Genomic DNA, 72,089 nt, shown 5'->3' on the forward strand with positions numbered 1-72,089 from the left:
ACGGCTGAATTGCAAGAAAACAGCAGAATTCTGCACGAAATCATCAAAATTCTTACAGAAAACCGCATATTTCGATGCAAGACGACGATTTCTCGCCGATTTTCGTTGTTTTCTGGCTTGAATTCGCAAAGAAGAACACGAAATCTACAAAATCATGACTTTTTACCAAGATTCAACCTCTGAATTGCAACAAAACAGCAGAATTCTGCACGAAATCATCAAAATTCTTAGAGACAACTGCATATTACGATGCAAAACAACGATTTCTCGCCGATTTTCGTGGTTTTCTGGCTTGAATTCGCTAAGAAGAGCACGAAATCTACAAAATCATGACTTTTTACCAAGATTCAACGGCTGAATTGCAAGAAAACAGCAGAATTCTGCACGAAATCATCAAAATACTTACAGAAAACCGCATATTTCAATGCAAAACGACGATTTCTCGCCGATTTTCGTTGTTTTCTGGCTTGAATTCGCAAAGAAGAGCACGAAATCTACAAAATCATGACTTTTTACCAAGATTCAATGGCTGAATTGCAAGAAAACAGCAGAATTCTGCACGAAATCATCAAAATTCTTAGAGAAAACCGCATATTTCGATGCAAGACGACGATTTCTCGCCGATTTTCGTTGTTTTCTGGCTTGAATTCGCAAAGAAGAACACGAAATCTACAAAATCATGACTTTTTACCAAGATTCAACCTCTGAATTGCAACAAAACAGCAGAATTCTGCACGAAATCATCAAAATTCTTAGAGACAACTGCATATTACGATGCAAAACAACGATTTCTCGCCGATTTTCGTGGTTTTCTGGCTTGAATTCGCTAAGAAGAGCACGAAATCTACAAAATCATGACTTTTTACCAAGATTCAACGGCTGAATTGCAAGAAAACAGCAGAATTCTGCACGAAATCATCAAAATACTTACAGAAAACCGCATATTTCAATGCAAAACAACGATTTCTCGCCGATTTTCGTTGTTTTCTATCTTGAATTCGCAAAGAAGAGCACGGAATCTACAAAATCATGACTTTTTACCAAGATTCAACGGCTGAATTGCAAGAAAACAGCAGAATTCTGCACGAAATCATCAAAATTCTTACAGAAAACCGCATATTTCGATGCAAAACGACGATTTCTCGCCGATTTTCGTTGTTTTCTGGCTTGAATTCGCAAAGAAGAGCACGAACTCTACAAAATCATGACTTTTTACCAAGATTCAACGGCTGAATTGCAAGAAAACAGCAGAATTCTGCACGAAATCATCAAAATTCTTACAGAAAACCGCATATTTCGATGCAAAACGACGATTGCTCGCCGATTTTCGTTGTTTTCTGGCTTGAATTCGCAAAGAAGAGCACGAAATCTACAAAATCATGACTTTTTACCAAGATTCAACGGCTGAATTGCAAGAAAACAGCAGAATTCTGCACGAAATCATCAAAATTCTTAAAGGAAACCGCATATTTCGATGCAAAACGACGATTTCTCGCCGATTTTCGTTGTTTTCTGGCTTGAATTCGCAAAGAAGAGCACGAAATCTACAAAATCATGACTTTTTACCAAGATTCAACGGCTGAATTGCAAGAAAACCGCAGAATTCTGCACGAAATCATCAAAATTCTTAGAGAAAACTGCATATTTCGATGCAAAACAACGATTTCTCGCCGATTTTCGTTGTTTTCTATCTTGAATTCGCCAAGAAGAGCACGAAATCTACAAAATCATGACTTTTTACCTAGATTCAACGGCTGAATTGCAAGAAAACAGCAGAATTCTGCACGAAATCATCAAAATTCTTACAGAAAACCGCATATTTCGATGCAAAACGACAATTTCTCGCCGATTTTCGTTGGTTTCTGGCTTGAATTTGCAAAGAAGAGCACGAAATCTACAAAATCATCACTTTTTACAAACATTCAACGGCTGAATTGCAAGAAAACAGCAGAATTCTGCACGAAATCATCAAAATTCTTAGAGAAAACCGCATATTTCGATGCAAAACGACGATTTCTCGCCGATTTTCGTTGATTTTCTGGCTTAAATTCGCAAAGAAGAGCACGAAATCTACAAAATCATGACTTTTTACCAAGATTCAACGGCTGAATTGCAAGAAAACAGCAGAATTCTGCACGAAATCATCAAAATTCTTACAGAAAACCGCATTTTTCGATGCAAAACGACAATTTCTCGCCGATTTTCGTTGTTTTCTGGCTTGAATTCGCAAAGAAGAGCACGAAATCTACAAAATCATGACTTTTTACCAAGATTCAACGGCTGAATTGCAAGAAAACAGCAGAATTCTGCACGAAATCATCAAAATTCTTACAGAGAACCGCATTTTTAGATGCAAAACGACGATTTCTCGCCGATTTTCGTTGTTTTCTGGCTTGAATTCGCAAAGAAGAGCACGAAATCTACAAAATCATGACTTTTTACCAAGATTCAACGGCTGAATTGCAAGAAAACAGCAGAATTCTGCACGAAATCGTCAAAATTCTTAGAGAAAACCGCATATTTCGATGCAAAACGACGATTTCTCGCCGATTTTCGTGGTTTTCTGGCTTCGATTCGCATAGAAGAGCACGAAATCTACAAAATCATGACTTTTTACCAAGATTCAACGGCTGAATTGCAAGAATACAGCAGAATTCTGCACGAAATCATCAAAATTCTTACAAAAAACCGCATATTTCGATGCAAAACGATTATTTCTCGCCGATTTTCTTTGTTTTCTGGCTTGAATTCGCAAAGAAGAGCACGAAATCTACAAAATCATGACTTATTACCAAGATTCAACGGCTGAATTGCAAGAAAACAGCAGAATTCTGCACGAAATTATCAAAATTCTTACAGAAAATCGCATATTTCGATGCAAAACGACGATTTCTCGCCGATTTTCGTTGTTTTCTGGCTTGAATTCGCCAAGAAGAGCACGAAATCTACAAAATCATGACTTTTTACCTAGATTCAACGGCTGAATTGCAAGAAAACAGCAGAATTCTGCACGAAATCATCAAAATTCTTACAGAAAACCGCATATTTCGATGCAAAACGACGATTTCTCGCCGATTTTCGTTGTTTTCTGGCATGAATTCCCAAAGAAGAGCACAAAATCTACAAAATCATGACTTTTTACCAAGATTCAACGGCTGAATTGCAAGAAAACAGCAGAATTCTGCACGAAATCATCAAAGTTCTTAGAGAAAACCGCATATTTCGATGCAAAACGACGATTTCTCGCTGATTTTCGTTGTTTTCTATCTTGAATTCGCAAAGAAGAACACGAAATCTACAAAATCATGACATTTTACCAAGATTCAACGGCTGAATTGCAAGAAAACAGCCGAATTCTGCACGAAATCGTCAAAATTCTTAGAGAAAACCGCATATTTCGATGCAAAACGACAATTTCTCGCCGATTTTCGTTGGTTTCTGGCTTGAATTCGCAAAGAAGAGCACGAAATCTACAAAATCATCACTTTTTACAAACATTCAACGGCTGAATTGCAAGAAAACAGCAGAATTCTGCACGAAATCATCAAAATTCTTAGAGAAAACCGCATATTTCGATGCAAAACGACGATTTCTCGCCGATTTTCGTTGGTTTTCTCGCTTAAATTTGCAAAGAAGAGCACGAAATCTACAAAATCATGACTTTTTACCAAGATTCAACGGCTGAATTGCAAGAAAACAGCAGAATTCTGCACGAAATCATCAAAATTCTTACAGAAAACCGCATTTTTCGATGCAAAACGACGATTTCTCGCCGATTTTCGTTGTTTTCTGGCTTGAATTCGCAAAGAAGAGCACGAAATCTACAAAATCATGACTTTTTACCAAGATTCAACGGCTGAATTGCAAGAAAACAGCAGAATTCTGCACGAAATCATCAAAATTCTTACAGAGAACCGCATTTTTAGATGCAAAACGACGATTTCTCGCCGATTTTCGTTGTTTTCTGGCTTGAATTCGCAAAGAAGAGCACGAAATCTACAAAATCATGACTGTTTACCAAGATTCAACGGCTGAATTGCAAGAAAACAGCAGAATTCTGCACGAAATCGTCAAAATTCTTAGAGAAAACCGCATATTTCGATGCAAAACGATTATTTCTCGCCGATTTTCGTTGTTTTCTGGCTTGAATTCGCAAAGAAGAGCACGAAATCTACAAAATCATGACTTATTACCAAGATTCAACGGCTGAATTGCAAGAAAACAGCAGAATTCTGCACGAAATCATCAAAATTCTTACAGAAAATCGCATATTTCGATGCAAAACGACGATTTCTCGCCGATTTTCGTTGTTTTCTGGCTTGAATTCGCAAAGAAGAGCACGAAATCTACAAAATCATCACTTTTTACAAAGATTCAACGGCTGAATTGCAAGAAAACAGCAGAATTCTGCACGAAATCATCAAAATTCTTAGAGAAAACCGCATATTTCGATGCAAAACGACGATTTCTCGCCGATTTTCGTTGGTTTTCTTACTTAAATTCGCAAAGAAGAGCACGAAATCTACAAAATCATGACTTTTTACCAAGATTCAACGGCTGAATTGCAAGAAAACAGCAGAATTCTGCACGAAATCATCAAAATTCTTACAGAAAACCGCATTTTTCGATGCAAAACGACGATTTCTCGCCGATTTTCGTTGTTTTCTGGCTTGAATTCGCAAAGAAGAGCACGAAATCTACAAAATCATAACTTTTTACCAGGATTCAACGGCTGAATTGCAAGAAAACTGCAGAATTCTGCACGAAATCATCAAAATTCTTACAGAGAACCGCATTTTTAGATGCAAAACGACGATTTCTCGCCGATTTTCGTTGTTTTCTGGCTTGAATTCGCAAAGAAGAGCACGAAATCTACAAAATCATGACTTTTTACCAAGATTCAACGGCTGAATTGCAAGAAAACAGCAGAATTCTGCACGAAATCGTCAAAATTCTTAGAGAAAACCGCATATTTCGATGCAAAACGACGATTTCTCGACGATTTTCGTTGTTTTCTGGCTTGAATTCGCAAAGAAGGGCACGAAATCTACAAAATCATCACTTTTTACCAAGATTCAACGGCTGAATTGCAAGAAAACAGCAGAATTCTGCACGAAATCATCAAAATTCTTAGAGCAAACCGCATATTTCGATGCAAAACGACGATTTCTCGCCGATTTTCGTGGTTTTCTGGCTTAAATTCGCATGGAAGAGCACGAAATCTACAAAATCATGACTTTTTACCAAGATTCAACGGCTGAATTGCAAGAATACAGCAGAATTCTGCACGAAATCATCAAAATTCTTACAGAAAACCGCATATTTCGATGCAAAACGATTATTTCTCGCCGATTTTCGTTGTTTTCTGGCTTGAATTTGCAAAGAAGAGCACGAAATCTACAAAATCATGACTTATTACCAAGATTCAACGGCTGAATTGCAAGAAAACAGCAGAATTCTGCACGAAATCATCAAAATTCTTACAGAAAATCGCATATTTCGATGCAAAACGACGATTTCTCGCCGATTTTCGTTGTTTTCTGGCTTGAATTCGCAAAGAAGAGCACGAAATCTACAAAATCATGACTTTTTACCAAGATTCAACGGCTGAATTGCAAGAAAACAGCAGAATTCTGCACGAAATCATCAAAATTCTTACAGAAAACCGCATATTTCGATGCAAGACGACGATTTCTCGCCGATTTTCGTTGTTTTCTGGCTTGAATTTGCAAAGAAGAGCACGAAATTAACAAAGTCATGACTTTTTACCAAGATTCAACAGCTGAATTGCAAGAAAACATCAGAATTTTGCACGAAATCATCAAAATTCTTAGAGAAAACCGCATATTACGATGCGAAACAACGATTTCTCGCCGATTTTCGTTGTTTTCTGGCTTGAATTCGCAAAGAAGAGCACGAAATCTACCAAATAATCACTTTTTACCAAGATTCAACAGCTGAATTACAAGAAAACAGCAGAATTCTGCACGAAATCGTCAAAATTCTTAGAGATAACTGCATATTACGATGCAAAACAACGATTTCTCGCCGATTTTCGTTGTTTTCTGGCTTGAATTCGCAAAGAAGAGCACGAAATCTACAAAATCATGACTTTTTACCAAGATTCAACGGCTGAATTGCAAGAAAACAGCAGAATTCTGCACGAAATCATCAAAATTCTCACAGAAAACCGCATATTTCGATGCAAGACGACGATTTCTCGCCGATTTTCGTTGTTTTCTGGCTTGAATTCGCAAAGAAGAGCACGAAATCCACAAAATCATCACTTTTTACCAAGATTCAACGGCTGAATTGCAAGAAAACAGCAGAATTCTGCACGAAATCATCAAAATTCTTAGAGAAAACCGCATATTTCGATGCAAAACGACGATTTCTCGCCGATTTTCGTGGTTTTCTGGCTTGAATTCGCATAGAAGAGCACGAAATCTACAAAATCATGACTTTTTACCAAGATTCAACGGCTGAATTGCAAGAATACAGCAGAATTCTGCACGAAATCATCAAAATTCTTACAGAAAACCGCATATTTCGATGCAAAACGATTATTTCTCGCCGATTTTCGTTGTTTTCTGGCTTGAATTTGCAAAGAAGAGCACGAAATCTACAAAATCATGACTTATTACCAAGATTCGACGGCTGAATTGCAAGAAAACAGCAGAATTCTGCACGAAATCATCAAAATTCTTACAGAAAATCGCATATTTCGATGCAAAACGACGATTTCTCGCCGATTTTCGTTGTTTTCTGGCTTGAATTCGCAAAGAAGAGCACGAAATCTACAAAATCATGACTTTTTACCAAGATTCAACGGCTGAATTGCAAGAAAACAGCAGAATTCTGCACGAAATCATCAAAATTCGTACAGAAAACCGCATATTTCGATGCAAAACAACGATTTCTCGCCGATTTTTGTTGTTTTCTGGCTTGAATTCGCAAAGAAGAGCACGAAATCTACAAAATCATCACTTTTTACTAAGATTCTACGGCTGAATTGCAAGAAAACAGCAGAATTCTGCACGAAATCATCAAAATTCTTACAGAAAACCGCATATTTCGATGCAAGACGACGATTTCTCGCCGATTTTCGTTGTTTTCTGGCTTGAATTCGCAAAGAAGAGCACGAAATTAACAAAGTCATGAATTTTTACCAAGATTCAACAGCTGAATTGCAAGAAAACATCAGAATTTTGCACGAAATCATCAAAATTCTTAGAGAAAACCGCATATTACGATGCGAAACAACGATTTCTCGCCGATTTTCGTTGTTTTCTGGCTTGAATTCGCAAAGAAGAGCACGAAATCTACCAAATAATCACTTTTTACCAAGATTCAACAGCTGAATTGCAAGAAAACAGCAGAATTCTGCACGAAATCGTCAAAATTCTTAGAGATAACTGCATATTACGATGCAAAACAACGATTTCTCGCCGATTTTCGTTGTTTTCTGGCTTGAATTCGCAAAGAAGAGCACGAAATCTACAAAATCATGACTTTTTACCAAGATTCAACGGCTGAATTGCAAGAAAACAGCAGAATTCTGCACGAAATCATCAAAATTCTTAGAGAAAACCGCATATTACGATGCGAAACAACGATTTCTCGCCGATTTTCGTTGTTTTCTGGCTTGAATTCGCAAAGAAGAGCACGAAATCTACAAAATAATCACTTTTTCCCAAGATTCAACAGCTGAATTGCAAGAAAACAGCAGAATTCTGCACGAAATCGTCAAAATTCTTAGAGATAACCGCATATTTCGATGCAAGACGACGATTTCTCGCCGATTTTCGTTGTTTTCTGGCTTGAATTCGCAAAGAAGAGCACGAAATCTACAAAATCATGACTTTTTACCAAGATTCAACCTCTGAATTGCAACAAAACAGCAGAATTCTGCACGAAATTATCAAAATTCTTAGAGACAACTGCATATTACGATGCAAAACAACGATTTCTCGCCGATTTTCGTGGTTTTCTGGCTTGAATTCGCTAAGAAGAGCACGAAATCTACAAAATCATGACTTTTTACCAAGATTCAACGGCTGAATTGCAAGAAAACAGCAGAATTCTGCACGAAATCATCAAAATACTTACAGAAAACCGCATATTTCAATGCAAAACGACGATTTCTCGCCGATTTTCGTTGTTTTCTGGCTTGAATTCGCAAAGAAGAGCACGAAATCTACAAAATCATGACTTTTTACCAAGATTCAATGGCTGAATTGCAAGAAAACAGCAGAATTCTGCACGAAATCATCAAAATTCTTAGAGAAAACTGCATATTTCGATGCAAAACGACGATTTCTCGCCGATTTTCGTTGTTTTCTGGCATGAATTCGCAAATAAGAGCACGAAATCTACAAAATCATGACTTTTTACCAAGATTCAACGGCTGAATTGCAAGAAAACAGCAGAATTCTGCACGAAATCATCAAAATTCTTAGAGAAAACCGCATATTTCGATGCAAAACGACGATTTCTCGCTGATTTTCGTTGTTTTCTATCTTGAATTCGCAAAGAAGAGCACGAAATCTACAAAATCATGACTTTTTACCAAGATTTAACGGCTGAAGTGCAAGAAAACAGCAGAATTCTGCACAAAATCGTCAAAATTCTTAGAGAAAACCGCATATTTCGATGCAAAACGACGATTTCTCGCCGATTTTCGTTGTTTTCTGGCTTGAATTCGCAAAGAAGAGCACGAAATCTACAAAATCATCACTTTTTACCAAGATTCAACGGCTGAATTGCAAGAAAACAGCAGAATTCTGCACGAAATCATCAAAATTCTTAGAGAAAACCGCATATTTCGATGCAAAACGACGATTTCTCGCCGATTTTTGTTGTTTCCTGGCTTGAATTTGCAAAGAAGAGCACGAAATCTACAAAATCATGACTTTTTACCAAGATTCAACGGCTGAATTGCAAGAAAACAGCAGAATTCTGCACGAAATCATCAAAATTCTTACAGAAAACCGCATATTTCGATGCAAAACAACGATTTCTCGCCGATTTTCGTTGTTTTCTGGCTTGAATTCGCAAAGAAGAGCACGAAATCTACAAAATCATCACTTTTTACCAAGATTCAACGGCTGAATTGCAAGAAAACAGCAGAATTCTGCGCGAAATCATCAAAATTCTTACAGAAAACCGCATATTTCAATGCAAAACGATTATTTCTCGCCGATTTTCGTTGTTTTTTGGCTTGAATTCGCAAAGAAGAGCACGAAATCTACAAAATCATGACTTTTTACCAAGATTCAACGGCTGAATTGCAAGAAAACAGCAGAATTCTGCACGAAATCATCAAAATTCTTACAGAAAACCGCATATTTCGATGCAAAACGACGATTTCTCGCCGATTTTCGTTGTTTTCTGGCTTGAATTCGCAAAGAAGAGCACGAAATCTACAAAATCATGACTTTTTACCAAGATTCAACAGCTGAATTGCAAGAAAACAGCAGAATTCTGCACGAAATCATCAAAATTCTTAGAGAAAACCGCATATTTCGATGCAAAACGACGATTTCTCGCCGATTTTCGTTGTTTTCTGGCTTGAATTCGCAAAAACGAGCACGAAATCTGCAAAATCATCACTTTTTACCAAGATTCAACGGCTGAATTGCAAGAAAACAACAGAATTCTGCACGAAATCATCCAAATTCTTAGAGAAAACCGCATTTTTCGATGCAAAACGACGATTTCTCGCCGATTTTCGTGGTTTTCTGGCTTGAATTCGCAAAGAAGAGCACGAAATCTACAAAATCATGACTTTTTACCAAGATTCAACGGCTGAATTGCAAGAAAACAGCAGAATTCTGCACGAAATCATCAAAATTCTTACAGAAAACCGCATATCTCGATGCAAAACGATTATTTCTCGCCGATTTTTGTTGTTTTCTGGCTTGAATTCGCAAAGAAGAGCACGAAATCTACAAAATCATGACTTTTTACCAAGATTCAACGGCTGAATTGCAAGAAAACAGCAGAATTCTGCACGAAATCATCAAAATTCTTACAGAAAACCGCATATTTCGATGCAAAACGACGATTTCTCGCTGATTCTGGTTGTTTTCTGGCTTGAGTTAGCAAAGAAGAGCACGAAATCTACAAAATCATGACTTTTTACCAAGATTCAACGGCTGAATTGCAAGAAAACAGCAGAAATCTGCACGAAATCATCAAAATTCTCACAGAAAACCGCATTTTTCGATGCAAAACGACGATTTCTCGCCGATTTTTGTTGTTTTCTGGCTTGAATTTGCAAAGAAGAGCACGAAATCTACAAAATCATGACTTTTTACCAAGATTGAACGGGTGAATTGCAAGAAAACAGCAGAATTCTGCACGAAATCATCAAAATTCTTACAGAAAACCGCATATTTCGATGCAAAACAACGATTTCTCGCCGATTTTCGTTGTTTTCTGGCTTGAATTCGCAAAGAAGAGCACGAAATCTACAAAATCATCACTTTTTACCAAGATTCAACGGCTGAATTGCAAGAAAACAGCAGAATTCTGCGCGAAATCATCAAAATTCTTACAGAAAACCGCATATTTCAATGCAAAACGATTATTTTTCGCCGATTTTCGTTGTTTTTTGGCTTGAATTCGCAAAGAAGAGCACGAAATCTACAAAATCATGACTTTTTACCAAGATTCAACGGCTGAATTGCAAGAAAACAGCAGAATTCTGCACGAAATCATCAAAATTCTTACAGAAAACCGCATATTTCGATGCAAAACGACGATTTCTCGCCGATTTTCGTTGTTTTCTGGCTTGAATTCGCAAAGAAGAGCACGAAATCTACAAAATCATGACTTTTTACCAAGATTCAACAGCTGAATTGCAAGAAAACAGCAGAATTCTGCACGAAATCGTCAAAGTTCTTAGAGATAACTGCATATTACGATGCAAAACAACGATTTCTCGCCGATTTTCGTTGTTTTCTGGCTTGAATTCGCAAAGAAGAGCACGAAATCTACAAAATCATGACTTTTACCAAGACTCAACGGCTGAATTGCAAGAAAACAACAGAATTCTGCACGAAATCATCCAAATTCTTAGAGAAAACCGCATTTTTCGATGCAAAACGACGATTTCTCGCCGATTTTCGTGGTTTTCTGGCTTGAATTCGCAAAGAGGAGCACGAAATCTACAAAATCATGACTTTTTACCAAGATTCAACGGCTGAATTGCAAGAAAACAGCAGAATTCTGCACGAAATCATCAAAATTCTTACAGAAAACCGCATATTTCGATGCAAAACGATTATTTCTCGCCGATTTTCGTTGTTTTCTGGCTTGAATTCGCAAAGAAGAGCACGAAATCTACAAAATCATGACTTTTTACCAAGATTCAACGGCTGAATTGCAAGAAAACAGCAGAATTCTGCACGAAATCATCAAAATTCTTACAGAAAACCGCATATTTCGATGCAAAACGACGATTTCTCGCCGATTCTGGTTGTTTTCTGGCTTGAGTTAACAAAGAAGAGCACGAAATCTACAAAATCATGACTTTTTACCAAGATTCAACGGCTGAATTGCAAGAAAACAGCAGAAATCTGCACGAAATCATCAAAATTCTTACAGAAAACCGCATTTTTCGATGCAAAACGACGATTTCTCGCCGATTTTTGTTGTTTTCTGGCTTGAATTTGCAAAGAAGAGCACGAAATCTACAAAATCATGACTTTTTACCAAGATTGAACGGCTGAAGTGCAAGAAAACAGCAGAATTCTGCACAAAATCGTCAAAATTCTTAGAGAAAACCGCATATTTCGATGCAAAACGACGATTTCTCGCCGATTTTCGTTGTTTTCTGGCTTGAATTCGCAAAGAAGAGCACGAAATCTACAAAATCATCACTTTTTACCAAGATTCAACGGCTGAATTGCAAGAAAACAGCAGAATTCTGCACGAAATCATCAAAATTCTTAGAGAAAACCGCATATTTCAATGCAAAACGATTATTTCTCGCCGATTTTCGTTGTTTTTTGGCTTGAATTCGCAAAGAAGAGCACGAAATCTACAAAATCATGACTTTTTACCAAGATTCAACGGCTGAATTGCAAGAAAACAGCAGAATTCTGCACGAAATCATCAAAATTCTTACAGAAAACCGCATATTTCGATGCAAAACAACGATTTCTCGCCGATTTTCGTTGTTTTCTGGCTTGAATTCGCAAAGAAGAGCACGAAATCTACAAAATCATCACTTTTTACCAAGATTCAACGGCTGAATTGCAAGAAAACAGCAGAATTCTGCGCGAAATCATCAAAATTCTTACAGAAAACCGCATATTTCAATGCAAAACGATTATTTCTCGCCGATTTTCGTTGTTTTTTGGCTTGAATTCGCAAAGAAGAGCACGAAATCTACAAAATCATGACTTTTTACCAAGATTCAACGGCTGAATTGCAAGAAAACAGCAGAATTCTGCACGAAATCATCAAAATTCTTACAGAAAACCGCATATTTCGATGCAAAACGACGATTTCTCGCCGATTTTCGTTGTTTCTGGCTTGAATTCGCAAAGAAGAGCACGAAATCTACAAAATCATGACTTTTTACCAAGATTCAACAGCTGAATTGCAAGAAAACAGCAGAATTCTGCACGAAATCATCAAAATTCTTAGAGAAAACCGCATATTTCGATGCAAAACGACGATTTCTCGCCGATTTTCGTTGTTTTCTGGCTTGAATTCGCAAAAACGAGCACGAAATCTGCAAAATCATCACTTTTTACCAAGATTCAACGGCTGAATTGCAAGAAAACAACAGAATTCTGCACGAAATCATCCAAATTCTTAGAGAAAACCGCATTTTTCGATGCAAAACGACGATTTCTCGCCGATTTTCGTGGTTTTCTGGCTTGAATTCGCAAAGAAGAGCACGAAATCTACAAAATCATGACTTTTTACCAAGATTCAACGGCTGAATTGCAAGAAAACAGCAGAATTCTGCACGAAATCATCAAAATTCTTACAGAAAACCGCATATCTCGATGCAAAACGATTATTTCTCGCCGATTTTTGTTGTTTTCTGGCTTGAATTCGCAAAGAAGAGCACGAAATCTACAAAATCATGACTTTTTACCAAGATTCAACGGCTGAATTGCAAGAAAACAGCAGAATTCTGCACGAAATCATCAAAATTCTTACAGAAAACCGCATATTTCGATGCAAAACGACGATTTCTCGCCGATTCTGGTTGTTTTCTGGCTTGAGTTAGCAAAGAAGAGCACGAAATCTACAAAATCATGACTTTTTACCAAGATTCAACGGCTGAATTGCAAGAAAACAGCAGAAATCTGCACGAAATCATCAAAATTCTCACAGAAAACCGCATTTTTCGATGCAAAACGACGATTTCTCGCCGATTTTTGTTGTTTTCTGGCTTGAATTTGCAAAGAAGAGCACGAAATCTACAAAATCATGACTTTTTACCAAGATTGAACGGGTGAATTGCAAGAAAACAGCAGAATTCTGCACGAAATCATCAAAATTCTTACAGAAAACCGCATATTTCGATGCAAAACAACGATTTCTCGCCGATTTTCGTTGTTTTCTGGCTTGAATTCGCAAAGAAGAGCACGAAATCTACAAAATCATCACTTTTTACCAAGATTCAACGGCTGAATTGCAAGAAAACAGCAGAATTCTGCGCGAAATCATCAAAATTCTTACAGAAAACCGCATATTTCAATGCAAAACGATTATTTTTCGCCGATTTTCGTTGTTTTTTGGCTTGAATTCGCAAAGAAGAGCACGAAATCTACAAAATCATGACTTTTTACCAAGATTCAACGGCTGAATTGCAAGAAAACAGCAGAATTCTGCACGAAATCATCAAAATTCTTACAGAAAACCGCATATTTCGATGCAAAACGACGATTTCTCGCCGATTTTCGTTGTTTTCTGGCTTGAATTCGCAAAGAAGAGCACGAAATCTACAAAATCATGACTTTTTACCAAGATTCAACAGCTGAATTGCAAGAAAACAGCAGAATTCTGCACGAAATCGTCAAAGTTCTTAGAGATAACTGCATATTACGATGCAAAACAACGATTTCTCGCCGATTTTCGTTGTTTTCTGGCTTGAATTCGCAAAGAAGAGCACGAAATCTACAAAATCATGACTTTTACCAAGACTCAACGGCTGAATTGCAAGAAAACAACAGAATTCTGCACGAAATCATCCAAATTCTTAGAGAAAACCGCATTTTTCGATGCAAAACGACGATTTCTCGCCGATTTTCGTGGTTTTCTGGCTTGAATTCGCAAAGAGGAGCACGAAATCTACAAAATCATGACTTTTTACCAAGATTCAACGGCTGAATTGCAAGAAAACAGCAGAATTCTGCACGAAATCATCAAAATTCTTACAGAAAACCGCATATTTCGATGCAAAACGATTATTTCTCGCCGATTTTCGTTGTTTTCTGGCTTGAATTCGCAAAGAAGAGCACGAAATCTACAAAATCATGACTTTTTACCAAGATTCAACGGCTGAATTGCAAGAAAACAGCAGAATTCTGCACGAAATCATCAAAATTCTTACAGAAAACCGCATATTTCGATGCAAAACGACGATTTCTCGCCGATTCTGGTTGTTTTCTGGCTTGAGTTAACAAAGAAGAGCACGAAATCTACAAAATCATGACTTTTTACCAAGATTCAACGGCTGAATTGCAAGAAAACAGCAGAAATCTGCACGAAATCATCAAAATTCTTACAGAAAACCGCATTTTTCGATGCAAAACGACGATTTCTCGCCGATTTTTGTTGTTTTCTGGCTTGAATTTGCAAAGAAGAGCACGAAATCTACAAAATCATGACTTTTTACCAAGATTGAACGGCTGAATTGCAAGAAAACATCAGAATTCTGCACGAAATCATCAAAATTCTTACAGAAAACCGCATATTTCGATGCAAAACAACGATTTCTCGCCGATTTTCGTTGTTTTCTGGCTTGAATTCGCAAAGAAGAGCACGAAATCTACAAAATCATCACTTTTTACCAAGATTCTACGGCTGAATTGCAAGAAAACAGCAGAATTCTGCACGAAATCATCAAAATTCTTACAGAAAACCGCATATTTCGATGCAAAACGACGATTTCTCGCCGATTTTCGTTGTTTTCTGGCTTGAATTCGCAAAAAAGAGCACGAAATCTACAAAATCATGACTTTTAACCAAGATTCAACTGCTGAATTGCAAGAAAACAGCAGAATCCTGCACGAAATCATCAAAATTCTTACAGAAAACCGCATATTTCGATGCAAAACGACGATTTCTCGCTGATTTTCGTTGTTTTCTATCTTGAATTCGCAAAGAAGAGCACGAAATCTACAAAATCATCACTTTTTACCAAGATTCAACGGCTGAATTGCAAGAAAACAGCAGAATTCTGCACGAAATCATCAAAATTCTTACAGAAAACCGCATATTTCGATGCAAAACGACGATTTCTCGCCGATTTTCGTTGGTTTTCTCGCTTAAATTTGCAAAGAAGAGCACGAAATCTACAAAATCATGACTTTTTACCAAGATTCAACGGCTGAATTGCAAGAAAACAGCAGAATTCTGCACGAAATCATCAAAATTCTTACAGAAAACCGCATTTTTCGATGCAAAACGACGATTTCTCGCCGATTTTCGTTGTTTTCTGGCTTGAATTCGCAAAGAAGAGCACGAAATCAACAAAATCATGACTTTTTACCAAGATTCAACGGCTGAATTGCAAGAAAACAGCAGAATTCTGCACGAAATCATCAAAATTCTTACAGAGAACCGCATTTTTAGATGCAAAACGACGATTTCTCGCCGATTTTCGTTGTTTTCTGGCTTGAATTCGCAAAGAAGAGCACGAAATCTACAAAATCATGACTTTTTACCAAGATTCAACGGCTGAATTGCAAGAAAACAGCAGAATTCTGCACGAAATCGTCAAAATTCTTAGAGAAAACCGCATATTTCGATGCAAAACGACGATTTCTCGCCGATTTTCGTTGTTTTCTGGCTTGAATTCGCAAAGAAGAGCACGAAATCTACAAAATCATCACTTTTTACCAAGATTCAACGGCTGAATTGCAAGAAAACAGCAGAATTCTGCACGAAATCATCAAAATTCTCACAGAAAACCGCATATTTCGATGCAAAACAACGATTTCTCGCCGATTTTCGTTGTTTTCTGGCTTGAATTCGCAAAGAAGAGCACGAAATCTACAAAATCATCACTTTTTACCAAGATTCAACGGCTGAATTGCAAGAAAACAGCAGAATTCTGCGCGAAATCATCAAAATTCTTACAGAAAACCGCATATTTCAATGCAAAACGATTATTTTTCGCCGATTTTCGTTGTTTTTTGGCTTGAATTCGCAAAGAAGAGCACGAAATCTACAAAATCATGACTTTTTACCAAGATTCAACGGCTGAATTGCAAGAAAACAGCAGAATTCTGCACGAAATCATCAAAATTCTTACAGAAAACCGCATATTTCGATGCAAAACGACGATTTCTCGCCGATTTTCGTTGTTTTCTGGCTTGAATTCGCAAAGGAGAGCACGAAATCTACAAAATCATGACTTTTTACCAAGATTCAACAGCTGAATTGCAAGAAAACAGCAGAATTCTGCACGAAATCGTCAAAGTTCTTAGAGATAACTGCATATTACGATGCAAAACAACGATTTCTCGCCGATTTTCGTTGTTTTCTGGCTTGAATTCGCAAAGAAGAGCACGAAATCTACAAAATCATGACTTTTACCAAGACTCAACGGCTGAATTGCAAGAAAACAACAGAATTCTGCACGAAATCATCCAAATTCTTAGAGAAAACCGCATTTTTCGATGCAAAACGACGATTTCTCGCCGATTTTCGTGGTTTTCTGGCTTGAATTCGCAAAGAGGAGCACGAAATCTACAAAATCATGACTTTTTACCAAGATTCAACGGCTGAATTGCAAGAAAACAGCAGAATTCTGCACGAAATTATCAAAATTCTTACAGAAAACCGCATATTTCGATGCAAAACGATTATTTCTCGCCGATTTTCGTTGTTTTCTGGCTTGAATTCGCAAAGAAGAGCACGAAATCTACAAAATCATGACTTTTTACCAAGATTCAACGGCTGAATTGCAAGAAAACAGCAGAATTCTGCACGAAATCATCAAAATTCTTACAGAAAACCGCATATTTCGATGCAAAACGACGATTTCTCGCCGATTCTGGTTGTTTTCTGGCTTGAGTTAACAAAGAAGAGCACGAAATCTACAAAATCATGACTTTTTACCAAGATTCAACGGCTGAATTGCAAGAAAACAGCAGAAATCTGCACGAAATCATCAAAATTCTTACAGAAAACCGCATTTTTCGATGCAAAACGACGATTTCTCGCCGATTTTTGTTGTTTTCTGGCTTGAATTTGCAAAGAAGAGCACGAAATCTACAAAATCATGACTTTTTACCAAGATTGAACGGCTGAATTGCAAGAAAACAGCAGAATTCTGCACGAAATCATCAAAATTCTTACAGAAAACCGCATATTTCGATGCAAAACAACGATTTCTCGCCGATTTTCGTTGTTTTCTGGGTTGAATTCGCAAAGAAGAGCACGAAATCTACAAAATCATCACTTTTTACCAAGATTCTACGGCTGAATTGCAAGAAAACAGCAGAATTCTGCACGAAATCATCAAAATTCTTACAGAAAACCGCATATTTCGATGCAAAACGACGATTTCTCGCCGATTTTCGTTGTTTTCTGGCTTGAATTCGCAAAAAAGAGCACGAAATCTACAAAATCATGACTTTTAACCAAGATTCAACTGCTGAATTGCAAGAAAACAGCAGAATCCTGCACGAAATCATCAAAATTCTTAGAGAAAACCGCATATTTCGATGCAAAACGACGATTTCTCGCTGATTTTCGTTGTTTTCTATCTTGAATTCGCAAAGAAGAGCACGAAATCTACAAAATCATCACTTTTTACCAAGATTCAACGGCTGAATTGCAAGAAAACAGCAGAATTCTGCACGAAATCATCAAAATTCTTACAGAAAACCGCATATTTCGATGCAAAACGACGATTTCTCGCCGATTTTCGTTGGTTTTCTCGCTTAAATTTGCAAAGAAGAGCACGAAATCTACAAAATCATGACTTTTTACCAAGATTCAACGGCTGAATTGCAAGAAAACAGCAGAATTCTGCACGAAATCATCAAAATTCTTACAGAAAACCGCATTTTTCGATGCAAAACGACGATTTCTCGCCGATTTTCGTTGTTTTCTGGCTTGAATTCGCAAAGAAGAGCACGAAATCAACAAAATCATGACTTTTTACCAAGATTCAACGGCTAAATTGCAAGAAAACAGCAGAATTCTGCACGAAATCATCAAAATTCTTACAGAGAACCGCATATTTCGATGCAAAACGACGATTTCTCGCCGATTTTCGTTGTTTTCTGGCTTGAATTCGCAAAGAAGAGCACGAAATCTACAAAATCATCACTTTTTACCAAGATTCAACGGCTGAATTGCAAGAAAACAGCAGAATTCTGCACGAAATCATCAAAATTCTTACAGAAAACCGCATATTTCGATGCAAAACAACGATTTCTCGCCGATTTTCGTTGTTTTCTGGCTTGAATTCGCAAAGAAGAGCACGAAATCTACAAAATCATCACTTTTTACCAAGATTCAACGGCTGAATTGCAAGAAAACAGCAGAATTCTGCGCGAAATCATCAAAATTCTTACAGAAAACCGCATATTTCAATGCAAAACGATTATTTTTCGCCGATTTTCGTTGTTTTTTGGCTTGAATTCGCAAAGAAGAGCACGAAATCTACAAAATCATGACTTTTTACCAAGATTCAACGGCTGAATTGCAAGAAAACAGCAGAATTCTGCACGAAATCATCAAAATTCTTACAGAAAACCGCATATTTCGATGCAAAACGACGATTTCTCGCCGATTTTCGTTGTTTTCTGGCTTGAATTCGCAAAGAAGAGCACGAAATCTACAAAATCATGACTTTTTACCAAGATTCAACAGCTGAATTGCAAGAAAACAGCAGAATTCTGCACGAAATCGTCAAAGTTCTTAGAGATAACTGCATATTACGATGCAAAACAACGATTTCTCGCCGATTTTCGTTGTTTTCTGGCTTGAATTCGCAAAGAAGAGCACGAAATCTACAAAATCATGACTTTTACCAAGACTCAACGGCTGAATTGCAAGAAAACAACAGAATTCTGCACGAAATCATCCAAATTCTTAGAGAAAACCGCATTTTTCGATGCAAAACGACGATTTCTCGCCGATTTTCGTGGTTTTCTGGCTTGAATTCGCAAAGAGGAGCACGAAATCTACAAAATCATGACTTTTTACCAAGATTCAACGGCTGAATTGCAAGAAAACAGCAGAATTCTGCACGAAATCATCAAAATTCTTACAGAAAACCGCATATTTCGATGCAAAACGATTATTTCTCGCCGATTTTCGTTGTTTTCTGGCTTGAATTCGCAAAGAAGAGCACGAAATCTACAAAATCATGACTTTTTACCAAGATTCAACAGCTGAATTGCAAGAAAACAGCAGAATTCTGCACGAAATCATCAAAATTCTTACAGAAAACCGCATATTTCGATGCAAAACGACGATTTCTCGCCGATTCTGGTTGTTTTCTGGCTTGAGTTAACAAAGAAGAGCACGAAATCTACAAAAGCATGACTTTTTACCAAGATTCAACGGCTGAATTGCAAGAAAACAGCAGAAATCTGCACGAAATCATCAAAATTCTTACAGAAAACCGCATTTTTCGATGCAAAACGACGATTTCTCGCCGATTTTCGTTGTTTTCTGGCTTGAATTCGCAAAGAAGAGCACGAAATCTACAAAATCATGACTTTTTACCAAGATTCAACGGCTGAATTGCAAGAAAACAGCAGAATTCTGCACGAAATCGTCAAAATTCTTAGAGAAAACCGCATATTTCGATGCAAAACGACGATTTCTCGCCGATTTTCGTTGTTTTCTGGCTTGAATTCGCAAAGAAGAGCACGAAATCTACAAAATCATCACTTTTTACCAAGATTCAACGGCTGAATTGCAAGAAAACAGCAGAATTCTGCACGAAATCATCAAAATTCTTACAGAAAACCGCATATTTCGATGCAAAACAACGATTTCTCGCCGATTTTCGTTGTTTTCTGGCTGGAATTCGCAAAGAAGAGCACGAAATCTACAAAATCATCACTTTTTACCAAGATTCAACAGCTGAATTGCAAGAAAACAGCAGAATTCTGCGCGAAATCATCAAAATTCTTACAGAAAACCGCATATTTCAATGCAAAACGATTATTTTTCGCCGATTTTCGTCGTTTTTTGGCTTGAATTCGCAAAGAAGAGCACGAAATCTACAAAATCATGACTTTTTACCAAGATTCAACAGCTGAATTGCAAGAAAACAGCAGAATTCTGCACGAAATCATCAAAATTCTTACAGAAAACCGCATATTTCGATGCAAAACGACGATTTCTCGCCGATTTTCGTTGTTTTCTGGCTTGAATTCGCAAAGAAGAGCACGAAATCTACAAAATCATGACTTTTTACCAAGATTCAACAGCTGAATTGCAAGAAAACAGCAGAATTCAGCACGAAATCGTCAAAGTTCTTAGAGATAACTGCATATTACGATGCAAAACAACGATTTCTCGCCGATTTTCGTTGTTTTCTGGCTTGAATTCGCAAAGAAGAGCACGAAATCTACAAAATCATGACTTTTACCAAGACTCAACGGCTGAATTGCAAGAAAACAACAGAATTCTGCACGAAATCATCCAAATTCTTAGAGAAAACCGCATTTTTCGATGCAAAACGACGATTTCTCGCCGATTTTCGTGGTTTTCTGGCTTGAATTCGCAAAAAGGAGCACGAAATCTACAAAATCATGACTTTTTACCAAGATTCAACGGCTGAATTGCAAGAAAACAGCAGAATTCTGCACGAAATCATCAAAATTCTTACAGAAAACCGCATATTTCGATGCAAAACGATTATTTCTCGCCGATTTTCGTTGTTTTCTGGCTTGAATTCGCAAAGAAGAGCACGAAATCTACAAAATCATGACTTTTTACCAAGATTCAACGGCTGAATTGCAAGAAAACAGCAGAATTCTGCACGAAATCATCAAAATTCTTACAGAAAACCGCATATTTCGATGCAAAACGACGATTTCTCGCCGATTCTGGTTGTTTTCTGGCTTGAGTTAACAAAGAAGAGCACGAAATCTACAAAATCATGACTTTTTACCAAGATTCAACGGCTGAATTGCAAGAAAACAGCAGAAATCTGCACGAAATCATCAAAATTCTTACAGAAAACCGCATTTTTCGATGCAAAACGACGATTTCTCGCCGATTTTTGTTGTTTTCTGGCTTGAATTTGCAAAGAAGAGCACGAAATCTACAAAATCATGACTTTTTACCAAGATTGAACGGCTGAATTGCAAGAAAACAGCAGAATTCTGCACGAAATCATCAAAATTCTTACAGAAAACCGCATTTTTCGATGCAAAACGACGATTTCTCGCCGATTTTCGTTGTTTTCTGGCTTGAATTCGCAAAGAAGAGCACGAAATCAACAAAATCATGACTTTTTACCAAGATTCAACGGCTGAATTGCAAGAAAACAGCAGAATTCTGCACGAAATCATCAAAATTCTTACAGAGAACCGCATATTTCGATGCAAAACGACGATTTCTCGCCGATTTTCGTTGTTTTCTGGCTTGAATTCGCAAAGAAGAGCACGAAATCTACAAAATCATCACTTTTTACCAAGATTCAACGGCTGAATTGCAAGAAAACAGCAGAATTCTGCACGAAATCATCAAAATTCTTACAGAAAACCGCATATTTCGATGCAAAACGACGATTTCTCGCCGATTTTCGTTGGTTTTCTCGCTTAAATTTGCAAAGAAGAGCACGAAATCTACAAAATCATGACTTTTTACCAAGATTCAACGGCTGAATTGCAAGAAAACAGCAGAATTCTGCACGAAATCATCAAAATTCTTACAGAAAACCGCATTTTTCGATGCAAAACGACGATTTCTCGCCGATTTTCGTTGTTTTCTGGCTTGAATTCGCAAAGAAGAGCACGAAATCAACAAAATCATGACTTTTTACCAAGATTCAACGGCTGAATTGCAAGAAAACAGCAGAATTCTGCACGAAATCATCAAAATTCTTACAGAGAACCGCATTTTTAGATGCAAAACGACGATTTCTCGCCGATTTTCGTTGTTTTCTGGCTTGAATTCGCAAAGAAGAGCACGAAATCTACAAAATCATGACTTTTTACCAAGATTCAACGGCTGAATTGCAAGAAAACAGCAGAATTCTGCACGAAATCGTCAAAATTCTTAGAGAAAACCGCATATTTCGATGCAAAACGACGATTTCTCGCCGATTTTCGTTGTTTTCTGGCTTGAATTCGCAAAGAAGAGCACGAAATCTACAAAATCATCACTTTTTACCAAGATTCAACGGCTGAATTGCAAGAAAACAGCAGAATTCTGCACGAAATCATCAAAATTCTTACAGAAAACCGCATATTTCGATGCAAAACAACGATTTCTCGCCGATTTTCGTTGTTTTCTGGCTTGAATTCGCAAAGAAGAGCACGAAATCTACAAAATCATCACTTTTTACCAAGATTCAACGGCTGAATTGCAAGAAAACAGCAGAATTCTGCGCGAAATCATCAAAATTCTTACAGAAAACCGCATATTTCAATGCAAAACGATTATTTTTCGCCGATTTTCGTTGTTTTTTGGCTTGAATTCGCAAAGAAGAGCACGAAATCTACAAAATCATGACTTTTTACCAAGATTCAACGGCTGAATTGCAAGAAAACAGCAGAATTCTGCACGAAATCATCAAAATTCTTACAGAAAACCGCATATTTCGATGCAAAACGACGATTTCTCGCCGATTTTCGTTGTTTTCTGGCTTGAATTCGCAAAGAAGAGCACGAAATCTACAAAATCATGACTTTTTACCAAGATTCAACAGCTGAATTGCAAGAAAACAGCAGAATTCTGCACGAAATCGTCAAAGTTCTTAGAGATAACTGCATATTACGATGCAAAACAACGATTTCTCGCCGATTTTCGTTGTTTTCTGGCTTGAATTCGCAAAGAAGAGCACGAAATCCACAAAATCATGACTTTTACCAAGACTCAACGGCTGAATTGCAAGAAAACAACAGAATTCTGCACGAAATCATCCAAATTCTTAGAGAAAACCGCATTTTTCGATGCAAAACGACGATTTCTCGCCGATTTTCGTGGTTTTCTGGCTTGAATTCGCAAAGAGGAGCACGAAATCTACAAAATCATGACTTTTTACCAAGATTCAACGGCTGAATTGCAAGAAAACAGCAGAATTCTGCACGAAATCATCAAAATTCTTACAGAAAACCGCATATTTCGATGCAAAACGATTATTTCTCGCCGATTTTCGTTGTTTTCTGGCTTGAATTCGCAAAGAAGAGCACGAAATCTACAAAATCATGACTTTTTACCAAGATTCAACGGCTGAATTGCAAGAAAACAGCAGAATTCTGCACGAAATCATCAAAATTCTTACAGAAAACCGCATATTTCGATGCAAAACGACGATTTCTCGCCGATTCTGGTTGTTTTCTGGCTTGAGTTAACAAAGAAGAGCACGAAATCTACAAAATCATGACTTTTTACCAAGATTCAACGGCTGAATTGCAAGAAAACAGCAGAAATCTGCACGAAATCATCAAAATTCTTACAGAAAACCGCATTTTTCGATGCAAAACGACGATTTCTCGCCGATTTTTGTTGTTTTCTGGCTTGAATTTGCAAAGAAGAGCACGAAATCTACAAAATCATGACTTTTTACCAAGATTGAACGGCTGAATTGCAAGAAAACAGCAGAATTCTGCACGAAATCATCAAAATTCTTACAGAAAACCGCATATTTCGATGCAAAACAACGATTTCTCGCCGATTTTCGTTGTTTTCTGGCTTGAATTCGCAAAGAAGAGCACGAAATCTACAAAATCATCACTTTTTACCAAGATTCTACGGCTGAATTGCAAGAAAACAGCAGAATTCTGCACGAAATCATCAAAATTCTTACAGAAAACCGCATATTTCGATGCAAAACGACGATTTCTCGCCGATTTTCGTTGTTTTCTGGCTTGAATTCGCAAAAAAGAGCACGAAATCTACAAAATCATGACTTTTAACCAAGATTCAACTGCTGAATTGCAAGAAAACAGCAGAATCCTGCACGAAATCATCAAAATTCTTAGAGAAAACCGCATATTTCGATGCAAAACGACGATTTCTCGCTGATTTTCGTTGTTTTCTATCTTGAATTCGCAAAGAAGAGCACGAAATCTACAAAATCATCACTTTTCACCAAGATTCAACGGCTGAATTGCAAGAAAACAGCAGAATTCTGCACGAAATCATCAAAATTCTTACAGAAAACCGCATATTTCGATGCAAAACGACGATTTCTCGCCGATTTTCGTTGGTTTTCTCGCTTAAATTTGCAAAGAAGAGCACGAAATCTACAAAATCATGACTTTTTACCAAGATTCAACGGCTGAATTGCAAGAAAACAGCAGAATTCTGCACGAAATCATCAAAATTCTTACAGAAAACCGCATTTTTCGATGCAAAACGACGATTTCTCGCCGATTTTCGTTGTTTTCTGGCTTGAATTCGCAAAGAAGAGCACGAAATCAACAAAATCATGACTTTTTACCAAGATTCAACGGCTGAATTGCAAGAAAACAGCAGAATTCTGCACGAAATCATCAAAATTCTTACAGAGAACCGCATTTTTAGATGCAAAACGACGATTTCTCGCCGATTTTCGTTGTTTTCTGGCTTGAATTCGCCAAGAAGAGCACGAAATCTACAAAATCATGACTTTTTACCTAGATTCAACGGCTGAATTGCAAGAAAACAGCAGAATTCTGCACGAAATCATCAAAATTCTTACAGAAAACCGCATATTTCGATGCAAAACGACGATTTCTCGCCGATTTTCGTTGTTTTCTGGCATGAATTCCCAAAGAAGAGCACAAAATCTACAAAATCATGACTTTTTACCAAGATTCAACGGCTGAATTGCAAGAAAACAGCAGAATTCTGCACGAAATCATCAAAGTTCTTAGAGAAAACCGCATATTTCGATGCAAAACGACGATTTCTCGCTGATTTTCGTTGTTTTCTATCTTGAATTCGCAAAGAAGAGCACGAAATCTACAAAATGATGACATTTTACTAAGATTCAACGGCTGAATTGCAAGAAAACAGCCGAATTCTGCACGAAATCGTCAAAATTCTTAGAGAAAACCGCATATTTCGAGGCAAAACGACAATTTCTCGCCGATTTTCGTTGTTTTCTGGCTTGAATTCGCAAAGAAGAGCACGAAATCTACAAAATCATCACTTTTTACAAAGATTCAACGGCTGAATTGCAAGAAAACAGCAGAATTCTGCACGAAATCATCAAAATTCTTAGAGAAAACCGCATATTTCGATGCAAAACGACGATTTCTCGCCGATTTTCGTTGGTTTTCTTACTTAAATTCGCAAAGAAGAGCACGAAATCTACAAAATCATGACTTTTTACCAAGATTCAACGGCTGAATTGCAAGAAAACAGCAGAATTCTGCACGAAATCATCAAAATTCTTACAGAAAACCGCATTTTTCGATGCAAAACGACGATTTCTCGCCGATTTTCGTTGTTTTCTGGCTTGAATTCGCAAAGAAGAGCACGAAATCTACAAAATCATGACTTTTTACCAGGATTCAACGGCTGAATTGCAAGAAAACAGCAGAACTCTGCACGAAATCATCAAAATTCTTACAGAGAACCGCATTTTTAGATGCAAAACGACGATTTCTCGCCGATTTTCGTTGTATTCTGGCTTGAATTCGCAAAGAAGAGCACGAAATCTACAAAATCATGACTTTTTACCAAGATTCAACGGCTGAATTGCAAGAAAACAGCAGAATTCTGCACGAAATCGTCAAAATTCTTAGAGAAAACCGCATATTTCGATGCAAAACGACGATTTCTCGCCGATTTTCGTTGTTTTCTGGCTTGAATTCGCAAAGAAGGGCACGAAATCTACAAAATCATCACTTTTTACCAAGATTCAACGGCTGAATTGCAAGAAAACAGCAGAATTCTGCACGAAATCATTAAAATTCTTAGAGCAAACCGCATATTTCGATGCAAAACGACGATTTCTCGCCGATTTTCGTGGTTTTCTGGCTTAAATTCGCATAGAAGAGCACGAAATCTACAAAATCATGACTTTTTACCAAGATTCAACGGCTGAATTGCAAGAATACAGCAGAATTCTGCACGAAATCATCAAAATTCTTACAGAAAACCGCATATTTCGATGCAAAACGATTATTTCTCGCCGATTTTCGTTGTTTTCTGGCTTGAATTTGCAAAGAAGAGCACGAAATCTACAAAATCATGACTTATTACCAAAATTCAACGGCTGAATTGCAAGAAAACAGCAGAATTCTGCACGAAATCATCAAAATTCTTACAGAAAATCGCATATTTCGATGCAAAACGACGATTTCTCGCCGATTTTCGTTGTTTTCTGGCTTGAATTCGCAAAGAAGAGCACGAAATCTACAAAATCATGACTTTTTACCAAGATTCAACGGCTGAATTGCAAGAAAACAGCAGAATTCTGCACGAAATCATCAAAATTCTTACAGAAAACCGCATATTTCGATGCAAAACAACGATTTCTCGCCGATTTTTGTTGTTTTCTGGCTTGAATTCGCAAAGAAGAGCACGAAATCTACAAAATCATCACTTTTTACTAAGATTCTACGGCTGAATCGCAAGAAAACAGCAGAATTCTGCACGAAATCATCAAAATTCTTAAAGAAAACCGCATATTTCGATGCAAAACGACGATTTCTCGCCGATTTTCGTTGGTTTTCTTACTTAAATTCGCAAAGAAGAGCACGAAATCTACAAAATCATGACTTTTTACCAAGATTCAACGGCTGAATTGCAAGAAAACAGCAGAATTCTGCACGAAATCATCAAAATTCTTACAGAAAACCGCATTTTTCGATGCAAAACGACGATTTCTCGCCGATTTTCGTTGTTTTCTGGCTTGAATTCGCAAAGAAGAGCACGAAATCTACAAAATCATGACTTTTTACCAGGATTCAACGGCTGAATTGCAAGAAAACAGCAGAATTCTGCACGAAATCATCAAAATTCTTACAGAGAACCGCATTTTTAGATGCAAAACGACGATTTCTCGCCGATTTTCGTTGTTTTCTGGCTTGAATTCGCAAAGAAGAGCACGAAATCTACAAAATCATGACTTTTTACCAAGATTCAACGGCTGAATTGCAAGAAAACAGCAGAATTCTGCACGAAATCGTCAAAATTCTTAGAGAAAACCGCATATTTCGATGCAAAACGACGATTTCTCGCCGATTTTCGTTGTTTTCTGGCTTGAATTCGCAAAGAAGGGCACGAAATCTACAAAATCATCACTTTTTACCAAGATTCAACGGCTGAATTGCAAGAAAACAGCAGAATTCTGCACGAAATCATCAAAATTCTTAGAGAAAACCGCATATTTCGATGCAAAACGACGATTTCTCGCCGATTTTCGTGGTTTTCTGGCTTAAATTCGCATAGAAGAGCACGAAATCTACAAAATCATGACTTTTTACCAAGATTCAACAGCTGAATTGCAAGAATACAGCAGAATTCTGCACGAAATCATCAAAATTCTTACAGAAAACCGCATATTTCGATGCAAAACGATTATTTCTCGCCGATTTTCGTTGTTTTCTGGCTTGAATTTGCAAAGAAGAGCACGAAGTCTACAAAATCATGACTTATTACCAAGATTCAACGGCTGAATTGCAAGAAAACAGCAGAATTCTGCACGAAATCATCAAAATTCTTACAGAAAATCGCATATTTCGATGCAAAACGACGATTTCTCGCCGATTTTCGTTGTTTTCTGGCTTGAATTCGCAAAGAAGAGCACGAAATCTACAAAATCATGACTTTTTACAAAGATTCAACGGCTGAATTGCAAGAAAACAGCAGAATTCTGCACGAAATCATCAAAATTCTTACAGAAAACCGCATATTTCGATGCAAAACAACGATTTCTCGCCGATTTTTGTTGTTTTCTGGCTTGAATTCGCAAAGAAGAGCACGAAATCTACAAAATCATCACTTTTTACTAAGATTCTACGGCTGAATTGCAAGAAAACAGCAGAATTCTGCACGAAATCATCAAAATTCTTACAGAAAACCGCATATTTCGATGCAAGACGACGATTTCTCGCCGATTTTCGTTGTTTTCTGGCTTGAATTCGCAAAGAAGAGCACGAAATTAACAAAGTCATGACTTTTTACCAAGATTCAACAGCTGAATTGCAAGAAAACATCAGAATTTTGCACGAAATCATCAAAATTCTTAGAGAAAACCGCATATTACGATGCGAAACAACGATTTCTCGCCGATTTTCGTTGTTTTCTGGCTTGAATTCGCAAAGAAGAGCACGAAATCTACCAAATAATCACTTTTTACCAAGATTCAACAGCTGAATTACAAGAAAACAGCAGAATTCTGCACGAAATCGTCAAAATTCTTAGAGATAACTGCATATTACGATGCAAAACAACGATTTCTCGCCGATTTTCGTTGTTTTCTGGCTTGAATTCGCAAAGAAGAGCACGAAATCTACAAAATCATGACTTTTTACCAAGATTCAACGGCTGAATTGCAAGAAAACAGCAGAATTCTGCACGAAATCATCAAAATTCTTACAGAAAACCGCATATTTCGATGCAAGACGACGATTTCTCGCCGATTTTCGTTGTTTTCTGGCTTGAATTCGCAAAGAAGAGCACGAAATCTACAAAATCATCACTTTTTACCAAGATTCAACGGCTAAATTGCAAGAAAACAGCAGAATTCTGCACGAAATCATCAAAATTCTTAGAGAAAACCGCATATTTCGATGCAAAACGACGATTTCTCGCCGATTTTCGTAGTTTTCTGGCTTGAATTCGCATAGAAGAGCACGAAATCTACAAAATCATGACTTTTTACCAAGATTCAACGGCTGAATTGCAAGAATACAGCAGAATTCTGCACGAAATCATCAAAATTCTTACAGAAAACCGCATATTTCGATGCAAAACGATTATTTCTCGCCGATTTTCGTTGTTTTCTGGCTTGAATTTGCAAAGAAGAGCACGAAATCTACAAAATCATGACTTATTACCAAGATTCAACGGCTGAATTGCAAGAAAACAGCAGAATTCTGCACGAAATCATCAAAATTCTTACAGAAAATCGCATATTTCGATGCAAAACGACGATTTCTCGCCGATTTTCGTTGTTTTCTGGCTTGAATTCGCAAAGAAGAGCACGAAATCTACAAAATCATGACTTTTTACCAAGATTCAACGGCTGAATTGCAAGAAAACAGCAGAATTCTGCACGAAATCATCAAAATTCTTACAGAAAACCGCATATTTCGATGCAAAACAACGATTTCTCGCCGATTTTTGTTGTTTTCTGGCTTGAATTCGCAAAGAAGAGCACGAAATCTACAAAATCATCACTTTTTACTAAGATTCTACGGCTGAATTGCAAGAAAACAGCAGAATTCTGCACGAAATCATCAAAATTCTAACAGAAAACCGCATATTTCGATGCAAGACGACGATTTCTCGCCGATTTTCGTTGTTTTCTGGCGTGAATTCGCAAAGAAGAGCACGAAATTAACAAAGTCATGAATTTTTACCAAGATTCAACAGCTGAATTGCAAGAAAACATCAGAATTTTGCACGAAATCATCAAAATTCTTAGAGAAAACCGCATATTACGATGCGAAACAACGATTTCTCGCCGATTTTCGTTGTTTTCTGGCTTGAATTCGCAAAGAAGAGCACGAAATCTACCAAATAATCACTTTTTACCAAGATTCAACAGCTGAATTGCAAGAAAACAGCAGAATTCTGCACGAAATCGTCAAAATTCTTAGAGATAACTGCATATTACGATGCAAAACAACGATTTCTCGCCGATTTTCGTTGTTTTCTGGCTTGAATTCGCAAAGAAGAGCACGAAATCTACAAAATCATGACTTTTTACCAAGATTCAACGGCTGAATTGCAAGAAAACAGCAGTATTCTGCACGAAATCATCAAAATTCTTAGAGAAAACCGCATATTACGATGCGAAACAACGATTTCTCGCCGATTTTCGTTGTTTTCTGGCTTGAATTCGCAAAGAAGAGCACGAAATCTACAAAATCATGACTTTTTACCAAGATTCAACGGCTGAATTGCAAGAAAACAGCAGAATTCTGCACGAAATCATCAAAATACTTACAGAAAACCGCATATTTCGATGCAAAACGACGATTTCTCGCCGATTTTCGTTGTTTTCTGGCTTGAATTCGCAAAGAAGAGCACGAACTCTACAAAATCATGACTTTTTACCAAGATTCAACGGCTGAATTGCAAGAAAACAGCAGAATTCTGCACGAAATTATCAAAATTCTTACAGAAAACCGCATATTTCGATGCAAAACGACGATTTCTCGCCGATTTTCGTTGTTTTCTGGCTTGAATTCGCAAAGAAGAGCACGAAATCTACAAAATCATGACTTTTTACCAAGATTCAACGGCTGAATTGCAAGAAAACAGCAGAATTCTGCACGAAATCATCAAAATTCTTAAAGGAAACCGCATATTTCGATGCAAAACGACGATTTCTCGCCGATTTTCGTTGTTTTCTGGCTTGAATTCGCAAAGAAGAGCACGAAATCTACAAAATCATGACTTTTTACCAAGATTCAACGGCTGAATTGCAAGAAAACCGCAGAATTCTGCACGAAATCATCAAAATTCTTAGAGAAAACTGCATATTTCGATGCAAAACAACGATTTCTCGCCGATTTTCGTTGTTTTCTATCTTGAATTCGCCAAGAAGAGCACGAAATCTACAAAATCATGACTTTTTACCTAGATTCAACGGCTGAATTGCAAGAAAACAGCAGAATTCTGCACGAAATCATCAAAATTCTTACAGAAAACCGCATATTTCGATGCAAAACGACAATTTCTCGCCGACTTTCGTTGTTTTCCGGCTTGAATTCGCAAAAAAGAGCACGAAATCTACAAAATCATGACTTTTTACCAAGATTTATCGGCTGAATTGCAAGAAAACAGCAGAATTTTGCACGAAATCATCAAAATTCTTACAGAAAACCGCATATTTCGATGCAAAACGACGATTTCTCGCCGATTTTCGTTGTTTTCTGGCATGAATTCGCAAAGAAGAGCACGAAATCTACAAAATCATGACTTTTTACCAAGATTCAACGGCTGAATTGCAAGAAAACAGCAGAATTCTGCACGAAATCATCAAAATTCTTAGAGAAAACCGCATATTTCGATGCAAAACGACGATTTCTCGCTGATTTTCGTTGTTTTCTATCTTGAATTCGCAAAGAAGAGCACGAAATCTACAAAATCATGACTTTTTACCAAGATTCAACAGCTGAAGTGCAAGAAAACAGCAGAATTCTGCACAAAATCGTCAAAATTCTTAGAGAAAACCGCATATTTCGATGCAAAACGACGATTTCTCGCCGATTTTCGTTGTTTTCTGGCTTGAATTCGCAAAGAAGAGCACGAAATCTACAAAATCATCACTTTTTACCAAGATTCAACGGCTGAATTGCAAGAAAACAGCAGAATTCTGCACGAAATCATCAAAATTCTTAGAGAAAACCGCATATTTCGATGCAAAACGACGATTTCTCGCCGATTTTTGTTGTTTTCTGGCTTGAATTTGCAAAGAAGAGCACGAAATCTACAAAATCATGACTTTTTACCAAGATTCAACGGCTGAATTGCAAGAAAACAGCAGAATTCTGCACGAAATCATCAAAATTCTTACAGAAAACCGCATATTTCGAAGCAAAACAACGATTTCTCGCCGATTTTCGTTGTTTTCTGGCTTGAATTCGCAAAGAAGAGCACGAAATCTACAAAATCATCACTTTTTACCAAGATTCAACGGCTGAATTGCAAGAAAACAGCAGAATTCTGCGCGAAATCATCAAAATTCTTACAGAAAACCGCATATTTCAATGCAAAACGATTATTTCTCGCCGATTTTCGTTGATTTTTGGCTTGAATTTGCAAAGAAGAGCACGAAATCTACAAAATCATGACTTTTTACCAAGATTCAACGGCTGAATTGCAAGAAAACCGCAGAATTCTGCACGAAATCATCAAAATTCTTACAGAAAACCGCATATTTCGATGCAAAACGACGATTTCTCGCCGATTTTCGTTGTTTTCTGGCTTGAATTCGCAAAGAAGAGCACGAAATCTACAAAATCATGACTTTTTACCAAGATTCAACGGCTGAATTGCAAGAAAACAGCAGAATTCTGCACGAAATCATCAAAATTCTTAGAGAAAACCGCATATTTCGATGCAAAACGACGATTTCTCGCCGATTTTCGTTGTTTTCTGGCTTGAATTCGCAAAAACGAGCACGAAATCTGCAAAATCATCACTTTTTACCAAGATTCAACGGCTGAATTGCAAGAAAACAACAGAATTCTGCACGAAATCATCCAAATTCTTAGAGAAAACCGCATTTTTCGATGCAAAACGACGATTTCTCGCCGATTTTCGTGGTTTTCTGGCTTGAATTCGCAAAGAAGAGCACGAAATCTACAAAATCATGACTTTTTACCAAGATTCAACGGCTGAATTGCAAGAAAACAGCAGAATTCTGCACGAAATCATCAAAATTCTTACAGAAAACCGCATATCTCGATGCAAAACGATTATTTCTCGCCGATTTTCGTTGTTTTCTGGCTTGAATTCGCAAAGAAGAGCACGAAATCTACAAAATCATGACTTTTTACCAAGATTCAACGGCTGAATTGCAAGAAAACAGCAGAATTCTGCACGAAATCATCAAAATTCTTACAGAAAACCGCATATTTCGATGCAAAACGACGATTTCTCGCCGATTCTGGTTGTTTTCTGGCTTGAGTTAGCAAAGAAGAGCACGAAATCTACAAAATCATGACTTTTTACCAAGATTCAACGGCTGAATTGCAAGAAAACAGCAGAAATCTGCACGAAATCATCAAAATTCTTACAGAAAACCGCATTTTTCGATGCAAAACGACGATTTCTCGCCGATTTTTGTTGTTTTCTGGCTTGAATTTGCAAAGAAGAGCACGAAATCTACAAAATCATGACTTTTTACCAAGATTGAACGGCTGAATTGCAAGAAAACAGCAGAATTCTGCACGAAATCATCAAAATTCTTACAGAAAACCGCATATTTCGATGCAAAACAACGATTTCTCGCCGATTTTCGTTGTTTTCTGGCTTGAATTCGCAAAGAAGAGCACGAAATCTACAAAATCATCACTTTTTACCAAGATTCAACGGCTGAATTGCAAGAAAACAACAGAATTCTGCGCGAAATCATCAAAATTCTTACAGAAAACCGCATATTTCAATGCAAAACGATTATTTCTCGCCGATTTTCGTTGTTTTTTGGCTTGAATTCGCAAAGAAGAGCACGAAATCTACAAAATCATGACTTTTTACCAAGATTCAACGGCTGAATTGCAAGAAAACAGCAGAATTCTGCACGAAATCATCAAAATTCTTACAGAAAACCGCATAATCCGATGCAAAACGACGATTTCTCGCCGATTTTCGTTGTTTTCTGGCTTGAATTCGCAAAGAAGAGCACGAAATCTACAAAATCATGACTTTTTACCAAGATTCAACAGCTGAATTGCAAGAAAACAGCAGAATTCTGCACGAAATCGTCAAAGTTCTTAGAGATAACTGCATATTACGATGCAAAACAACGATTTCTCGCCGATTTTCGTTGTTTTCTGGCTTGAATTCGCAAAGAAGAGCACGAAATCTACAAAATCATGACTTTTACCAAGACTCAACGGCTGAATTGCAAGAAAACAACAGAATTCTGCACGAAATCATCCAAATTCTTACAGAAAACCGCATATTTCGATGCAAAACGACGATTTCTCGCCGATTCTGGTTGTTTTCTGGCTTGAGTTAGCAAAGAAGAGCACGAAATCTACAAAATCATGACTTTTTACCAAGATTCAACGGCTGAATTGCAAGAAAACAGCAGAAATCTGCACGAAATCATCAAAATTCTTACAGAAAACCGCATTTTTCGATGCAAAACGACGATTTCTCGCCGATTTTTGTTGTTTTCTGGCTTGAATTTGCAAAGAAGAGCACGAAATCTACAAAATCATGACTTTTTACCAAGATTGAACGGCTGAATTGCAAGAAAACAGCAGAATTCTGCACGAAATCATCAAAATTCTTACAGAAAACCGCATATTTCGATGCAAAACAACGATTTCTCGCCGATTTTCGTTGTTTTCTGGCTTGAATTCGCAAAGAAGAGCACGAAATCTACAAAATCATCACTTTTTACCAAGATTCTACGGCTGAATTGCAAGAAAACAGCAGAATTCTGCACGAAATCATCAAAATTCTTACAGAAAACCGCATATTTCGATGCAAAACGACGATTTCTCGCCGATTCTGGTTGTTTTCTGGCTTGAGTTAGCAAAGAAGAGCACGAAATCTACAAAATCATGACTTTTTACCAAGATTCAACGGCTGAATTGCAAGAAAACAGCAGAAATCTGCACGAAATCATCAAAATTCTTACAGAAAACCGCATTTTTCGATGCAAAACGACGATTTCTCGCCGATTTTCGTTGTTTTCTGGCTTGAATTCGCAAAGAAGAGCACGAAATCTACAAAATCATGACTTTTTACCAAGATTCAACAGCTGAATTGCAAGAAAACAGCAGAATTCTGCACGAAATCGTCAAAGTTCTTAGAGATAACTGCATATTACGATGCAAAACAACGATTTCTCGCCGATTTTCGTTGTTTTCTGGCTTGAATTCGCAAAGAAGAGCACGAAATCTACAAAATCATGACTTTTACCAAGACTCAACGGCTGAATTGCAAGAAAACAACAGAATTCTGCACGAAATCATCCAAATTCTTACAGAAAACCGCATATTTCGATGCAAAACGACGATTTCTCGCCGATTCTGGTTGTTTTCTGGCTTGAGTTAGCAAAGAAGAGCACGAAATCTACAAAATCATGACTTTTTACCAAGATTCAACGGCTGAATTGCAAGAAAACAGCAGAAATCTGCACGAAATCATCAAAATTCTTACAGAAAACCGCATTTTTCGATGCAAAACGACGATTTCTCGCCGATTTTTGTTGTTTTCTGGCTTGAATTTGCAAAGAAGAGCACGAAATCTACAAAATCATGACTTTTTACCAAGATTGAACGGCTGAATTGCAAGAAAACAGCAGAATTCTGCACGAAATCATCAAAATTCTTACAGAAAACCGCATATTTCGATGCAAAACAACGATTTCTCGCCGATTTTCGTTGTTTTCTGGCTTGAATTCGCAAAGAAGAGCACGAAATCTACAAAATCATCACTTTTTACCAAGATTCTACGGCTGAATTGCAAGAAAACAGCAGAATTCTGCACGAAATCATCAAAATTCTTACAGAAAACCGCATATTTCGATGCAAAACGACGATTTCTCGCCGATTTTCGTTGTCTTCTGGCTTGAATTCGCAAAAAAGAGCACGAAATCTACAAAATCATGACTTTTAACCAAGATTCAACTGCTGAATTGCAAGAAAACAGCAGAATCCTGCACGAAATCATCAAAATTCTTAGAGAAAACCGCATATTTCGATGCAAAACGACGATTTCTCGCTGATTTTCGTTGTTTTCTATCTTGAATTCGCAAAGAAGAGCACGACATCTACAAAATCATGACTTTTTACCAAGATTCAACGGCTGAATTGCAAGAAAACAGCAGAATTCTGCACGAAATCGTCAAAATTCTTAGAGAAAACCGCATATTTCGATGCAAAACGACGATTTCTCGCCGATTTTCGTTGTTTTCTGGCTTGAATTCGCAAAAAAGAGCACGAAATCTACAAAATCATCACTTTTTACCAAGATTCAACGGCTGAATTGCAAGAAAACAGCAGAAATCTGCACGAAATCATCAAAATTCTTACAGAAAACCGCATTTTTCGATGCAAAACGACGATTTCTCGCCGATTTTTGTTGTTTTCTGGCTTGAATTTGCAAAGAAGAGCACGAAATCTACAAAATCATGACTTTTTACCAAGATTGAACGGCTGAATTGCAAGAAAACAGCAGAATTCTGCACGAAATCATCAAAATTCTTACAGAAAACCGCATATTTCGATGCAAAACAACGATTTCTCGCCGATTTTCGTTGTTTTCTGGCTTGAATTCGCAAAGAAGAGCACGAAATCTACAAAATCATCACTTTTTACCAAGATTCTACGGCTGAATTGCAAGAAAACAGCAGAATTCTGCACGAAATCATCAAAATTCTTACAGAAAACCGCATATTTCGATGCAAAACGACGATTTCTCGCCGATTCTGGTTGTTTTCTGGCTTGAGTTAGCAAAGAAGAGCACGAAATCTACAAAATCATGACTTTTTACCAAGATTCAACGGCTGAATTGCAAGAAAACAGCAGAAATCTGCACGAAATCATCAAAATTCTTACAGAAAACCGCATTTTTCGATGCAAAACGACGATTTCTCGCCGATTTTCGTTGTTTTCTGGCTTGAATTCGCAAAGAAGAGCACGAAATCTACAAAATCATGACTTTTTACCAAGATTCAACAGCTGAATTGCAAGAAAACAGCAGAATTCTGCACGAAATCGTCAAAGTTCTTAGAGATAACTGCATATTACGATGCAAAACAACGATTTCTCGCCGATTTTCGTTGTTTTCTGGCTTGAATTCGCAAAGAAGAGCACGAAATCTACAAAATCATGACTTTTACCAAGACTCAACGGCTGAATTGCAAGAAAACAACAGAATTCTGCACGAAATCATCCAAATTCTTACAGAAAACCGCATATTTCGATGCAAAACGACGATTTCTCGCCGATTCTGGTTGTTTTCTGGCTTGAGTTAGCAAAGAAGAGCACGAAATCTACAAAATCATGACTTTTTACCAAGATTCAACGGCTGAATTGCAAGAAAACAGCAGAAATCTGCACGAAATCATCAAAATTCTTACAGAAAACCGCATTTTTCGATGCAAAACGACGATTTCTCGCCGATTTTTGTTGTTTTCTGGCTTGAATTTGCAAAGAAGAGCACGAAATCTACAAAATCATGACTTTTTACCAAGATTGAACGGCTGAATTGCAAGAAAACAGCAGAATTCTGCACGAAATCATCAAAATTCTTACAGAAAACCGCATATTTCGATGCAAAACAACGATTTCTCGCCGATTTTCGTTGTTTTCTGGCTTGAATTCGCAAAGAAGAGCACGAAATCTACAAAATCATCACTTTTTACCAAGATTCTACGGCTGAATTGCAAGAAAACAGCAGAATTCTGCACGAAATCATCAAAATTCTTACAGAAAACCGCATATTTCGATGCAAAACGACGATTTCTCGCCGATTTTCGTTGTCTTCTGGCTTGAATTCGCAAAAAAGAGCACGAAATCTACAAAATCATGACTTTTAACCAAGATTCAACTGCTGAATTGCAAGAAAACAGCAGAATCCTGCACGAAATCATCAAAATTCTTAGAGAAAACCGCATATTTCGATGCAAAACGACGATTTCTCGCTGATTTTCGTTGTTTTCTATCTTGAATTCGCAAAGAAGAGCACGACATCTACAAAATCATGACTTTTTACCAAGATTCAACGGCTGAATTGCAAGAAAACAGCAGAATTCTGCACGAAATCGTCAAAATTCTTAGAGAAAACCGCATATTTCGATGCAAATCGACGATTTCTCGCCGATTTTCGTTGTTTTCTGGCTTGAATTCGCAAAAAAGAGCACGAAATCTACAAAATCATCACTTTTTACCAAGATTCAACGGCTGAATTGCAAGAAAACAGCAGAATTCTGCACGAAATCATCAAAATTCTTACAGAAAACCGCATATTTCGATGCAAAACGATTATTTCTCGCCAATTTTCGTTGTTTTCTGGCTTGAATTCGCAAAGAAAAGCACGAAATCTACAAAATCATGACTTTTTACCAAGATTCAACGGCTGAATTGCAAGAAAACAGCAGAATTCTGCACGAAATCATCAAAATTCTTACAGAAAACCGCATATTTCGATGCAAAACGACGATTTCTCGCCGATTCTGGTTGTTTTCTGGCTTGAATTCGCAAAGAAGAGCACGAAATCTACAAAATCATGACTTTTTACCAAGATTCAACGGCTGAATTGCAAGAAAACAGCAGAAATCTGCACGAAATCATCAAAATTCTTACAGAAAACCGCATTTTTCGATGCAAAACGACGATTTCTCGCCGATTTTCGTTGTTTTCTGGCTTGAATTCGCAAAGAAGAGCACGAAATCTACAAAATCATGACTTTTTACCAAGATTCAACGGCTGAATTGCAAGAAAACAGCAGAATTCTGCACGAAATCATCAAAATTCTTACAGAAAACCGCATATTTCGATGCAAAACAACGATTTCTCGCCGATTTTCGTTGTTTTCTATCTTGAATTCGCCAAGAAGAGCACGAAATCTACAAAATCATGACTTTTTACCTAGATTCAACGGCTGAATTGCAAGAAAACAGCAAAATTCTGCACAAAATCATCAAAATTCTTACAGAAAACCGCATATTTCGATGCAAAACAACGATTTCTCGCCGATTTTCGTTGTTTTCTATCTTGAATTTGCCAAAAAGAGCACGAAATCTACAAAATCATGACTTTTTACCTAGATTCAACGGCTGAATTGCAAGAAAACAGCAGAATTCTGCACGAAATTATCAAAATTCTTACAGAAAACCGCATATTTCGATGCAAAACGACGATTTCTCGCTGATTTTCGTTGTTTTCTGGCTTGAATTCGCAATGAAGAGCACGAAATCTACAAAATCATGACTTTTTACCAAGATTCAACGGCTGAATTGCAAGAAAACAGCAGAATTCTGCACGAAATCATCAAAATTCTTACAGAAAACCGCATATTTCGTTGCAAAACAACGATTTCTCGCCGATTTTCGTTGTTTTCTATCTTGAATTCGCCAAGAAGAGCACGAAATCTACAAAATCATGACTTTTTACCTAGATTCAACGGCTGAATTGCAAGAAAACAGCAGAATTCTGCACGAAATCATCAAAATTCTTACAGAAAACCGCATATTTCGATGCAAAACAACGATTTCTCGCCGATTTTCGTTGTTTTCTATCTTGAATTTGCCAAAAAGAGCACGAAATCTACAAAATCATGACTTTTTACCTAGATTCAACGGCTGAATTGCAAGAAAACAGCAGAATTCTGCACGAAATTATCAAAATTCTTACAGAAAACCGCATATTTCGATGCAAAACGACGATTTCTCGCTGATTTTCGTTGTTTTCTGGCTTGAATTCGCAATGAAGAGCACGAAATCTACAAAATCATGACTTTTTACCAAGATTCAACGGCTGAATTGCAAGAAAACAGCAGAATTCTGCACGAAATCATCAAAATTCTTACAGAAAACCGCATATTTCGATGCAAAACGACGATTTCTCGAAGATTTTCGTTGTTTTCTGGCATGAATTTGCAAAGAAGAGCACGAAATCTACAAAATCATGACTTTTTACCAAGATTCAACGGCCGAATTGCAAGAAAACATCAGAATTCTGCACGAAATCGTCAAAATTCTTAGAGAAAACCGCATATTTCGATGCAAAACGACGATTTCTCGCCGATTTTCGTTGTTTTCTGGCTTGAATTCGCAAAGAAGAGCACGAAATCTACAAAATCATCACTTTTTACCAAGATTCAACGGCTAAATTGCAAGAAAACAGCAGAATTTTGCACGAAATCATCAAAATTCTTAGAGAAAACCGCATATTTCGATGCAAAACGACGATTTCTCGCCGATTTTCGTTGTTTTCTGGCTTGAATTCGCGAAGAAGAGCACGAAATCTACAAAATCATCACTTATTACCAAGATTGAACGGCTGAATTGCAAGAAAACAGCAGAATTCTGCACGAAATCATCAAAATTCTTAGAGAAAACCGCATATTTCGATGCAAAACGACGATTTCTCGCCGATTTTCGTTGTTTTCTGGCTTGAATTCGCAAAGAAGAGCACGAAATCTACAAAATCATCACTTTTTACCAAGATTCAACGGCTAAATTGCAAGAAAACAGCAGAATTTTGCACGAAATCATCAAAATTCTTAGAGAAAACCGCATATTTCGATGCAAAACGACGATTTCTCGCCGATTTTCGTTGTTTTCTGGCTTGAATTCGCGAAGAAGAGCACGAAATCTACAAAATCATCACTTATTACCAAGATTGAACGGCTGAATTGCAAGAAAACAGCAGAATTCTGCACGAAATCATCAAAATTCTTAGAGAAAACCGCATATTTCGATGCAAAACGACGATTTCTCGCCGATTTTCGTTGTTTTCTGGCTTGAATTCGCAAAGAAGAGCACGAAATCTACAAAATCATCACTTTTTACCAAGATTCAACGGCTGAATTGCAAGAAAACAGCAGAATTCTGCACGAAATCATCAAAATTCTTACAGAAAACCGCATATTTCGATGCAAAACGACGATTTCTCGCCGATTTTCGTTGTTTTCTGGCTTGAATTCGCAAAGAAGAGCACGAAATCTACAAAATCATGACTTTTTACCAAGATTGAACGGCTGAATTGCAAGAAAACAGCAGAATTCTGCACGAAATCATCAAAATTCTTACAGAAAACCGCATATTTCGATGCAAAACAACGATTTCTCGCCGATTTTCGTTGTTTTCTGGCTTGAATTCGCAAAGAAGAGCACGAAATCTACAAAATCATCACTTTTTACCAAGATTCTACGGCTGAATTGCAAGAAAACAGCAGAATTCTGCACGAAATCATCAAAATTCTTACAGAAAACCGCATATTTCGATGCAAAACGACGATTTCTCGCCGATTTTCGTTGTCTTCTGGCTTGAATTCGCAAAAAAGAACACGAAATCTACAAAATCATGACTTTTAACCAAGATTCAACTGCTGAATTGCAAGAAAACAGCAGAATCCTGCACGAAATCATCAAAATTCTTAGAGAAAACCGCATATTTCGATGCAAAACGACGATTTCTCGCTGATTTTCGTTGTTTTCTATCTTGAATTCGCAAAGAAGAGCACGACATCTACAAAATCATGACTTTTTACCAAGATTCAACGGCTGAATTGCAAGAAAACAGCAGAATTCTGCACGAAATCGTCAAAATTCTTAGAGAAAACCGCATATTTCGATGCAAATCGACGATTTCTCGCCGATTTTCGTTGTTTTCTGGCTTGAATTCGCAAAAAAGAGCACGAAATCTACAAAATCATCACTTTTTACCAAGATTCAACGGCTGAATTGCAAGAAAACAGCAGAATTCTGCACGAAATCATCAAAATTCTTACAGAAAACCGCATATTTCGATGCAAAACGATTATTTCTCGCCAATTTTCGTTGTTTTCTGGCTTGAATTCGCAAAGAAAAGCACGAAATCTACAAAATCATGACTTTTTACCAAGATTCAACGGCTGAATTGCAAGAAAACAGCAGAATTCTGCACGAAATCATCAAAATTCTTACAGAAAACCGCATATTTCGATGCAAAACGACGATTTCTCGCCGATTCTGGTTGTTTTCTGGCTTGAATTCGCAAAGAAGAGCACGAAATCTACAAAATCATGACTTTTTACCAAGATTCAACGGCTGAATTGCAAGAAAACAGCAGAAATCTGCACGAAATCATCAAAATTCTTACAGAAAACCGCATTTTTCGATGCAAAACGACGATTTCTCGCCGATTTTCGTTGTTTTCTGGCTTGAATTCGCAAAGAAGAGCACGAAATCTACAAAATCATGACTTTTTACCAAGATTCAACGGCTGAATTGCAAGAAAACAGCAGAATTCTGCACGAAATCATCAAAATTCTTACAGAAAACCGCATATTTCGATGCAAAACAACGATTTCTCGCCGATTTTCGTTGTTTTCTATCTTGAATTCGCCAAGAAGAGCACGAAATCTACAAAATCATGACTTTTTACCTAGATTCAACGGCTGAATTGCAAGAAAACAGCAAAATTCTGCACAAAATCATCAAAATTCTTACAGAAAACCGCATATTTCGATGCAAAACAACGATTTCTCGCCGATTTTCGTTGTTTTCTATCTTGAATTTGCCAAAAAGAGCACGAAATCTACAAAATCATGACTTTTTACCTAGATTCAACGGCTGAATTGCAAGAAAACAGCAGAATTCTGCACGAAATTATCAAAATTCTTACAGAAAACCGCATATTTCGATGCAAAACGACGATTTCTCGCTGATTTTCGTTGTTTTCTGGCTTGAATTCGCAATGAAGAGCACGAAATCTACAAAATCATGACTTTTTACCAAGATTCAACGGCTGAATTGCAAGAAAACAGCAGAATTCTGCACGAAATCATCAAAATTCTTACAGAAAACCGCATATTTCGTTGCAAAACAACGATTTCTCGCCGATTTTCGTTGTTTTCTATCTTGAATTCGCCAAGAAGAGCACGAAATCTACAAAATCATGACTTTTTACCTAGATTCAACGGCTGAATTGCAAGAAAACAGCAGAATTCTGCACGAAATCATCAAAATTCTTACAGAAAACCGCATATTTCGATGCAAAACAACGATTTCTCGCCGATTTTCGTTGTTTTCTATCTTGAATTTGCCAAAAAGAGCACGAAATCTACAAAATCATGACTTTTTACCTAGATTCAACGGCTGAATTGCAAGAAAACAGCAGAATTCTGCACGAAATTATCAAAATTCTTACAGAAAACCGCATATTTCGATGCAAAACGACGATTTCTCGCTGATTTTCGTTGTTTTCTGGCTTGAATTCGCAATGAAGAGCACGAAATCTACAAAATCATGACTTTTTACCAAGATTCAACGGCTGAATTGCAAGAAAACAGCAGAATTCTGCACGAAATCATCAAAATTCTTACAGAAAACCGCATATTTCGATGCAAAACGACGATTTCTCGAAGATTTTCGTTGTTTTCTGGCATGAATTTGCAAAGAAGAGCACGAAATCTACAAAATCATGACTTTTTACCAAGATTCAACGGCCGAATTGCAAGAAAACATCAGAATTCTGCACGAAATCGTCAAAATTCTTAGAGAAAACCGCATATTTCGATGCAAAACGACGATTTCTCGCCGATTTTCGTTGTTTTCTGGCTTGAATTCGCAAAGAAGAGCACGAAATCTACAAAATCATCACTTTTTACCAAGATTCAACGGCTAAATTGCAAGAAAACAGCAGAATTTTGCACGAAATCATCAAAATTCTTAGAGAAAACCGCATATTTCGATGCAAAACGACGATTTCTCGCCGATTTTCGTTGTTTTCTGGCTTGAATTCGCGAAGAAGAGCACGAAATCTACAAAATCATCACTTATTACCAAGATTGAACGGCTGAATTGCAAGAAAACAGCAGAATTCTGCACGAAATCATCAAAATTCTTAGAGAAAACCGCATATTTCGATGCAAAACGACGATTTCTCGCCGATTTTCGTTGTTTTCTGGCTTGAATTCGCAAAGAAGAGCACGAAATCTACAAAATCATCACTTTTTACCAAGATTCAACGGCTAAATTGCAAGAAAACAGCAGAATTTTGCACGAAATCATCAAAATTCTTACAGAAAACCGCATATTTCGATGCAAAACGACGATTTCTCGCCGATTTTCGTTGTTTTCTGGCTTGAATTCGCGAAGAAGAGCACGAAATCTACAAAATCATCACTTATTACCAAGATTGAACGGCTGAATTGCAAGAAAACAGCAGAATTCTGCACGAAATCATCAAAATTCTTAGAGAAAACCGCATATTTCGATGCAAAACGACGATTTCTCGCCGATTTTCGTTGTTTTCTGGCTTGAATTCGCAAAGAAGAGCACGAAATCTACAAAATCATCACTTTTTACCAAGATTCAACGGCTGAATTGCAAGAAAACAGCAGAATTCTGCACGAAATCATCAAAATTCTTACAGAAAACCGCATATTTCGATGCAAAACGACGATTTCTCGCCGATTTTCGTTGTTTTCTGGCTTGAATTCGCAAAGAAGAGCACGAAATCTACAAAATCATGACTTTTTACCAAGATTCAACGGCTGAATTGCAAGAAAACAGTAGAATTCTGCACGAAATCATCAAAATTCTTACAGAAAACCGCATATTTCGATGCAAAACAACGATTTCTCGCCGATTTTCGTTGTTTTCTGGCTTGAATTCGCAAAGAAGAGCACGAAATCTACAAAATCATCACTTTTTACCAAGATTCTTCGGCTGAATTGCAAGAAAACAGCAGAATTCTGCACGAAATCATCAAAATTCTTACAGAAAACCGCATATTTTGATGCAAAACGACGATTTCTCGCCGATTTTCGTTGTTTTCTGGCTTGAATTCGCAAAGAAGAGCACGAAATCTACAAAATCATGACTTTTTTCCAAGATTCAACGGCTGAATTGCAAGAAAACAGCAGAATTCTGCACGAAATCATCAAAATTCTTAGAGAAAACTGCATATTTCGATGCAAAACAACGATTTCTCGCCGATTTTCGTTGTTTTCTATCTTGAATTCGCCAAGAAGAGCACGAAATCTACAAAATCATGACTTTTTACCTAGATTCAACGGCTAAATTGCAAGAAAACAGCAGAATTCTGCAGGAAATCATCAAAATTCTTAGAGAAAACCGCATATTTCGATGCAAAACGACGATTTCTCACTGATTTTCGTTGTTTTCTGTCTTGAATTCGCAAAGAAGAGCACGAAATCTACAAAATCATGACTTTTTACCAAGATTCAACGGCTGAATTGCAAGTAAACAGCAGAATTCCGCACGAAATCGTCAAAATTCCTAGAGAAAACCGCATATTTCGATGCAAAACGACGATTTCTCGCGGATTTTCGTTGTTTTCTGGCTTGAATTCGCAAAGAAGAGCACGAAATCTACAAAATCATGACTTTTTACCAAGATTAAACGGCTGAATTGCAAGTAAACAGCAGGATTCTGCACGAAATCATCAAAATTCTTACAGAAAACCGCATATTTCGATGCAAAACGACGATTTCTCGCCGATTTTCGTTGTTTTCTGGCTTGAATTTGCAAAGAAGAGCACGAAATCTACAAAATCATGACTTTTTACCAAGATTCAACGGCTGAATTGCAAGAAAACAGCAGAATTCTGCACGAAATCATCAAAATTCTTACAGAAAACCGCATATTTCGATGCAAAACAACGATTTCTCGCCGATTTTCGTTGTTTTCTATCTTGAATTCGCCAAGAAGAGCACGAAATCTACAAAATCATGACTTTTGACCTAGATTCAACGGCTGAATTGCAAGAAAACAGCAGAATTCTGCACGAAATCATCAAAATTCTTACAGAAAACCGCATATTTCGATGCAAAACAACGATTTCTCGCCGATTTTCGTTGTTTTCTGGCTTGAATTCGCAAAGAAGAGCACGAAATCTACAAAATCATCACTTTTTACCAAGATTCTACGGCTGAATTGCAAGAAAACAGCAGAATTCTGCACGAAATCATCAAAATTCTTACAGAAAACCGCATATTTCGATGCAAAACGACGATTTTTCGCCGATTTTCGTTGTCTTCTGGCTTGAATTCGCAAAAAAGAGCACGAAATCTACAAAATCATCACTTTTTACCAAGATTCAACTGCTGAATTGCAAGAAAACAGCAGAATCCTGCACGAAATCATCAAAATTCTTAGAGAAAACCGCATATTTCGATGCAAAACGACGATTTCTCGCTGATTTTCGTTGTTTTCTATCTTGAATTCGCAAAGAAGAGCACGACATCTACAAAATCATGACTTTTTACCAAGATTCAACGGCTGAATTGCAAGAAAACAGCAGAATTCTGCACGAAATCGTCAAAATTCTTAGAGAAAACCGCATATTTCGATGCAAATCGACGATTTCTCGCCGATTTTCGTTGTTTTCTGGCTTGAATTCGCAAAAAAGAGCACGAAATCTACAAAATCATCACTTTTTACCAAGATTCAACGGCTGAATTGCAAGAAAACAGCAGAATTCTGCACGAAATCATCAAAATTCTTACAGAAAACCGCATATTTCGATGCAAAACGATTATTTCTCGCCAATTTTCGTTGTTTTCTGGCTTGAATTCGCAAAGAAAAGCACGAAATCTACAAAATCATGACTTTTTACCAAGATTCAACGGCTGAATTGCAAGAAAACAGCAGAATTCTGCACGAAATCATCAAAATTCTTACAGAAAACCGCATATTTCGATGCAAAACGACGATTTCTCGCCGATTCTGGTTGTTTTCTGGCTTGAATTCGCAAAGAAGAGCACGAAATCTACAAAATCATGACTTTTTACCAAGATTCAACGGCTGAATTGCAAGAAAACAGCAGAAATCTGCACGCAATCATCAAAATTCTTACAGAAAACCGCATTTTTCGATGCAAAACGACGATTTCTCGCCGATTTTCGTTGTTTTCTGGCTTGAATTCGCAAAGAAGAGCACGAAATCTACAAAATCATGACTTTTTACCAAGATTCAACGGCTGAATTGCAAGAAAACAGCAGAATTCTGCACGAAATCATCAAAATTCTTACAGAAAACCGCATATTTCGATGCAAAACAACGATTTCTCGCCGATTTTCGTTGTTTTCTATCTTGAATTCGCCAAGAAGAGCACGAAATCTACAAAATCATGACTTTTTACCTAGATTCAACGGCTGAATTGCAAGAAAACAGCAAAATTCTGCACAAAATCATCAAAATTCTTACAGAAAACCGCATATTTCGATGCAAAACAACGATTTCTCGCCGATTTTCGTTGTTTTCTATCTTGAATTTGCCAAAAAGAGCACGAAATCTACAAAATCATGACTTTTTACCTAGATTCAACGGCTGAATTGCAAGAAAACAGCTGAATTCTGCACGAAATTATCAAAATTCTTACAGAAAACCGCATATTTCGATGCAAAACGACGATTTCTCGCTGATTTTCGTTGTTTTCTGGCTTGAATTCGCAATGAAGAGCACGAAATCTACAAAATCATGACTTTTTACCAAGATTCAACGGCTGAATTGCAAGAAAACAGCAGAATTCTGCACGAAATCATCAAAATTCTTACAGAAAACCGCATATTTCGTTGCAAAACAACGATTTCTCGCCGATTTTCGTTGTTTTCTATCTTGAATTCGCCAAGAAGAGCACGAAATCTACAAAATCATGACTTTTTACCTAGATTCAACGGCTGAATTGCAAGAAAACAGCAGAATTCTGCACGAAATCATCAAAATTCTTACAGAAAACCGCATATTTCGATGCAAAACAACGATTTCTCGCCGATTTTCGTTGTTTTCTATCTTGAATTTGCCAAAAAGAGCACGAAATCTACAAAATCATGACTTTTTACCTAGATTCAACGGCTGAATTGCAAGAAAACAGCAGAATTCTGCACGAAATTATCAAAATTCTTACAGAAAACCGCATATTTCGATGCAAAACGACGATTTCTCGCTGATTTTCGTTGTTTTCTGGCTTGAATTCGCAATGAAGAGCACGAAATCTACAAAATCATGACTTTTTACCAAGATTCAACGGCTGAATTGCAAGAAAACAGCAGAATTCTGCACGAAATCATCAAAATTCTTACAGAAAACCGCATATTTCGATGCAAAACGACGATTTCTCGAAGATTTTCGTTGTTTTCTGGCATGAATTTGCAAAGAAGAGCACGAAATCTACAAAATCATGACTTTTTACCAAGATTCAACGGCCGAATTGCAAGAAAACATCAGAATTCTGCACGAAATCGTCAAAATTCTTAGAGAAAACCGCATATTTCGATGCAAAACGACGATTTCTCGCCGATTTTCGTTGTTTTCTGGCTTGAATTCGCAAAGAAGAGCACGAAATCTACAAAATCATCACTTTTTACCAAGATTCAACGGCTAAATTGCAAGAAAACAGCAGAATTTTGCACGAAATCATCAAAATTCTTAGAGAAAACCGCATATTTCGATGCAAAACGACGATTTCTCGCCGATTTTCGTTGTTTTCTGGCTTGAATTCGCGAAGAAGAGCACGAAATCTACAAAATCATCACTTATTACCAAGATTGAACGGCTGAATTGCAAGAAAACAGCAGAATTCTGCACGAAATCATCAAAATTCTTAGAGAAAACCGCATATTTCGATGCAAAACGACGATTTCTCGCTGATTTTCGTTGTTTTCTATCTTGAATTCGCAAAGAAAAACACGGAATCTACAAAATCATGACTTTTTACCAAGATTCAACGGCTGAATTGCAAGAAAACAGCAGAATTCTGCACGAAATCATCAAAATTCTTACAGAAAACCGCATATTTCGATGCAAAACGACGATTTCTCGCCGATTTTCGTTGTTTTCTGGCTTGAATTCGCAAAGAAGAGCACGAAATCTACAAAATCATGACTTTTTACCAAGATTCAACGGCTGAATTGCAAGAAAACAGTAGAATTCTGCACGAAATCATCAAAATTCTTACAGAAAACCGCATATTTCGATGCAAAACAACGATTTCTCGCCGATTTTCGTTGTTTTCTGGCTTGAATTCGCAAAGAAGAGCACGAAATCTACAAAATCATCACTTTTTACCAAGATTCTTCGGCTGAATTGCAAGAAAACAGCAGAATTCTGCACGAAATCATCAAAATTCTTACAGAAAACCGCATATTTTGATGCAAAACGACGATTTCTCGCCGATTTTCGTTGTTTTCTGGCTTGAATTCGCAAAGAAGAGCACGAAATCTACAAAATCATGACTTTTTTCCAAGATTCAACGGCTGAATTGCAAGAAAACAGCAGAATTCTGCACGAAATCATCAAAATTCTTAGAGAAAACTGCATATTTCGATGCAAAACAACGATTTCTCGCCGATTTTCGTTGTTTTCTATCTTGAATTCGCCAAGAAGAGCACGAAATCTACAAAATCATGACTTTTTACCTAGATTCAACGGCTAAATTGCAAGAAAACAGCAGAATTCTGCAGGAAATCATCAAAATTCTTAGAGAAAACCGCATATTTCGATGCAAAACGACGATTTCTCACTGATTTTCGTTGTTTTCTGTCTTGAATTCGCAAAGAAGAGCACGAAATCTACAAAATCATGACTTTTTACCAAGATTCAACGGCTGAATTGCAAGTAAACAGCAGAATTCCGCACGAAATCGTCAAAATTCCTAGAGAAAACCGCATATTTCGATGCAAAACGACGATTTCTCGCGGATTTTCGTTGTTTTCTGGCTTGAATTCGCAAAGAAGAGCACGAAATCTACAAAATCATGACTTTTTACCAAGATTAAACGGCTGAATTGCAAGTAAACAGCAGGATTCTGCACGAAATCATCAAAATTCTTACAGAAAACCGCATATTTCGATGCAAAACGACGATTTCTCGCCGATTTTCGTTGTTTTCTGGCTTGAATTTGCAAAGAAGAGCACGAAATCTACAAAATCATGACTTTTTACCAAGATTCAACGGCTGAATTGCAAGAAAACAGCAGAATTCTGCACGAAATCATCAAAATTCTTACAGAAAACCGCATATTTCGATGCAAAACAACGATTTCTCGCCGATTTTCGTTGTTTTCTATCTTGAATTCGCCAAGAAGAGCACGAAATCTACAAAATCATGACTTTTGACCTAGATTCAACGGCTGAATTGCAAGAAAACAGCAGAATTCTGCACGAAATCATCAAAATTCTTACAGAAAACCGCATATTTCGATGCAAAACAACGATTTCTCGCCGATTTTCGTTGTTTTCTATCTTGAATTCGCCAAGAAGAGCACGAAATCTATAAAATCATGACTTTTTACCTAGATTCAACGGCTGAATTGCAAGAAAACAGCAGAATTCTGCACGAAATCATCAAAATTCTTACAGAAAACCGCATATTTCGATGCAAAACGACGATTTCTCGCCGATTTTCGTTGTCTTCTGGCTTGAATTCGCAAAGAAGAGCACGAAATCTACAAAATCATGACTTTTTACCAAGATTCAACGGCTGAATTGCAAGAAAACAGCAGAATTCTGCACGAAATCATCAAAATTCTTACAGAAAGCCGCATATTCCGATGCAAAACGACGATTTCTCGCCGATTTTCGTTGTTTTCTGGCATAAATTTGCAAAGAAGAGCACGAAATCTACAAAATCATGACTTTTTACCAAGATTCAACGGCTGAATTGCAAGAAAACAGCAGAATTCTGCACGAAATCATCAAAATTCTTAGAGAAAACCGCATATTTCGATGCAAAACGACGATTTCTCGCTGATTTTCGTTGTTTTCTATCTTGAATTCGCAAAGAAGAGCACGAAATCTACAAAATCATGACTTTTTACCAAGATTCAACGGCTGAATTGCAAGTAGACAGCAGAATTCTGCACGAAATCGTCAAAATTCTTAGAGAAAACCGCATATTTCGATGCAAAACGACGATTTCTCGCCGATTTTCGTTGTTTTCTGGCTTGAATTTGCAAAGAAGAGCACGAAATCAACAAAATCATCACTTTTTACCAAGATTCAACGGCTGAATTGCAAGAAAACAGCAGAATTCTGCACGAAATCATCAAAATTCTTAGAGAAAACCCCAAATTTCGATGCAAAACGACGATTTCTCGCTGATTTTCGTTGTTTTCTATCTTGAATTCGCAAAGAAGAGCACGGAATCTACAAAATCATGATTTTTACCAAGATTCAACGGCTGAATTGCAAGAAAACAGCAGAATTCTGCACGAAATCATCAAAATTCTTAGAGAAAACCGCATATTTCGATGCAAAACGACGATTTCTCGCCGATTTTCGTGGTTTTCTGGCTTGAATTCGCAAAAAAGAGCACGAAATCTACAAAATCATGACTTTTTACCAAGATTCAACGGCTGAATTGCAAAAAAACAGCAGAATTCTGCACGAAATCATCAAAATTCTTACAGAAAACCGCATATTTCGATGCAAAACGATTATTTCTAGCCGATTTTCGTTGTTTTCTGGCTTGAATTCGCAAAGAAGAGCACGAAATCTACAAAATCATGACTTTTTACCAAGATTCAACGGCTGAATTGCAAGAAAACCGCAGAATTCTGCACGAAATCATCAAAATTCTTACAGAAAACCGCATTTTTCGATGCAAATCGACGATTTCTCGCCGATTTTCGTTGTTTTCTGGCTTGAATTCGCAAAGAAGAGCACGAAATCTACAAAATCATGACTTTTTACCAAGATTCAACGGCTGAATTGCAAGAAAACAGCAGAATTCTGCACGAAATCATCAAAATACCTACAGAAAACCGCATATTTCGATGCAAAACAACGATTTCTCGCCGATTTTCGTTGTTTTCTGGCTTGAATTCGCAAAGAAGAGCACAAAATCTACAAAATCATCACTTTTTACCAAGATTCTACTGCTGAATTGCAAGAAAACAGCAGAATTCTGCACGAAATCATCAAAATTCTTACAGAAAACCGCATATTTCGATGCAAAACGACGATTTCTCGCCGATTTTCGTTGTTTTCTGGCTTGAATTCGCAAAGAAGAGCACGAAATCTACAAAATCATGACTTTTTACCAAGATTCAACGGCTGAATTGCAAGAAAACAGGAAAATTCTGCACGAAATCATCAAAATTCTTAGAGAAAACCGCATATTTCGATGCAAAACGACGATTTCTCGCTGATTTTCGTTGTTTTCTATCTTGAATTCGCAAAGAAGAGCACGAAATCTACAAAATCATGACTTTTTACCAAGATTCAACGGCTGAATTGCAAGAAAACCGCAGAATTCTGCACGAAATCATCAAAATTCTTACAGAAAACCGCATTTTTCGATGCAAATCGACGATTTCTCGCCGATTTTCGTTGTTTTCTGGCTTGAATTCGCAAAGAAGAGCACAAATTCTACAAAATCATGACTTTTTACCAAGATTCAACGGCTGAATTGCAAGAAAACAGCAGAATTCTGCACGAAATCATCAAAATACCTACAGAAAACCGCATATTTCGATGCAAAACAACGATTTCTCGCCGATTTTCGTTGTTTTCTGGCTTGAATTCGCAAAGAAGAGCACGAAATGTACAAAATCATGACTTTTTACCAAGATTCCACGGCTGAATTGCAAGAAAACAGCAAAATTCTGCACGAAATCATCAAAATTCTTAGAGAAAACTGCATATTTCGATGCAAAACAACGATTTCTCGCCGATTTTCGTTGTTTTCTATCTTGAATTCGCCAAGAAGAGCACGAAATCTACAAAATCATGACTTTTTACCTAGATTCAACGGCTGAATTGCAAGAAAACAGCAGAATTCTGCACGAAATCATCAAAATTCTTACAGAAAACCGCATATTTCGATGCAAAACAACGATTTCTCGCCGATTTTCGTTGTTTTCTATCTTGAATTCGCCAAAAAGAGCACGAAATCTATAAAATCATGACTTTTTACCTAGATTCAACGGCTGAATTGCAAGAAAACAGCAGAATTCTGCACGAAATCATCAAAATTCTTACAGAAAACCGCATATTTCGATGCAAAACGACGATTTCTCGCCGATTTTCGTTGTTTTCTATCTTGAATTCGCCAAGAAGAGCACGAAATCTACAAAATCATGACTTTTTACCAAGATTCAACGGCTGAATTGCAAGAAAACAGCAGAATTCTGCACGAAATCATCAAAATTCTTACAGAAAACCGCATATTTCGATGCAAAACGACGATTTCTCGCCGATTTTCGTTGTTTTCTGGCTTGAATTCGCAAAGAAGAGCACGAAATCTACAAAATCATCACATTTTACCAAGATTCAACGGCTGAATTGCAAGAAAACAGCAGAATTCTGCACGAAATCATCAAAATTCTTAGAAAAAACCGCATATTTCGATGCAAAACGACGATTTCTCGCTGATTTTCGTTGTTTTCTATCTTGAATTCGCAAAGAAGAGCACGGAATCTACAAAATCATGACTTTTTACCAAGAGTCAACGGCTGAATTGCAAGAAAACAGCAGAATTCTGCACGAAATCATCAACATTCTTACAGAAAACCGCATATTTCGATGCAAAACGATTATTTCTAGCCGATTTTCGTTGTTTTCTGGCTTGAATTCGCAAAGAAGAGCACGAAATCTACAAAATCATGACTTTTTACCAAGATTCAACGGCTGCATTGCAAGAAAACAGCAGAATTCTGCACGAAATCATCAAAATTCTTACAGAAAACCGCATATTTCGATGCAAAACGACGATTTCTCGCCGATTTTCGTTGTTTTCTGGCTTGAATTCGCAAAGAAGAGCACGAAATCTACAAAATCATGACTTTTTACCAAGATTCAACGGCTGAATTGCAAGAAAACCGCAGAATTCTGCACGAAATCATCAAAATTCTTACAGAAAACCGCATTTTTCGATGCAAATCGACGATTTCTCGCCGATTTTCGTTGTTTTCTGGCTTGAATTCGCAAAGAAGAGCACGAAATCTACAAAATCATGACTTTTTACCAAGATTCAACGGCTGAATTGCAAGAAAACAGCAGAATTCTGCACGAAATCATCAAAATTCCTACAGAAAACCGCATATTTCGATGCAAAACAACGATTTCTCGCCGATTTTCGTTGTTTTCTGGCTTGAATTCGCAAAGAAGAGCACGAAATCTACAAAATCATGACTTTTTACCTAGATTCAACGGCTGAATTGCAAGAAAACAGCAGAATTCTGCACGAAATCATCAAAATTCTTAGAGAAAACCGCATATTTCGATGCAAAACGACGATTTCTCGCTGATTTTCGTTGTTTTCTATCTTGAATTCGCAAAGAAAAGCACGGAATCTACAAAATCATGACTTTTTACCAAGAGTCAACAGCTGAATTGCAAGAAAACAGCAGAATTCTGCACGAAATCATCAAAATTCTTACAGAAAACCGCATATTTCGATGCAAAACGACGATTTTTCGCCGATTTTCGTTGTTTTCTGGCTTGAATTCGCAAAGAAGAGCACGAAATCTACAAAATCATCACTTTTTACCAAGATTCAACGGCTGAATTGCAAGAAAACAGCAGAATTCTGCACGAAATCATCAAAATTCTTAGAGAAAACCGCATATTTCGATGCAAAACGACGATTTCTCGCTGATTTTCGTTGTTTTCTATCTTGAATTCGCAAAGAAGAGCACGGAATCTACAAAATCATGACTTTTTACCAAGATTCAACGGCTGAATTGCAAGAAAACAGCAGAATTCTGCACGAAATCATCAAAATTCTTACAGAAAACCGCATTTTTCGATGCAAAACGACGATTTTTCGCCGATTTTCGTTGTTTTCTGGCTTGAATTCGCAAAGAAGAGCACGAAATCTACAAAATCATGACTTTTTACCAAGATTCAACGGCTGAATTGCAAGAAAACAGCAGAATTCTGCACGAAATCATCAAAATTCTTAGAGAAAACCGCATATTTCGATGCAAAACAACGATTTCTCGCCGATTTTCGTTGTTTTCTGACTTGAATTCGCAAAGAAGAGCACGAAATCTACAAAATCATCACTTTTTACCAAGATTCAACGGCTGAATTGCAAGAAAACAGCAGAATTCTGCACGAAATCATCAAAATTCTTAGAGAAAACTGCATATTTCGATGCAAAACAACGATTTCTCGCCGATTTTCGTTGTTTTCTATCTTGAATTCGCCATGAAGAGCACGAAATCTACAAAATCATGACTTTTTACCTAAATTCAACGGCTAAATTGCAAGAAAACAGCAGAATTCTGCACGAAATCATCAAAATTCTTACAGAAAACCGCATATTTCGATGCAAAACGACGATTTCTCGCCGATTTTCGTTGTTTTCTGGCATGAATTTGCAAAGAAGAGCACGAAATCTACAAAATCATGACTTTTTACCAAGATTCAACGGCTGAATTGCAAGAAAACAGCAGAATTCTGCACGAAATCATCAAATTTCATAGAGAAAACCGCATATTTCGATGCAAAACGACGTTTTCTCGCTGATTTTCGTTGTTTTCTATCTTGAATTCGCAAAGAAGAGCACGAAATCTACAAAATCATGACTTTTTACCAAGATTCAACGGCTGAATTGCAAGAAAACAGCAGAATTCTGCACGAAATCATCAAAATTCTTACAGAAAACCGCATATTTCGATGCGAAACGACGATTTCTCTCCGATTTTCGTTGTTTTCTGGCTTGAATTTGCAAAGAAGAGCACGAAATCTACAAAATCATCACTTTTTACCAAGATTCAACGGCTGAATTGCAAGAAAACAGCAGAATTCTGCACGAAATCATCAAAATTCTTAGAGAAAACCGAATATTTCGATGCAAAACGACGATTTCTCGCCGATTTTCGTTGTTTTCTGGCTTGAATTTGCAAAGAAGAGCACAAAATCTACAAAATCATGACTTTTTACTATAATTCAACGGCTGAATTGCAAGAAAACAGCAGAAATCTGCACGAAATCATCAAAATTCTTAGAGAAAACCGCATATTTTGATGCAAAACGACGTTTTCTCGCTGATTTTCGTTGTTTTCTATCTTGAATTCGCAAAGAAGAGCACGAAATCTACAAAATCATGACTTTTTACCAAGATTCAACGGCTGAATTGCAAGAAAACAGCAGAATTTTGCACGAAATCATCAAAATTCTTACAGAAAACCGCATATTTCGATGCAAAACGACGATTTCTCGCCGATTTTCGTTGTTTTCTGGCTTGAATTTGCAAAGAAGAGCACGAAATCTACAAAATCATCACTTTTTACCAAGATTCAACGGCTGAATTGCAAGAAAACAGCAGAATTCTGCACGAAATCATCAAAATTCTTAGAGAAAACCGAATATTTCGATGCAAAACGACGATTTCTCGCCGATTTTCGTTGTTTTCTATCTTGAATTCGCCAAGAATAGCACGAAATCTACAAAATCATGACTTTTACCTAGATTCAACGGCTGAATTGCAAGAAAACAGCAGAATTCTGCACGAAATCATCAAAATTCTTACAGAAAACCGCATATTTCGATGCAAAACGACGATTTCTCGCCGATTTTCGTTGTTTTCTGGCTTGAATTTGCAAAGAAGAGCACGAAATCTACAAAATCATCACTTTTTACCAAGATTCAACGGCTGAATTGCAAGAAAACAGCAGAATTCTGCACGAAATCATCAAAATTCTTAGAGAAAACCGAATATTTCGATGCAAAACGACGATTTCTCGCCGATTTTCGTTGTTTTCTATCTTGAATTCGCCAAGAATAGCACGAAATCTACAAAATCATGACTTTTACCTAGATTCAACGGCTGAATTGCAAGAAAACAGCAGAATTCTGCACGAAATCATCAAAATTCTTACAGAAAACCGCATATTTCGATGCAAAACGACGATTTCTCGCCGATTTTCGTTGTTTTCTGGCTTGAATTCGCAAAGAAGAGCACGAAATCTACAAAATCATGACTTTTTACCAAGATTCAACGGCTGAATTGCAAGAAAACAGCAGAATTCTGCACGAAATCATCAAAATTCTTACAGAAAACCGCATATTTCGATGAAAAACGACGATTTCTCGCCGATTTTCGTTGTTTTCAAGCATGAATTTACAAAGAAGAGCACGAAATCTACAAAATCATGACTTTTTACCAAGGCTGAATTGCAAGAAAACATCAGAATTCTGCACGAAATCATCAAAATTCTTAGAGAAAACCGCATATTTCGATGCGGAGCGACGATTTCTCGCTGATTTTCGTTGTTTTCTATCTTAAATTCGCAAAGAAGAGCACAAAATCTACAAAATCATGACTTTTTACCAAGATTCAACGGCTGAATTGCAAGAAAACAGCAGAATTCTGCACGAAATCGTCAAAATTCTTAGAGAAAACCGCATATTTCGATGCAAAACGACGATTTCTCGCCGATTTTCGTTGTTTTCTGGCTTGAATTCGCAAAGAAGAGCACGAAATCTACAAAATCATTACTTTTTACCAAGATTCAACGGCTGAATTGCAAGAAAACAGCAGAATTCTGCACGAAATCATCAAAATTCTTAGAGAAAACCGCATATTTCGATGCAAAACGACGATTTCTCGCGGATTTTCGTTGTTTTCTATCTTGAATTCGCAAAGAAGAGCACGGAATCTACAAAATCATCACTTTTTACCAAGATTCTACGGCTGAATTGCAAGAAAACAGCAGAATTCTGCACGAAATCATCAAAATTCTTACAGAAAACCGCATATTTCGATGCAAAACGACGATTTCTCGCCGATTTTCGTTGTTTTCTGGCTTGAATTCGCAAAGAAGAGCACGAAATCTACAAATACATGACTTTTTACCAAGATTCAACGGCTGAATTGCAAGAAAACAGCAGAATTCTGCACGAAATCATCAAAATTCTTAGAGAAAACAGCATATTTCGATGCAAAACAACGATTTCTCGTCGATTTTCGTTGTTTTCTATCTTGAATTCGCCAAGAAGAGCACGAAATCTACAAAATCATGACTTTTTACATAGATTCAACGGCTGAATTGCAAGAAAACAGCAGAATTCTGCACGAAATCATCAAAATTCTGAGAGAAAACCGCATATTTCGATGCAAAACGACGATTTCTCGCTGATTTTCGTTGTTTTCTGGCTTGAATTCGCAAAGAAGAGCACGAAATCTATGAAATCATGACTTTTTACCAAGATTCAACGGCTGAATTGCAAGAAAATAGCAGAATTCTGCACGAAATCATCAAAATTCTTACAGAAAACCGCATATTTCGATGCAAAACGACGATTTCTCGCCGATTTTCGTTGTTTTCTGGCTTGAATTCGCAAAGAAGAGCACGAAATCTACTAAATCATGATTTTTACCAAGATTCAACGGCTGAATTGCAAGAAAACAGCAGAATTATCCACGAAATCATCAAAATTCTCACAGAAAACTGCCTATTTCGATGCAAAACGACGATTTCTCGCCGATTTTCGTTGTTTTCCATCTTGAATTCGCCAAGAAGAGCACGAAATCTACAAAATCATGACTTTTTACCAAGATTCAACGGCTGAATTGCAAGAAAACAGCAGAATTCTGCACGAAATCATCAAAATTCTTACAGAAAACCGCATATTTCGATGCAAAACGACGATTTTTCGCCGATTTTCGTTGTTTTTTGGCTTGAATTTGCAAAGAAGAGCACGAAATCTACAAAATCATGACTTTTACCAAGATTCAACGGCTGAATTGCAAGAAAACAGCAGAATTCTGCACGAAATCACCAAAATTCTTGCAGAAAACCGCATATTTCGATGCAAAACGACGATTTCTCGCCGATCTTCGCTGTTTTCTGGCATGAATTTGCAAAGAGGAGCACGAAATCTACAAAATCATGACTTTTTACCAAGATTCAACGGCTGAATTGCAAGAAAACAGCAGAATTCTGCACGAAATCATCAAATTTCTTAGAGAAAACCGCATATTTCGATGCAAAACGACGATTTCTCGGCGATTTTCGTTGTTTTCTGGCTTGAATTCGCAAAGAAGAGCACGAGATCTACAAAATCATGACTTTTTACCAAGATTCAACAGCTGAATTGCAAGAAAACAGCAGAATTCTGCACGAAATCATCAAAATTCTTACAGAAAACCGCATATTTCGATGCAAAACGACGATTTCTCGCCGATTTTCGTTGTTTTCTGGCTTGAATTTGCAAAGAAGAGCACGAAATCTACAAAATCATCACTTTTTACCAAGATTCAACAGCTGAATTGCAAGAAAACAGCAGAATTCTGCACGAAATCATCAAAATTCTTACAGAAAACCGCATATTTCGATGCAAAACGACGATTTCTCGCCGATTTTCGTTGTTTTCTGGCTTGAATTTGCAAAGAAGAGCACGAAATCTACAAAATCATCACTTTTTACCAAGATTCAACGGCTGAATTGCAAGAAAACAGCAGAATTCTGCACGAAATCATCAAAATTCTTAGAGAAAACCGAATATTTCGATGCAAAACGACGATTTCTCGCCGATTTTCGTTGTTTTCTGGCTTGAATTCGCAAAGAAGAGCACGAAATCTACAAAATCATGACTTTTTACCAAGATTCAACTGCTGAATTGCAAGAAAACAGCAGAATTCTGCACGAAATCATCAAAATTCTGAGAGAAAACCGCATATTTCGATGCAAAACGACGATTTCTCGCTGATTTTCGTTGTTTTCTGGCTTGAATTCGCAAAGAAGAGCACGAAATCTACAAAATCATGACTTTTTACCAAGATTCAACGACTGAATTGCAAGAAAATAGCAGAATTCTGCACGAAATCATCAAAATTCTTACAGAAAACCGCATATTTCGATGCAAAACGACGATTTCTCGCCGATTTTCGTTGTTTTCTGGCTTGAATTCGCAAAGGAGAGCACGAAATCTACTAAATCATGATTTTTACCAAGATTCAACGGCTGAATTGCAAGAAAACAGCAGAATTATCCACGAAATCATCAAAATTCTCACAGAAAACTGCCTATTTCGATGCAAAACGACGATTTCTCGCCGATTTTCGTTGTTTTCTGGCTTGAATTCGCAAAGAAGAGCACGAAATCTACAAAATCATGACTTTTTACCAAGATTCAACGGCTGAATTGCAAGAAAACAGCAGAATTCTGCACGAAATCATCAAAATTCTTAGAGAAAACTGCATATTTCGATGCAAAACAACGATTTCTCGCCGATTTTCGTTGTTTTCCATCTTGAATTCGCCAAGAAGAGCACGAAATCTACAAAATCATGACTTTTTACCAAGATTCAACGGCTGAATTGCAAGAAAACAGCAGAATTCTGCACGAAATCATCAAAATTCTTACAGAAAACCGCATATTTCGATGCAAAACGACGATTTCTCGCCGATTTTCGTTGCTTTCTGGCTTGAATTCGCAAAGAAGAGCACGAAATCTACAAAATCATGACTTTTTACCAAGATTCAACGGCTGAATTGCAAGAAAACAGCAGAATTCTGCACAAAATCACCAAAATTCTTACAGAAAACCGCATATTTCGATGCAAAACGACGATTTCTCGCCGATCTTCGCTGTTTTCTGGCATGAATTTGCAAAGAAGAGCACGAAATCTACAAAATCATGACTTTTTACCAAGATTCAACAGCTGAATTGCAAGAAAACAGCAGAATTCTGCACGAAATCATCAAAATTCTTACAGAAAACCGCATATTTCGATGCAAAACGACGATTTCTCGCCGATTTTCGTTGTTTTCTGGCATGAATTTGCAAAGAGGAGCACGAAATCTACAAAATCATGACTTTTTACCAAGATTCAACGGCTGAATTGCAAGAAAACAGCAGAATTCTGCACGAAATCATCAAATTTCTTAGAGAAAACCGCATATTTCGATGCAAAACGACGTTTTCTCGCTGATTTTCGTTGTTTTCTATCTTGAATTCGCAAAGAAGAGCACGAAATCTACAAAATCATGACTTTTTACCAAGATTCAACGGCTAAATTGCAAGAAAACAGCAGAATTCTGCACGAAATCATCAAAATTCTTACAGAAAACCGCATATTTCGATGCAAAACAACGATTTCTCGGCGATTTTCGTTGTTTTCTGGCTTGAATTCGCAAAGAAGAGCACGAAATCTACAAAATCATGACTTTTTACCAAGATTCAACGGCTGAATTGCAAGAAAACAGCAGAATTCTGCACGAAATCATCAAAATTCTTACAGAAAACCGCATATTTCGATGCAAAACGACGATTTCTCGCCGATCTTCGCTGTTTTCTGGCATGAATTTGCAAAGAAGAGCACGAAATCTACAAAATCATGACTTTTTACCAAGATTCAACGGCTGAATTGCAAGAAAACAGCAGAATTCTGCACGAAATCATCAAAATTCATACAGAAAACCGCATATTTCGATGCAAAACAACGATTTCTCGCCGATTTTCGTTGTTTTCTATCTTGAATTCGCCAAGAAGAGCACGAAATCTACAAAATCATGACTTTTTACCTAGTTTCAACAGCTGAATTGCAAGAAAACAGCAGAATTCTGCACGAAATCATCAAAATTCTTACAGAAAACCGCATATTTCGATGCAAAACGACGATTTCTCGCCGATTTTCGTTGTTTTCTGGCTTGAATTCGCAAAGAAGAGCACGAAATCTACAAAATCATGACTTTTTACTAAGATTCAACGGCTGAATTGCAAGAAAACAGCAGAATTCTGCACGAAATCATCAAAATTCTTTCAGAAAACCGCATATTTTGATGCAAAACGACGATTTCTCGCCGATCTTCGTTGTTTTCTGGCATGAATTTGCGAAGAAGAGCACGAAATCTACAAAATCATGACTTTTTACCAAGATTCAACGGCTGAATTGCAAGAAAACAGCAGAATTCTGCACGAAATCATCAAAATTCTTAGAGAAAACTGCATATTTCGATGCAAAACAACGATTTCTCGCCGATTTTCGTTGTTTTCTATCTTGAATTCGCCAAGAAGAGCACGAAATCTACAAAATCATGACTTTTTATCAAGATTCAACGGCTGAATTGCAAGAAAACAGCAGAATTCTGCACGAAATCATCAAAATTCTTAGAGAAAACTGCATATTTCGATGCAAAACAACGATTTCTTGCCGATTTTCGTTGTTTTCTATCTTGAATTCGCCAAGAAGAGCACGAAATCTACAAAATCATGACTTTTTACATAGATTCAACGGCTGAATTGCAAGAAAACAGCAGAATTCTGCACGAAATCATCAAAATTCTTACAGAAAACCGCATATTTCGATGCAAAACGACGATTTCTCGCCGATTTTCGTTGTTTTCTGGCTTGAATTCGCAAAGAAGAGCACGAAATCTACAAAATCATGACTTTTTACCAAGATTCAACGGCTGAATTGCAAGAAAACAGCAGAATTCTGCACGAAATTATCAAAATTCTTACAGAAAACCGCATATTTCGATTCAAAACGACGATTTCTCGCCGATTTTCGTTGTTTTCTGGCTTGAATTCGCAAAGAAGAGCACGAAATCTACAAAATCATGACTTTTTACCAAGATTCAACGGCTGAATTGCATGAAAACAGCAGAATTCTGCACGAAATCGTCAAAATTCTTACAGAAAACCGCATATTTCGATGCAAAACGACGATTTCTCGCCGATTTTCGTTGTTTTCTGGCTTGAATTCGCAAAGAAGAGCACGAAATCTACAAAATCATGACTTTTTACATAGATTCAACAGCTGAATTGCAAGAAAACAGCAGAATTCTGCACGAAATCGTCAAAATTCTTACAGAAAACCGCATATTTCGATGCAAAACGACGATTTCTCGCCGATTTTCGTTGTTTTCTGGCTTGAATTCGCAAAGAAGAGCACGAAATCTACAAAATCATGCCTTTTTACCAAGATTCAACAGCTGAATTGCAAGAAAACAGCAGAATTCTGCACGAAATCGTCAAAATTCTTAGAGAAAACCGCATATTTCGATGCAAAACGACGATTTCTCGCCGATTTTCGTTGTTTTCTGGCTTGAATTCGCCAAGAAGAGCACGAAATCTACAAAATCATGACTTTTTACATAGATTCAACGGCTGAATTGCAAGAAAACAGCAGAATTCTGCACGAAATCATCAAAATTCTTACAGAAAACCGCATATTTCGATGCAAAACGACGATTTCTCGCCGATTTTCGTTGTTTTCTGGCTTGAATTCGCAAAGAAGAGCACGAAATCTACAAAATCATGACCTTTTACCAAGATTCAACGGCTGAATTGCAAGAAAACAGCAGAATTCTGCACGAAATCATCAAAATTCTTACAGAAAACCGCATATTTCGATTCAAAACGACGATTTCTCGCCGATTTTCGTTGTTTTCTGGCTTGAATTCGCAAAGAAGAGCACGAAATCTACAAAATCATGACTTTTTACCAAGATTCAACGGCTGAATTGCAAGAAAACAGCAGAATTCTGCACGAAATCGTCAAAATTCTTACAGAAAACCGCATATTTCGATGCAAAACGACGATTTCTCGCCGATTTTCGTTGTTTTCTGGCTTGAATTCGCAAAGAAGAGCACGAAATCTACTAAATAATCACTTTTTACCAAGATTCAACAGCTGAATTGCAAGAAAACAGCAGAATTCTGCACGAAATCGTCAAAACTCTTAGAGAAAACCGCATATTTCGATGCAAAACGACGATTTCTCGCCGATTTTCGTTGTTTTCTGGCTTGAATTCGCCAAGAAGAGCACGAAATCTACAAAATCATGACTTTTTACCAAGATTCAACGGCTGAATTGCAAGAAAACAGCAGAATTCTGCACGAAATCATCAAAATTCTGAGAGAAAACCGCATATTTCGATGCAAAACGACGATTTCTCGCTGATTTTCGTTGTTTTCTGGCTTGAATTCGCCAAGAAGAGCACGAAATCTACAAAATCATGACTTTTTACCAAGATTCAACGGCTGAATTGCAAGAAAACAGCAGAATTCTGCACGAAATCATCAAAATTCTTACAGAAAACCGCATATTTCGATGCAAAACGACGATTTCTCGCCGATTTTCGTTGTTTTCTGGCTTGAATTCGCAAAGAAGAGCACGAAATCTACAAAATCATGACTTTTTACCAAGATTCAACGGCTGAATTGCAAGAAAACAGCAGAATTCTGCACGAAATCACCAAAATTCTTACAGAAAACCGCATATTTCGATGCAAAACGACGATTTCTCGCCGATCTTCGCTGTTTTCTGGCATGAATTTGCAAGGAAGAGCACGAAATCTACAAAATCATGACTTTTTACCAAGATTCAACGGCTGAATTGCAAGAAAACAGCAGAATTCTGCACGAAATCATCAAAATTCTTACAGAAAACCGCATATTTCGATGCAAAACGACGATTTCTCGCCGATTTTCGTTGTTTTCTGGCATGAATTTGCAAAGAGGAGCACGAAATCTACAAAATCATGACTTTTTACCAAGATTCAACGGCTGAATTGCAAGAAAACAGCAGAATTCTGCACGAAATCATCAAATTTCTTAGAGAAAACCGCATATTTCGATGCAAAACGACGTTTTCTCGCTGATTTTCGTTGTTTTCTATCTTGAATTCGCAAAGAAGAGCACGAAATCTACAAAATCATGACTTTTTACTAAGATTCAACGGCTGAATTGCAAGAAAACAGCAGAATTCTGCACGAAATCATCAAAATTCTTACAGAAAACCGCATATTTCGATGCAAAACGACGATTTCTCGGCGATTTTCGTTGTTTTCTGGCTTGAATTTGCAAAGAAGAGCACGAAATCTACAAAATCATGACTTTTTACCAAGATTCAACGGCTGAATTCCAAGAAAACAGCAGAATTCTGCACGAAATCATCAAAATTCTTACAGAAAACCGCATATTTCGATGCAAAACGACGATTTCTCGCCGATTTTCGTTGTTTTCTGGCTTGAATTTGCAAAGAAGAGCACGAAATCTACAAAATCATCACTTTTTACCAAGATTCAACGGCTGAATTGCAAGAAAACAGCAGAATTCTGCACGAAATCATCAAAATTCTTACAGAAAACCGCATATTTCGATTCAAAACGACGATTTCTCGCCGATTTTCGTTGTTTTCTGGCTTGAATTCGCAAAGAAGAGCACGAAATCTACAAAATCATGACTTTTTACCAAGATTCAACGGCTGAATTGCAAGAAAACAGCAGAATTCTGCACGAAATCGTCAAAATTCTTACAGAAAACCGCATATTTCGATGCAAAACGACGATTTCTCGCCGATTTTCGTTGTTTTCTGGCTTGAATTCGCAAAGAAGAGCACGAAATCTACAAAATCATGCCTTTTTACCAAGATTCAACAGCTGAATTGCAAGAAAACAGCAGAATTCTGCACGAAATCGTCAAAATTCTTAGAGAAAACCGCATATTTCGATGCAAAACGACGATTTCTCGCCGATTTTCGTTGTTTTCTGGCTTGAATTCGCCAAGAAGAGCACGAAATCTACAAAATCATGACTTTTTACATAGATTCAACGGCTGAATTGCAAGAAAACAGCAGAATTCTGCACGAAATCATCAAAATTCTTACAGAAAACCGCATATTTCGATGCAAAACGACGATTTCTCGCCGATTTTCGTTGTTTTCTGGCTTGAATTCGCAAAGAAGAGCACGAAATCTACAAAATCATGACCTTTTACCAAGATTCAACGGCTGAATTGCAAGAAAACAGCAGAATTCTGCACGAAATCATCAAAATTCTTACAGAAAACCGCATATTTCGATTCAAAACGACGATTTCTCGCCGATTTTCGTTGTTTTCTGGCTTGAATTCGCAAAGAAGAGCACGAAATCTACAAAATCATGACTTTTTACCAAGATTCAACGGCTGAATTGCAAGAAAACAGCAGAATTCTGCACGAAATCGTCAAAATTCTTACAGAAAACCGCATATTTCGATGCAAAACGACGATTTCTCGCCGATTTTCGTTGTTTTCTGGCTTGAATTCGCAAAGAAGAGCACGAAATCTACTAAATAATCACTTTTTACCAAGATTCAACAGCTGAATTGCAAGAAAACAGCAGAATTCTGCACGAAATCGTCAAAACTCTTAGAGAAAACCGCATATTTCGATGCAAAACGACGATTTCTCGCCGATTTTCGTTGTTTTCTGGCTTGAATTCGCCAAGAAGAGCACGAAATCTACAAAATCATGACTTTTTACCAAGATTCAACGGCTGAATTGCAAGAAAACAGCAGAATTCTGCACGAAATCATCAAAATTCTGAGAGAAAACCGCATATTTCGATGCAAAACGACGATTTCTCGCTGATTTTCGTTGTTTTCTGGCTTGAATTCGCCAAGAAGAGCACGAAATCTACAAAATCATGACTTTTTACCAAGATTCAACGGCTGAATTGCAAGAAAACAGCAGAATTCTGCACGAAATCATCAAAATTCTTACAGAAAACCGCATATTTCGATGCAAAACGACGATTTCTCGCCGATTTTCGTTGTTTTCTGGCTTAAATTCGCAAAGAAGAGCACGAAATCTACAAAATCATGACTTTTTACCAAGATTCAACGGCTGAATTGCAAGAAAACAGCAGAATTCTGCACGAAATCACCAAAATTCTTACAGAAAACCGCATATTTCGATGCAAAACGACGATTTCTCGCCGATCTTCGCTGTTTTCTGGCATGAATTTGCAAGGAAGAGCACGAAATCTACAAAATCATGACTTTTTACCAAGATTCAACGGCTGAATTGCAAGAAAACAGCAGAATTCTGCACGAAATCATCAAAATTCTTACAGAAAACCGCATATTTCGATGCAAAACGACGATTTCTCGCCGATTTTCGTTGTTTTCTGGCATGAATTTGCAAAGAGGAGCACGAAATCTACAAAATCATGACTTTTTACCAAGATTCAACGGCTGAATTGCAAGAAAACAGCAGAATTCTGCACGAAATCATCAAATTTCTTAGAGAAAACCGCATATTTCGATGCAAAACGACGTTTTCTCGCTGATTTTCGTTGTTTTCTATCTTGAATTCGCAAAGAAGAGCACGAAATCTACAAAATCATGACTTTTTACCAAGATTCAACGGCTGAATTGCAAGAAAACAGCAGAATTCTGCACGAAATCATCAAAATTCTTACAGAAAACCGCATATTTCGATGCAAAACGACGATTTCTCGGCGATTTTCGTTGTTTTCTGGCTTGAATTTGCAAAGAAGAGCACGAAATCTACAAAATCATGACTTTTTACCAAGATTCAACGGCTGAATTCCAAGAAAACAGCAGAATTCTGCACGAAATCATCAAAATTCTTACAGAAAACCGCATATTTCGATGCAAAACGACGATTTCTCGCCGATTTTCGTTGTTTTCTGGCTTGAATTTGCAAAGAAGAGCACGAAATCTACAAAATCATCACTTTTTACCAAGATTCAACGGCTGAATTGCAAGAAAACAGCAGAATTCTGCACGAAATCATCAAAATTCTTACAGAAAACCGCATATTTCGATGCAAAACGACGATTTCTCGCCGATCTTCGCTGTTTTCTGGCATGAATTTGCAAAGAAGAGCACGAAATCTACAAAATCATGACTTTTTACCAAGATTCAACGGCTGAATTGCAAGAAAACAGCAGATTTCTGCACGAAATCATCAAAATTCTTACAGAAAACCGCATATTTCGATGCAAAACCACGATTTCTCGCCGATTTTCGTTGTTTTCTGGCATGAATTTGCAAAGAGGAGCACGAAATCTACAAAATCATGACTTTTTACCAAGATTCAACGGCTGAATTGCAAGAAAACAGCAGAATTCTGCACGAAATCATCAAATTTCTTAGAGAAAACCGCATATTTCGATGCAAAACGACGTTTTCTCGCTGATTTTCGTTGTTTTCTATCTTGAATTCGCAAAGAAGAGCACGAAATCTACAAAATCATGACTTTTTACCAAGATTCAACGGCTGAATTGCAAGAAAACAGCAGAATTCTGCACGAAATCATCAAAATTCTTACAGAAAACCGCATATTTCGATGCAAAACGACGATTTCTCGGCGATTTTCGTTGTTTTCTGGCTTGAATTCGCAAAGAAGAGCACGAAATCTACAAAATCATGACTTTTTACCAAGATTCAACGGCTGAATTGCAAGAAAACAGCAGAATTCTGCACGAAATCATCAAAATTCTTACAGAAAACCGCATATTTCGATGCAAAACGACGATTTTTCGCCGATTTTCGTTGTTTTCTGGCTTGAATTTGCAAAGAAGAGCACGAAATCTACAAAATCATCACTTTTTACCAAGATTCAACGGCTGAATTGCAAGAAAACAGCAGAATTCTGCACGAAATCATCAAAATTCTTAGAGAAAACCGAATATTTCGATGCAAAACGACGATTTCTCGCCGATTTTCGTTGTTTTCTATCTTGAATTCGCCAAGAAGAGCACGAAATCTACAAAATCATGACTTTTTACCTAGATTCAACGGCTGAATTGCAAGAAAACAGCAGAATTCTGCACGAAATCATCAAAATTCTTACAGAAAACCGCATATTTCGATGCAAAACGACGATTTCTCGCCGATTTTCGTTGTTTTCTGGCTTGAATTCGCAAAGAAGAGCACGAAATCTACAAAATCATGACTTTTTACCAAGATTCAACGGCTAAATTGCAAGAAAACAGCAGAATTCTGCACGAAATCATCAAAATTCTTAGAGAAAACTGCATATTTCGATGCAAAACAACGATTTCTCGCCGATTTTCGTTGTTTTCTATCTTGAATTCGCCAAGAAGAGCACGAAATCTACAAAATCATGACTTTTTATCAAGATTCAACGGCTGAATTGCAAGAAAACAGCAGAATTCTGCACGAAATCATCAAAATTCTTAGAGAAAACTGCATATTTCGATGCAAAACAACGATTTCTTGCCGATTTTCGTTGTTTTCTATCTTGAATTCGCCAAGAAGAGCACGAAATCTACAAAATCATGACTTTTTACATAGATTCAACGGCTGAATTGCAAGAAAACAGCAGAATTCTGCACGAAATCATCAAAATTCTTAGAGAAAACTGCATATTTCGATGCAAAACAACGATTTCTCGCCGATTTTCGATGTTTTCTATCTTGAATTCGCCAAGAAGAGCACGAAATCTACAAAATCATGACTTTTTACCAAGATTCAACGGCTAAATTGCAAGAAAACAGCAGAATTCTGCACGAAATCATCAAAATTCTTAGAGAAAACTGCATATTTCGATGCAAAACAACGATTTCTCGCCGATTTTCGTTGTTTTCTATCTTGAATTCGCCAAGAAGAGCACGAGATCTACAAAATCATGACTTTTTACCAAGATTCAACGGCTGAATTGCAAGAAAATAGCAGAATTCTGCACGAAATCATCAAAATTCTTGCAGAAAACCGCATATTTCGATGCAAAACAACGATTTCTCGCCGATTTTCGTTGTTTTCTGGCTTGAATTCGCAAAGAAGAGCACGAAATCTACTAAATCATGATTTTTACCAAGATTCAACGGCTGAATTGCAAGAAAACAGCAGAATTATCCACGAAATCACCAAAATTCTTACAGAAAACCGCATATTTCGATGCAAAACGACGATTTCTCGCCGATTTTCGTTGTTTTCTGGCTTGAATTCGCAAAGAAGAGCACGAAATCTACAAAATCATGACTTTTTACCAAGATTCAACGGCTGAATTGCAAGAAAACAGCAGAATTCTGCACGAAATCATCAAAATTCTTACAGAAAACCGCATATTTCGATGCAAAACGACGATTTCTCGCCGATTTTCGTTGTTTTCTGGCATGAATTTGCAAAAGAGGAGCACGAAATCCACAAAATCATGACTTTTTACCAAAATTCAACGGCTGAATTGCAAGAAAACAGCAGAATTCTGCACGAAATCATCAAATTTCTTAGAGAAAACCGCATATTTCGATGCAAAACGACGTTTTCTCGCTGATTTTCGTTGTTTTCTATCTTGAATTCGCAAAGAAGAGCACGAAATCTACAAAATCATGACTTTTTACCAAGATTCAACGGCTGAATTGCAAGAAAACAGCAGAATTCTGCACGAAATCATCAAAATTCTTACAGAAAACCGCATATTTCGATGCAAAACGACGATTTCTCGGCGATTTTCGTTGTTTTCTGGCTTGAATTCGCAAAGAAAAGCACGAAATCTACAAAATCATGACTTTTTACCAAGATTCAACGGCTGAATTGCAAGAAAACAGCAGAATTCTGCACGAAATCATCAAAATTCTTACAGAAAACCGCATATTTCGATGCAAAACGACGATTTCTCGCCGATTTTCGTTGTTTTCTGGCTTGAATTTGCAGAGAAGAGCACGAAATCTACAAAATCATCACTTTTTACCAAGATTCAACGGCTGAATTGCAAGAAAACAGCAGAATTCTGCACGAAATCATCAAAATTCTTAGAGAAAACCGAATATTTCGATGCAAAACGACGATTTCTCGCCGATTTTCGTTGTTTTCTATCTTGAATTCGCCAAGAAGAGCACGAAATCTACAAAATCATGACTTTTTACCTAGATTCAACGGCTGAATTGCAAGAATACAGCAGAATTCTGCACGAAATCATCAAAATTCTTACAGAAAACCGCATATTTCGATGCAAAACGACGATTTCCCGCCGATTTTCGTTGTTTTCTGGCTTGAATTCGCAAAGAAGAGCACGAAATCTACAAAATCATGACTTTTTATCAAGATTCAACGGCTGAATTGCAAGAAAACAGCAGAATTCTGCACGAAATCATCAAAATTCTTAGAGAAAACTGCATATTTCGATGCAAAACAACGATTTCTTGCCGATTTTCGTTGTTTTCTATCTTGAATTCGCCAAGAAAAGCACGAAATCTACAAAATCATGACTTTTTACATAGATTCAACGGCTGAATTGCAAGAAAACAGCAGAATTCTGCACGAAATCATCAAAATTCTTAGAGAAAACTGCATATTTCGATGCAAAACAACGATTTCTCGCCGATTTTCGATGTTTTCTATCTTGAATTCGCCAAGAAGAGCACGAAATCTACAAAATCATGACTTTTTACCAAGATTCAACGGCTAAATTGCAAGAAAACAGCAGAATTCTGCACGAAATCATCAAAATTCTTAGAGAAAACTGCATATTTCGATGCAAAACAACGATTTCTCGCCGATTTTCGTTGTTTTCTATCTTGAATTCGCCAAGAAGAGCACGAGATCTACAAAATCATGACTTTTTACCAAGATTCAACGGCTGAATTGCAAGAAAATAGCAGAATTCTGCACGAAATCATCAAAATTCTTACAGAAAACCGCATATTTCGATGCATAACAACGATTTCTCGCCGATTTTCGTTGTTTTCTGGCTTGAATTCGCAAAGAAGAGCACGAAATCTACTAAATCATGATTTTTACCAAGATTCAACGGCTGAATTGCAAGAAAACAGCAGAATTATCCACGAAATCATCAAAATTCTCACAGAAAACTGCCTATTTCGATGCAAAACGACGATTTCTCGCCGATTTTCGTTGTTTTCTGGCTTGAATTCGCAAAGAAGAGCACGAAATCTACAAAATCATGACTTTTTACCAAGATTCAACGGCTGAATTGCAAGAAAACAGCAGAATTCTGCACGAAATCATCAAAATTCTTAGAGAAAACTGCATATTTCGATGCAAAACAACGATTTCTCGCCGATTTTCGTTGTTTTCCATCTTGAATTCGCCAAGAAGAGCACGAAATCTACAAAATCATGACTTTTTACCAAGATTCAACGGCTGAATTGCAAGAAAACAGCAGAATTCTGCACGAAATCATCAAAATTCTTACAGAAAACCGCATATTTCGATGCAAAACGACGATTTCTCGCCGATTTTCGTTGTTTTCTGGCTTGAATTCGCAAAGAAGAGCACGAAATCTACAAAATCATGACTTTTTACCAAGATTCAACGGCTGAATTGCAAGAAAACAGCAGAATTCTGCACGAAATCACCAAAATTCTTACAGAAAACCGCATATTTCGATGCAAAACGACGATTTCTCGCCGATCTTCGCTGTTTTCTGGCATGAATTTGCAAAGAAGAGCACGAAATCTACAAAATCATGACTTTTTACCAAGATTCAACGGC

This window comes from Gnatocerus cornutus, chromosome 3 (assembly GCF_029298725.1).
Source record: "Gnatocerus cornutus isolate USDA-ARS CGAHR chromosome 3, icGnaCorn1.1, whole genome shotgun sequence".
Classification (NCBI taxonomy): domain Eukaryota; kingdom Metazoa; phylum Arthropoda; class Insecta; order Coleoptera; family Tenebrionidae; genus Gnatocerus; species Gnatocerus cornutus.